At 46.8% G+C, this 72089-nt stretch overlaps 1 pseudogene; it reads right to left on the reverse strand.

The window, feature by feature from the left end:
• Positions 1–19390: 19390 nt before the first annotated feature.
• On the reverse strand, positions 19391–21188 carry LOC147978817 (uncharacterized; annotated as a pseudogene).
• Positions 21189–72089: the final 50901 nt, after the last annotated feature.

Below are 72089 nucleotides of genomic sequence, written 5' to 3' on the forward strand. Positions count from 1 at the left end.
TTGGTTATGCTACAAACTCTCATGCTTACCGTGTCCTCAATAAATCCACGGGACTTATTGAGGAGACGTGTAACATGGAGTTTGATGAGAATAACGGCTCCCAAGTGGAGCAAAGTGGCACTTGTGATGTAGGTGATGAAATTCCTCCTCAAGCCATAAGAAGAATGGGTGTTGGTTTTATCCTACCCATTGAGGAACCCCTTGTGGCCGAAGGAGAAGGACAATGCTCCACTCAAGTGGAGCCATCACCAACCCAAGGCCCACATGCTTCCGAGGAACAAAGTGAAGGCCCTCATCCTCGTGAACAAGACCAAGGGCAAGATCATGTTCAAGACGATGTTGATACACCAAGTGATGCCCAAGGTCAAGTTCTCTCCTCCGAGCAAGTTCAAGATCAAGAACAAGCTCAAGATGTCGCTCAAGATGATCAAGTGATCGCTCCTCAACTCACCGCCGAGGAGGAATTGGAGCGTCGTGCCGCCAAGATTGCTTCCAAGCTCTCCACCAAGGGTCATCTCATGAAGAATGTACTTGGAAGCATTCAAAAGGGGGTAAGCACTCGTAGACAATTGGCAAACTATTGTGAACATCACACGTTTGTCTCTTGTGTTGAACCCCAAAAGGTATATGAAGCACTCGAAGATCCGGATTGGCTTAATGCCATGCATGAAGAACTCAACAACTTCGAGTACAACAAGGTGTGGAGATTGGTGCCAAGGCCAACGGGGAACCACAATGTCATTGGAACCAAGTGGATATTCAAGAACAAGCAAGATGCTCATGGGACCATCATTCGCAACAAGGCAAGATTGGTGGCACAAGGCTACTCCCAAGTCGAGGGTATCGACTACGGTGAAACCTTTGCTCATGTTGCTCGCCTTGAATCCATTCGTTTGTTGATTGCTTATGCTTCTCATCATAACTTTAAGTTGCAACAAATGGATGTGAAGAGTGCTTTTCTTAATGGTCCTATTAATGAGTTGGTCTATGTCAAGCAACCCCCCGGATTTGAGGATCCCTACTTTCCTGATCATGTGTATCAACTCGATAAGGCACTCTATGGGCTTAAACAAGCCCCACGTGCGTGGTATGACCACCTTACCGAATTGTTACAAGATCGTGGGTTTGAAGTTGGGCTAATCGGCCCCACTCTTTTTACTAAGGTCAAAGGGGAGTTGTTTGTATGCCAACTATATGTTGATGACATTATCTTTGGTTCCCCCAACAGAGCATTCAATGAGGAATTCGCAGCTCTCATGACCTCTAAGTTCAAGATGTCTTCCATGGGAGAGTTGAAGTTCTTTCTAGGGTTCGAAGTGAAGCAAAGAAGAGAAGGAACCTTCATCAACCAAGCCAAATACACTCAAGACATGCTCAAGAGATTCAAGCTAAGTGATGTCAAGCCAGCTTCCACTCCAATGCCCACCAAGTGCCAACTTGACATAGATCCCAATGGTAAAGCGGTGGATCAAAAGGTATATCGCTCCATGATTGGATCCTTGCTTTACCTTTATGCATCTAGACCGGATATCATGTTGAGTGTGGGAATTTGTGCACGGTTTCAAGCTACACCTAAGGAAAGTCACTATGTGGCGGTCAAGCGAATCTTTCGATATTTGGCTCATACCCCAAACTTTGGCTTATGGTACCCAAGAGGAGAAAACTTCAAGCTTGTAGGGTTTTCGAATTCTGATTGGGTGGGAGACAAAGTGGATAGTAAGTCCACTTCCGGAGGGTGCCAATTCCTTGGTTGCTCTTTGGTGAGTTGGTCTTCCAAAAAGCAAAGTTGTGTATCTCTCTCATCCACCGAAGCGGAGTATGTAGCGGCCGGTAGTTGTTGTGCACAACTCTTATGGATGAGGCAAACTTTAAAGGATTACGGTGTCATTTGTGACAAAGTGCCTCTTTGGTGTGACAATGAAAGTGCCATCAAGATTTCTCTCAACCTGGTGCAACACTTCAAGACGAAGCATATTGAGATTTGGTATCACTTCATCCGAGATCACATTAGGCGAGGGGAGATCGAGCTCAACTACGTCAACACTCATGATAACCTTGCAGATATTTTCATGAAGCCATTGGATGAAGCAAGATTTCGCGAGTTAAGGCATGAGCTAAATATCATTGATTTAAGCAATGTTGCTTGAACCCTTGCACACCCCACCACACTCAACTTGTTGTCTTGTTTAGGTGTAGGCATGGACATAGGGGGAGTGTTCTCTCAATGAACTCTCCCTCCCCCATTATGCATAAATTGATCAAATCTTTCACATTAGCCATTTTTAATGGTACTTGTGCTTCAAAGAAGAGTTTTGGTCATGGGCCCAAGGATAATTCTTTGCGGTGCCATACCAATTGACTCAAACATAGGTGGCTCCGGCCACCGCCCTCTCTTTTTGGAGAGGTGGTGTCTCGTGGTCGTCTCTTGTTGTCGTTTTTCCCCTTCTTCTCTTCGTGTTTGAGCTTTTTGTGGTGTCCTGCTTGTTTGAAGTTTCCTTGCAAAGACCTCTCTTTTCTTGTGTTTGGAAACTGCTTCTTTTTGAGCCCACGGTACTACTGCGGTGAGCCATGGTACTACCGCGCATGGAGTGCATGGTACTACCGCACCTAGCGCGGCAGTAATTTTTTACTGCCGCCTGGGAGAGCGGTACTACCGCTCAGGTGCAGTACTTCCGCCGAGCGGTACTACCGCGATGAAGCGCGGTACTACCGCGCTGACGAGTGCGTGGGGGGTTATGACTCGGGCAGGGGAGTTCCAACTCCCCATACCCATTCACTTGTCTCTCTCCCCACCGCCTCTCTCTCTCTCGCTCAAGAACGGCGCCGGAGGTCCTCGCCGGATCTCCATCTCCGGCCACTCTCCTCGGATTCCGACCGGTGGGATCGTTCCCCACCACTTCCTCTTGCCATGGACCAAGGTTTCTCCCCCAAATCCCTCTCTTTCTTGGTTGTTCTTTCGCTTCTAGGTTTTTGGGGAGATGCTTGTGTTCTTGAGATTTTAGGCCAAGTCTTTGCAAGAGAAGGTTGTAGAAATTATACTTGTTATATTGTCCCGTGGTAGATTTGATCAACCGTAGTTCCACCGTGGTTGCGCGCGTCTTCTCAGATTCAAAAGTAGGTTCGGATCTGATGCGGTGCGGTACTACCGTGCTACTGGTGCGGTACTACCGCTTGTCCGGTACTACCGCCCGTTCGGTGCTGTACTACCGCACGTTCTGTGGCACTAAGGTCTTACTACCGCTCCAAGCCACGGTACTACCATATCCTCACACGGTACTACCGCGACTAGGAGCGGTACTAAAATTTTAGTACCGCACGACCAGGCGGCACTACCGTTGTTGTCCCATCTTCCTCATGGCAGTTATCCCGTATGCTTTCTACTTGTTTCCCTTGCTTTGCCGTGGTCTTTGCATTGATTCTTCTCGCTCTTTGTGTGTGCTTTCTCTTGTGTCTTAGGTGGTGGCTCTCGCCGTTCCAATCCCAGTCGTGACACTGCCTCCAAGCGACTGCGCAACCCTCAAGATGAAGCACCAGAGGGCTCCAATGCCCCCAAGCGCAATGTCAAGACCACTGCCAGCAAGCAAAAGGAACCTGCTAAGGGCATGGATGAGATTCCCCTCAATGAGTACATCGAACGCCGGAAGATCAACCCTTATGTGAATGCTCGTGCTATCCTCAGAGGCACTGAGTTGTTTTGGACCAAGCAGCAGGCTCTCATTTATCTGGATAATCAAGAACAAGCAAAACACCTATGTGGATGTCAAGTGGATAGACATGAATCACATGAGGAAGGACAAGTTTCGTGACTACTTTGGAGAAGCTCTGGATTTGGTGGAGCAGTTCGGTATTGAACATGTGATCTCTTTCCACCTTGACTATGATCCTGAGCTTATCTGTCAGTTCTTTGCCTCAGTTCACTTTCACCCCGGGGATGAGCGGAGGATGACATGGATGACCAATGGCCATCAGTTGTCTGCTACCTGGAAGGAGTTCATGGGTCTGCTCAACATTCCTGATGACGGGCTTCACACACCCATTGGTGTTCGCCCCCACACCAATTCTGAGTCTGCTAACAAGAACTTGCTTCAGTCGTACTATGTTGAGAAGGTGCTTCCTAGTGGCAAGTTGACTTGGGTGCTGAACTCATTTCTGGATATCATGCATCGCATCTTCCGCAACACTCTGTTCCCTCACAATGGCGACAAGGACAAGGTTCATTCCTATCTGGTGGACATGATGCTCCTGTGCGCGGAGGCACGTTCGTCTCAGACTCAGCCACTTGATGTCTCACACATCATGTGGTGTGAGCTTCGGTTTGCGGTGTACACCCGCAAGGTACCTATCTATGGACCATACATGTTTTTGTTGATCTCCACGACTTGGGAGAAGATGTACCCTGGTGATGAGTTCCTTGCTCCAGACTGGATTCGGCATGAGTCCATCAGTCTCCGCGTCAAGCCCAACTGGGCCAACACTACTACTCGTGCTGAGGCGTCTGCTGCTAGGAGGGCTGTTGGTGAGGAGGAGGCTGGTGCAGAGGATGTTGCTGAGGACCGTGCTGCTAGGTCTTCCCCACCTTCCTTTGAGCCGTCGTGGGCCAAGAAGTTGAAGGACAAGATGAAGATTCTCTTCTGCATGCAGGCGAAGGGGCAGTACAGGACTCACGTGGCATCCAAGGAGAGTCACCGCCGCGACAAGAAAGTCATGAGGCTCTTTGGCGAGGATGTCTCTGGCGGTTCTGAGGATGCCATCACGCCAGAGGCTACATGGATGGCGAAGCAAGGTTTCAAGTGGACTAGTTCTAAGGAGGACATCGAGGAGACTGTCCCCGCCGCCGAGTCTGACGAGGAGCACGAGGAGCATTGGGATGATTTCTTTGCCTGAGCCACCCCTTGTGTGTAGGTGTCCTCTCTGCCTTTTTGGTGTCTCGATGCCAAAGGGGGAGAGAGTGTAGGGATTTGCGTGCTTGCGTGTCGTGTCGTCTGGACCTCGTTTGCTTTGGTTTAGTTTGCACCCTTGAGACTTATCCTTCATATGGTGTAAGACATATGCACTCTATTCTATCCTAGTGAGCTTATGTTTGTGCTACTTGTTATCCTCGTATTTACTATCTTGTCTAGTGTTAGCCTTACTTTTGCAAGATATGCCTTGTCTCTATAATATAGGGGGAGCTGTGTTCTTAGTACGTGTGCCGTGCAGTCCAAAGCACCCATCTAGTTGGCACACATCTAGGGGGAGCCCGTCTATATTCTAGAGAGGAGGGGTTTGTGTTTGCTTAACCTTATTTCCTCTTGCAAATCCCGTATTGTCATCAATCCACCAAAAAGGGGGAGCTTGTAAGGGCATATTTATCCCTAAGGTGTTTTGGTGATTGATGACAATGCTTTTGCAGACTAATCATGTGCCTTGAGTTTCCCAGACGTTTCGTCGCTAGGCACAAGACGATTTGGTGCCCCTCGAAGACTGTTGAAGACGACGTCTTTTCTACATTTCTTTTTGGTGGATTTGAGTCGTAGGAAAGCCGTACTATCAAGAGGGGGTCTCCGTCGGAAAGGTTTGGGTGGAATCATCACATACACGTTTTCTTCCTTGTCCCCTCCTTTCCCCTGCACTTTGGAGCATCCTCCGTTGATCCTCTTTTCCTTTGTCCTGACTGTTGTTGGTGTGCTTGCGGTAGTACTGCTCCTTGTTGAGCGGTAGTACCGCAGGCACCCGCGGTAGTACCGCACTTTGGCGCGGTAGTACCGCAGGTGCCCATGGTAGTACCGCTCCTCTGGAGCCGCAGTACCGTGGCCCCTAGGCCAAGTACCGCTCCTTCGCGGTAGTAGGGGCGGATGTAATTTTTTACATCCGCACCACTGCGGTAGTACCGCATCCCTTGCGTAGTAGTACCATGCGTGGCCTGGACCAGCTGCCAGGCGGTAGTACTGCTCCTCTGCGGTAGTACTCTGTCGGATTTTTGCTTCTTTCATTTACCAACGGAAGTAGGCACGGATGTATCCTTATCTGCGCTCTTCCCAGGCTAGGGGTTTCCTGCCTTGAGGTAGTACCGCAAGGGGGAGCGGTAGTACCGCGCCCGTGGCAGTACCGCCCTCAGCTCTTGTGCTACAGGTCCGCCCTAGCTGCTGCTGCTGCGGTAGTACCGCGGGTCCGCACGGTAGTACCGCCTGGCCTTGCGGTAGTACCACTTGTCAGCAAGCGGAAGTACCGCGTGGCCCTGCGGTAGTACCGCTGGTCTGGGGCGGTAGTACCACTGGTCGTGGGCTGGTAGGTGGATAATGGTTGGATTTTTGTCCTAAGCTATAAAAGGGGTGTCTTCTTCATCTAGTTGACTACCTCTTCCAACCCTAAGCTCCATTGTTGCTCCAAGCTCCATTTTCGCCCGATCTCACTCCCTAGCCAATCAAACTTGTTGATTTGCTCGGGTGTGGTTGAGAAGGCCCCGATCTACACTTCCACCAAGAGAAATTTGATTCCCCCCACTAATCCCTTGCGGATCTTGTTACTCTTGGGTGTTTGAGCACCCTAGACGGTTGAGGTCACCGCGGAGCCATAGTCCATTGTGGTGAAGCTTCGTGGTGTCGTTGGGAGCCTCCAATTGAGTTGTGGAGATTGCCCCAACCTTGTTTGTAAAGGTCCGGTCACCGCCTCCAAGGGCACCGATACTGGAATCACGGCATCTCGCATTGTTTGAGGGCGTGAGGAGAATACGGTGGCCCTAGTGGCTTCTTGGGAAGCATTGTGCCTCCACACCGCTCCAACGGAGACATGCTTCCCCTCAAAGGGAAGGAACTTCAGTAACACATCCTCGTCTCCACCGGCTCCACTCTTGGTTACCTCGTGCCTTTACTTGTGCAAGCTTATTTGTGATATATCTCTTGCTTGCTTGTGTTCCTATCCTTGTTGCATCATATAGGTTGCTCATCTAGTTGCATATCTAGACAACCTACTTTGATGCAAAGTTTAAATTGTTAAAGAAAAGCTAAAAATTGTTAGTTGCCTATTCACCCCCCTCTAGTCAACCATATCAATCCTTTCACATGTGCTAACCCGTTTTCGGGCTGTAACGTTCATGTTGCAGACTTTTTAGACGACGAATAAGGAGCCTTAGGTCGTGGTTCTATACTCAGTGATGCCGCTGGAGTTGATGGACTCACTTATCTTCCAAGCCTTCCGCAGTTATCGTTATTAGATGGCCTTAAGCCATATTATTTGTAGTAAGTTATCTTCTGAGACATTCGATGTAATAAGTGCGTGATTGCTACTCTGTTATAAATCCTTCAAGTATTGTGCGTGTGAGCATTACTGATCCAGGGATGACACTGAAGCACAGAGATCAGACTATTTGAGGTCTGGTTGCTACAACATTATTCTAAACGGCAGGAAAATCCTAACAAAATAAAATGACGCTCCAAGTAAAACTCATATCATGTGACAAATGAAGACATAGCTCCAAGTGAGGTTACCGATAATGTTGAAGACGAAAGAGGGGATGCCTTCGTGGGCATCCCCAAGCTTAGTTGCTTAGTTCTTCCTTGAATATTACCTTGGGGTGCCTTGGGCATCCCCAAGCATAGGGTCTTGTCACTCTTTATTCTCCTCATACCAACATCTCACCCAAAACTTGAAAACTTCAATCACACAAAACTTAACGGAGCTTTGTGAGATAGGTTAGTATGATAAAGAGCAAACCATTTTACTTTTGGTATGGTCAAAGACAAGATTCATAATTGTTCTCACACAATGCCTACTATAGCATATCATTTCCACAATTTATATTGAGCATTATAAGCCATGGAAATTGGGAAACAAGCAAACTATGCATTGAAAACATAATCTGTCAAAAACAGAACAATCTGTAGTAATCTATACTCCAACCATACTTCCGCTACTCCAAAAATTCTGAAAAATAGGAAAACCTGGGTAATTTGTCTATTAATCTTCTTCAAAAAGAAACAGAATTTTATCACGCTTCTGTTAAAAATGAGAATTGTTTTCCTGAGCGCAAAAGTTTCTGTTTTTCAGCAAGATCAAATCAACTATCACTGTAAGCCATCCCAAAGGTCTTACTTGGCACTTTATTGAAACAAAAGCAATAAAACATGATTACTACAGTAGCCTAATCATGTGAACACACAAAAACAGTAGGTAAAAGTGTTGGGTTGTCTCCCAACAAGCGCTTTTCTTTAATGCCTTTTAGCTAGGCATGATGATTTCAATGATGCCCGCATAAAAGATAATAATTGAAACATAAAGAGAGCATCATAAATCACATGACAAGCACATTTAAGCCTAACCCACTTCTTATGCATAGGGATTTTGTGAGCAGACAATTTATGGGAGCAAGAATCAACTAGCATTGGAAGGCAAAACAAGCAAAACTTTAAGATTTTCAACACATAGAGAGGAAACTTGATATTTTTGCAATATGTAAAAGCATATGTTCCTCTGTCATAGTAATTTTCAGTAGCATCATGAATTAATTCAACAATATAACTATCACATAAAGCATTCTTTTCATGATCCACAAGCATAGAAATTTTATTACTCTCCACATAAGCAAAATTATTCTCATGAATAGTAGTGGGAGCAAACTCAACAAAATAACTATCATGGGATTGAAAATTAAAATCATGATGATAAGTTTCATGGTTACCATTATTTAATATAGCATACATGTCATCACCATAATCATCATAGATAGCAACTTTTTATTATTATAGTCAATTGAAACCTCTTTCAAAATGGTGGATTCATCACTAAATAAAGTCATGACCTCTCCAAATCCACTTTCATCATTGTAATCATCATACATAGGAGGCATGCAATCATTATAACAAATTTGCACATCAAATCTTGGGGGACTAAAAATATCATCTTCATCAAACATAGCATCCCCAAGCTTATGGCTTTGCATATCATTAGCATCATGGATATCCAAAGAATTCATACTAACAACATTGCAATCATGCTCATCATTTATACCAAACATTCTATTGAATTCTTCTTCTATCAATTGAGCACAATTTTCCTTTCCATCATTTTTACGAAATACATTATAAAGATGAATAATATGATGCAATCTCAATTCCATTTTTTGTAGTTTTCTTTTATAAACCAAACTAGTGATAAAACAAGAAACTAAAAGATTCGATTGCAAGATCTAAAGATATACCTTCAAGCACTCACTTCCCCGGCAACGGTGCCAGAAAAGAGCTTGATGTCTACTACACAACTTTATTCTTGTAGACACGTGTTGGGCCTCCACGCGCAGAGTTTTGTAGGACAGTAGCAATTTGCCCTCAAGTGGATGGCCTAAGGTTTATCAATCTGTGGGAGGCGTAGGATGAAGATGGTCTCTCTCAAACAACCCTGCAACCAAATAACAAAGAGTCTCTTGTGTCCCCAACACACCAAATACAATGGCAAATTGTATAGGTGCACTAGTTCAGCGAAGAGATGGTGATAAAAGTGTAGTAACGATAGTAGATATTGATTTTTGTAATGGTAACAATAAAAACAGCAAGGTAGCAATTGATAAAACGGAGCACAAACGGTATTGTAATGCTTGAAAATGAGACCTAGGGTCCATACTTTCGCTAGTGCAATCTCTCAACAATGTTAATATAATTGGATCATATAACCATCCCTCAAAGTGCAACGAAGAATCACTCCAAAGTTCCTATCTAGCGGAGAACATAAGAAGAAATCGTTTGTAGGGTACGAAACCACCTCGAAGCTATTCCTTCCGATCGATCTATCCAAGAGTTCGTACTAAAATAACACCAAATAATTTCTGATTCATAATGCTCAATCCAACACAAAGAACCTCAAAGAGTGCCCCAAGATTTCTACCGGAGAAATAAAAGATGAGAACATGCATCAACCCCTATGCATAGATTACCCCAATGTCACGGCGGGAATCCGCGAGTTGAATGCCAAAACACATATCAAGTGAATCAATATGATACCCCATTGCCACCACGAGTATTCATATGCAAGACATATATCAAGTGCTCTCAAATCCATAAAAGTATTCAATCCGATAACAACGAAATCTCAAAGGGAAAACTCAATTCATCACAACAAGATAGAGAGGGGAAAACACCACATGATCCGACTATATTAACAAAGCCCGCGATACATCAAGATCGTGACATCTCAAGAACACGAGAGAGAGAGAGATTAAACACATAGCTACTGGTACAAACCCTCAGCCCTGAGGGTGGACTACTCCCTCCTCATCGTGGTGGCCGCCGGGATGATGAAGATGCCCACCGGTGATGATTTCCCCTTCCGGCAGAGTGCCGAAACGGGGTCTAGATTGGTTTTCAGTGGCTACAGAGCCTTGCGGCGGTGAAACTTCTAATCTATGTTAACCCCGAGGGTTTTTGGAATATTTGGGAATTTATAGGGTAAAGAGGGGTGCGGGAGGCCACCGAGGTGGGCACAACCCACCTGGCCCAGACACGCCCGGTGGGTTGTGCCCCCTCGGGGCACCCCCAGGTGCTGCTCTGGCCCATTGGAAGTGTTCTGCTCCATAAAAAATCCATAAAAAGTTCACGGTGTTTGGACTCCATTTGATATTGATTTCCTATGATCTAAAAAACAAGCAAAAAACAACAACTGGCACTGGGCACTGGGTTAATAGGTTAGTCCCAAAAAATGATATAAAGTTTCTATAAAATTATTATAAAACATCCAAGAATGATAATATAATAGCATGGAACAATAAAAAATTATAGATACGTTGGAGACGTATCAATGCGGTGCCAACAACATCAACTGGTTCCTTCCCTTTTCCAATATCCTTCACCATATGAAGAGTATCATGTACTGGTGGCATGAAAACTTTCGGAATATAAGCCCGGAAGAATTTTTCATTGATGAGCTGATCAATTGCAAACATGATCCATGGATCATATGGCTTCAGTGACTAGGGCTATCAGCAGCACACGCCAAATTGCGAATGAAAAGATCTGGGACATGGAAGCGTATTCCTTGAGAGATGGCCAGAAGTCCATTTCCCACAATGCTATTGATGGAATTTTGTCTCTTCGTTGGTGTGAGAGTATTGCATAGGATGTGAATCATGACTTTGTTGTCATAGGCCAACTTCTTGGGATCTACATCAGCACATTCATCTCCAACCAAATTTGGATGCATCAACATGTGGAGTTGTGCTTCGGATACTTCCCAATAATGCAGCCTGTGTTCTCTATCTTTTTCAAACTCACATCGAGGAAGATTCATCATGGCCAAAAACTGATATGTCGAGCATTTGATCTTTTCTCTGCCTGTCATCCATTCGAGAATCTAGGTTGAGGTATTTCCAAGTTCTCCTGAGATATATAATGTGGTATAGAACTGAAGGATGATTTCTCTGTTCCAGCCATGATTGAAGCGCATGAGTCCTTTCAGGAGGGCATGTTCAATATGCCCGATTGCATGGTGGAAACAGGGCATTTCTTCGAGCTTCGTGAAGTTTAATATATTGTGATTGAAAATTCTATTCTTGCCAAACAAGATCCGAGCATAATATACAGCTTGCTCTTCAGTCCAGAACCTGGGTGACAGAGACGTCCTTTCTCCTTCATACAGACTGATCCCAAATAATGCAAGCTTCGAAAAATGAAGCTGCTCACTGAATGCAGGACCATTTGGGCCATATCCAGCAGGGAACAAAGGAAGTGTTTCCTGGGGATTTTTCCAATTTTCTTCATCGCTAATTTCCATCGGTTGAACATTAGAAGCTAGCGTATTTCATCAATTGGCTTTAGTGGAGCAAGGGGCCTTTTCACTTTATCTGGCGCTAATGGCACTAGGGCACCAGTCTGACCTTCATTTTCTTTCGCTAGAACTCCTTCAACGGCTTTCTGGCTATCAAGCACTAGGGCCTTTTCTTTCGGTGAACTCTGAACAGTGGGAGGCACGACAACCTCTTTGGACACTTGGGTCACAACAACATCTTTCTCGGTTACTTGGGGCACAGCAGGTGGTACAACTTGTTCGTGAGCCATGGGCTCTTCAACTTTCTTTTCATCCTATTCTAGCTGCAAAGCCGTAGAAGCAGTAGCAAGATCAACATCCATCTAGGTAGGGGTATGCTACCTCTTGAGCACTGCGTTGGTTTTCCCTTGAAGAGGAAAGGGTGATGCAGCAAAGTAGCGTAAGTATTTCCCTTAGTTTTTGAGAACCAAGGTATCAATCCAGTAGGAGGCCACACGTAAGTCCCTCGTACCAACAGAAACAAATAAGAACCTTGCAACCAACGTGACAAAGGGGTTGTCAATCCCTTCACGGTCACGTACGAGAGTGAGATCTGATAGAGATGATAAGATAATATTTTTGGTATTTTTATGATAAATATTAAAAGTAAAGATTGCAAAATAAAAGGTAATAGAAATAGCTTGTTGACGGAGGATTAATATAATGGAGAATAGACCCCGGGGCCATATGTTTCACTAGTGGCTTCTTTCAAGATAGCATAAGTATTATGGTAGGTGAACAAATTACTGTCGAGCAATTTATACAAAAGCGAATAATTATGAAAATATCTAGGCATGATCATGTATATAGGCATCACGTCCATGACAAGTAGACCGACTCCTGCCTGCATCTACTACTATTACTCCACACATCGCCCGCTATCCAGCATACATCTAGAGTATCAAGTTCATAAGAACAGAGTAACGCATTAGGTAAGATGACATGGTGTAGAGGGATAAACTCAAGCAATATGATATAAAACCCATCTTTTTATCCTCGATGGCAACAATACAGTACGTGTCATTTCCCTTTCTGTCACTGGGATCAAGCACCGCAAGATTGAACCCAAAGCTAAGCACTTCTCCATTGGAAGAAATATCAATCTAGTAGGCCAAACCAAACTGATAATTCGAAGAGACTTGCAAAGATAACCAATCATACATAAAAGATTTTAGAGAAGAATCAAATATTGTTCATAGATAGACTTGATCATAAACCCACAATTCATCGGATCTCGACAAACACACCGCAAAAAGAGTTACATCGAATAGATCTCCAAGAAGACCGAGGAGAACTTTGTATTGAGATCCAAAGAGAGAGAAGAAGCCATCTAGCTAATAAATATGGACCCGAAGGTCTGAAGTAAACTACTCACACATCATCGGAGGGGCCATGGAATTGATGTAGAGGCCCTCCGTGATCGATGCCCCCTCCGGCGGAGCTCCGGAAAAGGCCCCAAGATGGGATCTCTTGGGTATAGAAGGTTGCGGCGGTGGAAATAGGGTTTCGTGGTGCTCTGGATGTTTTCAGGGTATATGAATATATATAGGAGGAAGAAGTAGGTCAGTTGAGCCACGAGGGGCCCATGAGGGTGGAGGGCACGCCCAGGGGGGTAGGCGCCCCCTGCCTCGTGGCCACCTTGTTGGTTGCTTGACGTCCACTCCAAGTCCTTTGGATCACGTTTGTTCCAAAAATAACTCTCACGAAGGTTTCATTCCGTTTGGTATTCCTTTTCTATGAAACACTGAAATAGGCAAAAAAAACAGCAATTTGCACTGGGCCTTGGGTTAGTAGGTTAGTCCGAAAAATAATATAAACGTGTATAAATAAGCCCATTAACATCCAAAATAGATAATATAATAGCATGGAACAATAAAAAATTATAGATACGTTGGAGACGTATCAAGCATCCCCAAGCTTAATTCCTGCTCGTCCTCGAGTAGGTAAATGATAAAAACAGAATTTTTGATTTGGAATGCTACCTAGCATATTTTTCAATGTAACTTTGTTTATTGTGGCATGAATGTTCAGATCCGAAAGATTCAAGACAAAAGTTTAATATTAACATAAAAAATAATAATACTTCAAGCATACTAACTAAGCAATCATGTCTTCTCAAAATAACATGGCCAAAGAAAGTTATCCCTACAAAATCATATAGTCTGGCTATGCTCTATCTTCATCACACAAAGTATTTAATCATGCACAACCTCGATGACAAGCCAAGCAATTGTTTCATACTTTTTGTGTTCTCAAACTTTTTCAATCTTCACGCAATATATGAGCGTGAGCCATGGACATAGCACTATAGGTGGAATAGAATGGTGGTTGTGGAGAACACAAAAAGGAGAAGATAGTCTCACATCAACTAGGCGTATCAACGGGCTATGGACATGCCCATAAATAGATATCAATGTGAGTGAGTAGGGATTGCCATGCAACGGATGCACTAGAGCTATAAGTGTATGAAAGCTCAAAAAGAAACTAAGTGGGTGTGCATCCAACTCGCTTGCTCACGAAGACCTAGGGCATTTTGAGGAAGCCCATCATTGGAATATACAAGCCAAGTTCTATAATGTAAAATTCCCACTAGTATATGAAAGTGACAACATAGGAGACTCTCTATCAAGAAAATCATGGTGCTACTTTGAAGCACAAGTGTGGTAAAAGGATAGTAACATTGTCCCTTCTCTCTTCTTCTCTCATTTTTTCATTTGGGCCTTCTTTTCTCTTTTTTATGGCCTCTTTTTTTTCGTCCGGAGTCTCATCCAGACTTGTGGGGGAATCATAGTCTCCATCATCCTTTCCTCACATGGGACAATGATCTAATGATGATCATCACCACACTTTTATTTACTTACAACTCAAGAATTACAACTCGATACTTAGAACAAAATATGACTCTATGTGAATGCCTCCAGCGGTGTACCGGGATTGCGATGAATCAAGAGTGACATGTATGAAAAATTAAGCATGGTGGCTTTGCCACAAATACGATGTCAACTACATGATCATGCAAGGAAATATGACAATGATGAAGCGTGTCATAATAATGGAACGGTGGAAAGTTGCATGGCAATATATCTCGGAATGGCTATGGAAATGCCATAATAGGTAGGTATGGTGGCTGTTTTGAGGAAGGTGTATGGTGAGTTTATGGTACCGGCGAAAGTTGCGCGGTACTAGAGAGGCTAGCAATGGTGAGACCGTGAGAGTGCGTATAATCCATGGACTCAACATTAGTCATAAAGAACTCACATACTTATTGCAAAAATTTATTAGTTATAGAAACAAAGTACTATACGCATGCTCCTAGGGGATAGATTGGTAGGAAAAGACCATCGCTCGTCCCCGACCGCCACTCATAAGGAAGACAATCAATAAATAAATCATGCTCCGACTTCATCACATAACAGTTCACCATACGTGCATGCTACGGGAATCACAGACTTTAGAACAAGTATTTCTCAAATTCACAACTACTCAACTAGCATGACTCTAATATCACCATCTTCATATCTCAAAACAATCATCAAGTATCAAACTTCTCATAGTATTCAATGCACTTTTTATGATAGTTTTTATTATACCCATCTTGGATGCCTATCGTATTAGGACTAATTTCATAACCAAAGCAAATTACCATGCTGTTATAAAGGACTCTCAAAATAATATAAGTGAAGCATTAGAGATCAATTATTTCTATAAAATAAAACCACCACCGTGCTCTAAAAGATATAAGTGAAGCACTAGAGCAAAATTATCTAGCTCAAAAGATATAAGTGAAGCACATAGAGTATTCTAATAAATTCCAATTCATGTGTGTCTCTCCCAAAAGGTGTGCACAGCAAGGATGATTGTGGTAAACTAAAAATCAAAGACTCAAATCATACAAGATGCTCCAAGCAAAACACATATCATGTGGTGAATAAAAATATAGCTCCAAGTAAAGTTACCGATGGACGAAGACGAAAGAGGGGATGCCTACTGGGGCATCCCCAAGCTTAGGCTTTTGGTTGTCCTTGGATTTTACCTTGGGGTGCCTTGGGCATCCCCAAGCTTATGCTCTTGCCTCTCCTTGTTCCATAATCCATCAAATCTTTACCCAAAACTTGAAAACTTCACAACACAAAACTTAAAAGAAAATCTCGTGAGCTCCGTTAGTAAAAGAAAACAAACCTCCACTTAAAGGTACTGTAATGAACTCATTATTTATTTATATTGGTGTTAAAACTACTGTATTCCAATTTTTCTATGGTTCATAAACTCTATTACTAGCCATAGATTCATCAAAATAATCAAACAACACACAAAAACAGAATCTGTCAAAAAATAGAACAGTCTGTAGTAATCTATAGGTTTCGAATACTTCTGGAACCCCAAAAATTCTAAAATAAATTGCTGGACGTGAGTAATTTATCTATTAATAATCTTCAAAAATAATTAACTAAATAGCACTCTCCAGTAAAAAATGGAAGCAAATCTCGTGAGCGCTAAAGTTTCTGTTTTTTAGAGCAAGATCTCAAAGACTTCCCCCAAGTCTTCCCAAAAGTTCTACTTGGCACAAACACTAATTAAAAGCATAAAACCACATCTAAACAGAGGCTAGATGAATTATTTATTACTAAACATAATCAAAAAGCAAGAAACAAAAATAAAATTGGGCTGCCTCCCAACAAGCGTTATCGTTTAACGCCCCTAGCTAGGCATAAAAGCAAGGATAGATCTAGGTATTATCATCTTTGGTATGCTATTATTCAATAGAACACTTATAACCCTTAGGAGTTTCCTTCTTTCTATTAATGATTAAACTCTTAGGCAAGAAATCAATAAAATCATTTGTAGCAAAAGGTTCCTTAATGATAGCGAGAAATTTGGTGTGAACACTTATGGATTTGAGATCCGCATTTTCCTTACTAGAAGTTTCACCCTTACTTTTAGGAACATACATTAATTTGGCAACTTTGGTGGGAGGATTTGAAGAATTGCTTATGGCAGAAAAAGCGGACCCTATGTTGGTAATATCTTGGTCTATTCTTTCATTCACTACAGGTTCTTTTTCTTTAAAACTTTTCGGAATGACTCCTACCTTAGATCCATATTGGGTAATTTGGTTGTGGATCTTTTTATCCAAATTATCAATCAATTCCATAGTGGCAACTTTATTTTCAATAATATCGAGCCTTTGCATAACATGTTCTAAAGTTAACATAGTTCCATTAACCAAGAGAGGTGGTGTGCCAAACAAATCTATCATAGCATTATAAGAATCAAAAGTGTGGCTACCCAAGAAATTTCCTCCGGTAATGGTATCAAGAATATATCTATTCCAAGTAATGATGCCTACATAAAAATTGCGGAGAAGAACGGAAGTAGATTGCTTGCTAGTAGATCTATTTTGTGCATTGCAAATTCTGTACCAAGTGTCTTTTAGATTTTCTCCCTCCCTTTGTTTAAAATTAAGGACCTCATTCTCGGGACACAAAAGAGTAGATAAAGGACTAGCCATAACGACGAAGCAAGCGAAAGAAAAAGCGAACGAAAGAAGAGAAGGGGGGCGGAAAAAGAGGGCGAATAAAATGGCAAGGGTGAAGTGGGGGAGAGGAAAACTAGAGGCAAATGGCAAGTAATGTAATGCGAGGCATAAGAGTTTGTGATGGGTACTTGGTATGTCTTGACTTGTGCGTAGACTCCCTGGCAACAGCACCAGAAATCCTTCTTGCTACCTCTTGAGCACTGCATTGGTTTTCCCTTGAAGAGGAAAGGGTGATGCAGGAAAGTAGCGTAAGTATTTCCCTTAGTTTTTGAGAACCAAGGTATCATTCCAGTAGGAGGCCACACGCAAGTCCCTCGTACCTACACAAACAAATAAGAACCTCGCAACCAACGTGATAAAGGGGTTGTCAATCCCTTCACGGTCACTTACGAGAGTGAGATCTGATAGACATGATAAGATTATATTTTTGGCATTTTTATGATGAAGATTAAAAGTAAAGATTACAGAATAAAAGGTAATAGAAATAGCTTGTTGATGGAGGATTAATATAATGGAGAATAGACCCGAGGGCCATAGGTTTCACTAGTGGCTTCTCTCAAGATAGCATAAGTATTACGGTAGGTGAACAAATTACTGTCGAGCAATTGATAGAAAAGCGAATAATTATGAGAATATCTAGGCATGATCATGTATATAGGCATCACGTCCGTGACAAGTAGCGACTCCTGCCTGCATCTACTACTATTACTCCACACATCGACCGCTATCCAACATGCATCTAGAGTATTAAGTTCATAAGAACAGAGTAACACATTAGGTAAGATGACATGATGTAGAGGGATAAACTCAAGCAATATGATATAAACCCCATCTTTTTATCCTCGATGGCAACAATACAATATGTGTCGTTTCCCTTTATGTCACTGGGATCGAGCACTGCAAGATTGAACCCAAAGCTAAGCACTTCTCCCATTGCAAGAAAGATCAATCTAGTAGGCCAAACCAAACTGATAATTCAAAGAGACTTGCAAAGATAACCAATCATATATTAAAGATTTCAGAGAAGAATCAAATATTGTTCATAGATAGACTTGATCATAAACCCAAAATTCATCAGATCTCGACAAACACACCGCAAAAAGAGTTACATCGAATAGATCTCCAAGAAGATCGAGGAGAACTTTGTATTGAGATCCAAAGAGAGAGAAGAAGCCATCTAGCTAATAACTATGGACCCGAAGGTCTGAAGTAAACTACTCACACATCATCGGAGGGGCCATGGAGTTGATGTAGAGGCCCTCCGTGATCGATGCCCCCTCCGGCGGAGCTCCGGAAAAGGCCCCAAGATGGGATCTCTTGGGTACAGAAGGTTGCGGTGGTGGAAATAGGGTTTCGTGGTGCTCGTGGATGTTTTCAGGGTATATGAATATATATAGGAGGAAGACGTAGGTCAGTTGAGCCACGAGGGGCCCACGAGGGTGGATGGCGCGCCTAGGGGGTAGGCGCGCCCCCTGCCTTGTGGCCTCCTTGTTGGTTGCTTGACATCCACTCCAAGTCCTCTGGATCACGTTTGTTCCAAAAATAACTCTCCCGAAGGTTTCATTCCATTTGGATTCCGTTTGGTATTCCTTATCTGCGAAACACTGAAATAGGCAAAAAACAGCAATTTGCACTGGGCCTTGGGTTAGTAGGTTAGTCCGAAAAATAATATAAAAGTGTATAAATAAGCCCATTAACATCCAAAACAAATAATATAATAGCATGGAACAATCAAAAATTATAGATACGTTGGAGACGTATCAGGGTACCAGATGATGTGACTGGGGTGGTATTTCCTCGAGAAGCATTTTGCTCCCCCTCAACTTTATCATCCTCCTTGTTGGATCCGGAGGGCTTAACTTGCATTTGTTTTCAAGGTAATGAAACTACCTCCTCAATCACAATCTCTTCATCAACTTTCACTGCTGGTGCTTGTTGCTCGGGCATGTCATTTCCTTCATCAGGATTGTTCAGAAAGATATCCATCACATATGTTTCTTGAGCAACTGAGGTAGGAATGATAACTACCATAGGCCCAGCTTGCTGCATGGTTTCTTCCTCGTGACGAGGGGATGGTGGTATCTACTACAGTGGAGCACTTATGTCAACATGAGCATTGGTTGCTACAGTTTGAATACGGCGATCTTTGACAGCCTTTGGCTTGCTGGCTTTGGCCTTATCTTTCTGACGCTTTTCTTCCTGTGTCCTTCGTCGAGCAAGATCCGCCTGACGTTTAATCTCATCATTTCTTTGATCACATAGCTGAGAAGCATCCATCTTCAGCCTTGAGAGCCACTCAATCTTATTATTCCTCATAATAGTGAGGGCTTTGGTGAGCTCAAGAATCTCCTTGTTCAGGCTCTTTCTTTCAGAATCTGTGCTAACATCTCTCCTCATTTGCTCGAGGGTTTTCTTGTCCTCGACATCTTGGTTTAGCTCCTTAGTAATCTCTCCCAGCTCAGCGAAGTGTTTTGCTACCAGCTTGGTAACATCATCAAGAAGACCCAAACTACTTAGATCAGCTGATTTTGCATCATAGGCAACACTTTCAATAATGACAATCATAAGATCGAAGTCATATTTTTGTTCCTCTGTGGGAGCAGGAACATTAGATTTTGCTTTCTTGGCAGACACAACAGCTTTCTCTTCGGATATCAGCTTTCTCTTCGCAGAAGGGGCAGTAGAACCCGAAGGTTTATCTGAGACTGGGGCAGGTGCAAGCCTTGGTGACATTCTCAAAGGAGGTTACACTTTTGCCGGTGAGGGAGTTTGATATGGCTTGTCAAGAAGAGCTCGTTGATCATACATTGGAATTTCTTCAGGAGCATCTTCATTGGAGGACTCATTTGATGAGGCAGAAGCTGCCTTCTTTGACTTTCTGGCAACTGATTTCTTTCTCGAAGCATGAGGGGAAACATACTTCCTTTTCTTCTTTTCCTTTTGGGCTGAGGCCCGATCATTCTTCTCTTACACATCTTGCTGAGTCAACTCACATTTCTCTATTCAACTTGATTTTTCTTTGATGCCTTGGCTTCATGCTTGGCCTTGGCCTTTGCTCACTTTTCCACTTCTTCGAGAAAATCAGTGATTGTTTTCAGTGAGCCAACATTAGCATTTTTAGGAGGAGGAGGCCTAACTTTTTCATCATCTGGACCGAGGCAGCCTTCAGCTATGCAATCATTCCAGGGTGGAGTGAATGCAAACAAGATTTGATATTTCCATCAGACATTCTCATAATTGAACCACTTCTTCGCCCAGTGATGGCGAATCCTTTGCAACCTATTATTTCTTTTGGTCGTTGTTTCAATTCCACGTGGAGTTTTGTAAGTCTCGGGATTAGACATCTCAGCGATGGTGTTTCTTTCTCTACCGCAGCCACCCTTCTTGGGATTTCCATCAGAGAACAAGGTCTTTAAATCGGTGATCTGTTCATCCTCTGGCTGATTGTGGGCCGAGGGAATTTTATCTTCTTATTCGTCTGATTCAGATTCAGACTTCTTCTTCGGAATCTTTGGCGGCTTAGCTGCTTTTCTTTCACTAGCCAACTTTGCTCTTTTAGCCATATGTGGCAGCTGAGGTATTTTCTTCAAACCCAAACTGCTCTTCCGAACTATGAGCCATGACCACTCCTAAGAGAAAAACAACAATGCGAGGGAAAACATGAAGGGGCCATAAACATGCGCAGAAGCATTTTGACTAAAAACAACAAGTTTTTCGAAAGCAGCAAAGGAATTCATGGTATATATTTGAAAGATATCATCGATGGAATTGCAGCACACCATAAGGCAGAGTAACAACTTATCTAATCTTTCGAAAAAATATACATGAACCCTATATCTCAGTTGACTTGTATGAGGGAAAAACTACAAACCATACAAGCCATGACCTAGAGAGCCCTAAAGATCTACCACAAGAAAATAAAGCAAGAGAAATTCGCGTCATAAGAACAACCCTAGAACAGAGGAGAAGATAGGGCTGGCTCCAGATCTGTGCGCTCTAACTTGGCAGCAGAGATCGACTACAGCTATGCAGAGAAGAAGAAGTACCGCACTAGCGCGACCAATGACAGCGAGGCTTCACCGGAGTTGCACGGCGAGGCACAACGACGACGCTGCTTCGAGCTCGGGCTCGGGCGGAGAGCGAGAGGGGGTTTGAGGATGAACTGAGAGAGAACAAATGAAGAAGACCCTCGAAGGGTTTTTTATATATCCCGAAGGCGGAACCGCTTCCTCTAAAATCTATGACCGAAAAACAAGGGACATTCCACATTCAACGGACGAGATCACGATCATGAGATCTGATACGTCCATTTTGCATGATGTTTTTATATCGATATTTATTGCATTATGGGCTGTTATTACACATTATGTCACAATACTTATGCCTTTTCTCTCTTATTTTACAAGGTTTACATGAAGAGGGAGAATGCCGGCAGCTGGAATTCTGGGCTGGAAAAGGAGCAAATATTAGAGACCTATTCTGCACAACTCCAAAAGTCCTGAAACTCCACGAAAGTCAGTTTTGGAATATATTAAAAATATTGGGGGAAGAAGGCACCAGAGGGGAGCCAACCACCATCCACGAGGGTGGGCGGTGCGCCCTACCCCCCTGGGCACGCCCCCTGCCTCGTGGGCACCTCGTGTGCCCTCCGGGCTCCGATTTCTTGCACGATACTTCTTTTGGTCAGTAAAAAATCATTATATAATCTCCCGAAGGTTTTGACCACCGTACCACGCAAATATCTCCTGTTTTTGTTTCGAGCTGTTTTCTGCCAGATTTTTAAGGACATGCATCATGTCGTCCCCCTCATCCAACGACGCGGGAGATGATGCTTAGCTAATGAAGATAGATATGAAGAGAGAGGAACTTGGGGATATAAACAAGGGTGATAGGATCAAGAAGGCCGCGGAGGATCAAGCTTCGACAGCAGAAGAAGAAGACATACTTCAAACTCACAACAATCTTTTTATCCCTACTGAAATTGAAGCTTTCAAGATGATTGAAATAGTTCAGGTGTAGAACAAGTATCTAACTCGTGAAAATATTCTGGTGCAAGAGCATATCACCACACTCAAGGGCATTATTCGTAAGTTGGAGCACCTCCTACGCTCGATGTTGGACGACAAGCCTACGTCATCAACAACTCCATCATCACCACCTCCGAAGAAAGAGACATGAATACATGGGTATGGGCACTCCCCTTGGCAACTGCCAAGCTTGGGGGAGTGCCCCGGTATCGCATCACCATCACACTTTTATCTTTACCGTTTTTCTTAGTTCGATCCTTTTGGTTATATCTTGATCTAGTAGAATAAAGTTTAGTATGATCTAGCTTTGAGTTTTGTGTTGATCCTTATCTATGTAATTGAGTCCGTGAGCTTGGGTATCTTGCTATGATCTTGAGGGAATAGAAGAAAGAATAAAAAGAAATAAAGAGATCATATTGATCTTATGGAGAGTAATGACTTCACATATAAAGAGTATGATGAATAAAAGTTGTTGAGAGTTGACAAACATAGTTTTGGTCATCGTTGCAATTAATAGGAAGTAATAAAGAAAGAGAGTTTTTCACATATAAATATACTATCTTGGACATCTTTTATGATTGTGAGCACTCATTAAAATATGACATGCTAAAAAGTTGATGTTGAACAAGCAAGACAACGTAATGGGTTATTTTTTATTATATCTGAAATAAATTATTTTGTCATGGATCATCCAACATGTTGAGCTTGCCTTTCCCTCTCATGCTAGCCAAATCCTTTGCACCAATTAGAGATAGTACTTGTGCTTCCAAATATCCTTAAACCCAGTTTTGCCATGAGAGTCCACCATATCTACCTATGGATTGAATAAGATCCTTCAAGTAAGTTGTCATTGTTGCAAGCAATAAAAATTGCTCTCTAAATATGTATGATCTATCAGTGTGGAGAAAATAAGCTTTATACGATCTTTTGATATGGAAGAAATAAAAGTGACGAACTACATAATAAAGGTCCCTATCACAAGTGGCAATATAAAGTGATGTTCTTTTGCATTAAGATTTTGTGCATCCAACCTAAAAACACATGACAACCTCTGCTTCCCTCTGTGAAGGGCCTATCTTTTATTTTTGTCTTATACTTTATACAAGAGTCATGGTGATTTTCACCTTTCCTTTTTACATTTTATCCTTTGGCAAGCACTGTGTGTTGGAAACATCCTGATATATATAGCTAATTGGATGTGGGTTTTCATAAACTATTATTGTTGACATTACCCTTGAGGTAAAAGGTTGGGAGGCAAAACTATAAGCCCCTATCTTTCTCTGTGTCCGATTAAAACTTCATACCCATAAGTATTGCGTGAGTTTTAGCAATTGTGAAAGACTAAATGATAGTTGAGTATGTGGACTTGCTTAAAAGCTCTTATATTGACTCTTGCCGATGTTATGATAAATTGAAATTGCTTCAGTGACTGAGATTATAGTTTGCTAGCTTTCAATGAAGTTTCTGATTCATACTTTACATTGTGGATGGATTGTTACTTTAGCATAAGAAATCATATTACTATATATATATATATGTTTCTGTTCTAAGAATGATCATGATGCCCTCATGTCCGTATTTTATTTTATCGTCACCTCTATCTCTAAACATGTGGGCATATTTTTTGATATCGGCTTCCACTTGAGGACAAGCGAGGTCTAAGCTTGGGGGAGTTGATACGTCCATTTTGCATCATGCTTTTATATCGATATTTATTGCACTATGAGCTGTTATTACACATTATGTCACAATACTTATGCCTTTTCTCTCTTATTTTACAAGGTTTACATGAAGAGGGAGAATGCCGGCAGTTGGAATTCTGGGCTGGAAAAGGAGCAAATATTAGAGACCTATTCTGTGCAACTCCAAAAGTCCTGAAACTCCACGAAAGTCAGTTTTGGAATATATTAAAAATATTGGGCGAAGAAAGCACCAGAGGGGAGCCATCCACCGTCCACGAGGGTGGGGGCGCGCCCTACCCCCCTGGGTGCGCCCCCTGCCTCATGGGCCACCTGGCAGGCCCCCGATTCCCATCTTTTGGTATAAGGTGTCTTTCTCCCTAAAAAAATAAGAAAAAAACTTTGGGGATGAAGCACCGCCGTCTCTAGGCGGAACCTTGGCGGAACCAATCTAGGGCTCCAACGGAGCTGTTCTGCCGGGGAAACATCCCCCCGGGAGGGGGAAATCGTCACCATCGTCATCACGATCTATCCTCTCATCGGGAGGGGGTCAATATCCATCAACATCTTCACTAGCACCATCTCCTCTCAAACCCTAGTTCATCTCTTATATCCAATCTTTGTCTCAAAACCTCAGATTGGTACTTGTGGGTTGCTAGTAGTGTTGATTACTCCTTGTAGTTGATGCTAGTTGGTTTATTCGGTGGAAGATTATATGTTCAGATCCTTTATGCAAGTTAATACCCCTGTGATTATGAACATGAATATGATTTGTGAGTAGTTACATTTGTTCCCGAGGACATGGGAGAAGTCTTGCTATAAGTAGTCATGTGAATTTGGTATTCGTTCGATATTTTGATGAGATGTATATTGTCTTTCCTCTAGTGGTGTTATGTGAACGTCGACTACATGACACTTCACCATTATTTGGGCCTAGGGGAAGGCATTGGGAATTAATAAGTAGATGATGGGTTGCTAGAGTGACAGAAGCTTAAACCCTAGTTTATGTGTTGCTTCGTAAGTGGCTGATTTGGATCCATATGTTTCATGCTATGGTTAGGTTTACCTTAATTCTTCTTTCGTAGTTGCGGATGCTTGCGAAGGGGGTTAATCATAATTGGGATGGTTGTCCAAGGAAGGGCATTACCCAAGCACCGGTCCACCCACATATCAAATTATCAAAGTAACGAACGCGAATCATATGAGCATGATGAAAACTAGCTTGACGATAATTCCCATGTGTCCTCGGGAGCGCTTTCCTTTATATAAGAGTTTTTCCAGGCTTGTCCTTTGCTACAAAAAGGATTGGGCCACCTTGCTGCACCTTGTTTACTTTTGTTACTTGTTACCCGTTACGAATTACCTTATCACAAAACTATCTGTTACCGATAATTTCAGTGCTTGCAGAGAATACCTTAATGAAAACCGCTTGTCATTTCCTTCTGCTCCTCGTTGGGTTCGACACCCTTACTTATCGAAAGGACTACGATAGATACCCTACACTTGTGGGTCGTCAAGATCGTGGTCATGTGTCAACTGTTTCCTGCGAAATTCTCGGAAACTGAATAGAGAGCCGAAGGGTTTGAAGAAGGGCAAGCGCCAAAACAAATTAAATTTTGAAGATTTCATTTGCGACCAAGGACGCCGGATTGAAATCTTCTTCAGATCAAGTTGCATGTTTATGATGAAAACCAAAAGATTTGACAAGAGAGAACAGAGGGAAAAATAGGGTCCGAATCAAAACACTCAGCTGAATGAAGGAAAACACAAAAACAAAGAGCTCTAAGTGAGTTGACATTCAGACTGAATGCAAACACAATTGAACAAACATACATGAGAATGAAAAACACGATGAACTAGCACCAACAATAGATCTCAGGGTAAAAGATGGACGATGAGGATCCCTGAGATAACATCTGCAAGAAGGGGTTAGTTCTTATTCACAACCCACACTTGTGTGGGCAACGAGGATCTCATTTTCTTCGTCGTAGCAGGAGCATTCTTTTGGTGAGATTTGTAAAACACCTATGCATTTCGAGAGTAATCATATGAATATGCATTGAAGTTATTTCCAAAGACATGCGTGTAATGATTTGAGGAGGTACACATGTACTCCTTCTGACAAAGGTTTGATTGATACCCGTTCGAGAATTTTCTAGCACCATTCTACGAATGATAGTCATTGTCTCGAAGAAAATTACTCTGCAAGTTCAAGTTAGTAGTGACAGGTAGATTTTCAATGATTTACTTCTTCACGCAGATTTGCTTCTTGGGTAAACCAGACTTGTAGTTAGTCCCAATATATTGAGCGAAAACCTTACCATTCTGTTGTTTGAACATTTTGTAATTCGAGTCATCAGACTCGTCAGAAATGGCAGTAATGGAAGAATCATATCCTGACAGAGTCGCATGTTCGGGTGTTTTGCTTTTAGCAAGAACCCAACTCGTTCGAGGACTCGGGAGTCCAGTAGGTTCCATCAACATTGAGTTTCCTTTTGAAACCCAATCCTTCCTTTCGAGGATTTGTGTGCAGTATTGACTTCTTGAGCACATCACATAGGGTTTGATGCCCTTTTAGACTTCTTAGCATTCCTGTCTCAAGCAAGTCCTTCAGCTTGCAATTTTCATCAGGAATAGCACCATATTCCTCATAGGAGGTGTTAGAGTTATCATTCGTAACTGCTGCAATATTCTGGATGACAACATTAGAGGTTTCAGCATGTGAATCATTATTGCTACATTCTAGGCATTTTAAACAAGGAGGCACAAAATCATCAGGAAGTAGAACAGATTGCTTGGTGATATGTCTCCGTCATATCTATATTTTTGATTGTTTCATGCCAATATTATACAACTTTCACATACTTTTGGCAAGATTTTATATGATTTATTGGACTAACCTATTGATCCAGTTCCCAGTGTCAGTTCCTGTTTGTTGCATGTTTTTTGTTTCACAAAATATCCATATCAAACGAAGTCCAAACGCGATAAAAATTTATGGAGAATTATTTTGGAATATTTGTGATTTTTGGGAGGTGGAATCAACGCAAACGGGGGCCCATAGCCACCACAAGACACCTGGGCGTCAGGTAGCCCAGGCGCGTGGTGGTGGGTTGTGCCCTCCTCGAACGTCGGTTGGAGCTCTACTTCGGGCGCAAAGAAGCTTATATCCAGAAAAAAATCTTGTTAAAATCTCAGCGCAATGGGAGTTACGGATCTCCAGGAATATAAGAAACAATTTTCGACCAGAAAACAGGAATGTGAAACAAAAGAGAACAGAGAGGGAGTCCAATCTCTGAGGGGCTCCCGCCCCTCTGCCGCCATGGAGGCCATGGACCAGAAGGGAACTCTCCTCCCATCTAGGGGGAAGGCCAAGGAAGAAGAAGGAGGGGGGCTCCCTCCCCCTCTCTCCCGGTGGTGACGAAGTGCCACCGGGGCAAGGATCGTGACGACGATCTACATCAACAATCTTGCTACTGTCAACACCAACTCTCTCCCCCTCTATGCAGCGGTGTAACACCCCTTCTCCCTGCCGTAATCTCTACTTAAACATGGTGCTCAATGCTATATATTATTTCCAATGATCTATGGCTATCTTATGATGTTTGAGTAGATCCGTTTTGTCCTATGGGCTAATCGTGATCTTGGTTGGTATGAGTGTATATTTTATTATGTTGCTGTCCTACGGTGCCCTTTGTGTCACGTACACGTGAGGGATCCCCACTGTAGGGTGTTGCAATACGTTCATAATTCGCTTATAGTGGGTGGCGTGAGTGACAAAATACACAGACCCGAGCAAGTGGGCTATTGCGTACGGGAGTAAAGAGGACTTGATACTTAATGCTATGGTTGGGTTTTACCTTAATGATCTTTGGTAGTTGCGGATGCTTGCTAGAGTTCCAATCATAAGTGCATATGATCCAAGTAGAGAAAGCATGTTAGCTCATGCCTCTCCCTCATATAAATTTGCATGAATGATTACCGGTCTAGTTATCGATTGCCTAGGGACAAATGACTTTCTTGTTGACAAAAGCTATCTACTTTTATTTGCTTGCAATTTATTCATAGTTTTATTTTCACAAAGTACTCGTAGTTTTATTCCCGCAAAATAGTTTCATACTTGTTTTAGGGAAAGCAAATGTCAAGTGTGCGTAGAGTTGTATCGGTGGTCGATACAACTTGAGGGAATATTTGTTCTACCTTTAGCTCCTCGTTCGGTTCAACACTCTTAATTATCGAAAAAGGCTAAAAACGATCCCCTATACATGTGGGCTATCACTCTGCGAAGAAAGAAGCTTTTTCGAATGCCAGCTCGTTATGAGACTCTTTCAATGACATGAGTTCTTGATTCCTGTTAAGGAGTTCATCTGATAAACTCCCGTAGTCGACTGAAAGTGAATCATATCGATTGGTAAGATCATCAATAGTTGAAGAAAAAGCATCATGCTCTTCGATGAACTTTTGATTCTTCTCCATCTCTTCGACCAGTAATCCTTCGGTTTTCCTAAGATTTCTCTCAAGCATTTATAGTTCATATTGTTGAGTTTTTGCCATTTTAACAAGTTTAGCATAGGCAATGTATTGAGGAGAATATCCACTCATGAATTTCTGGTGTTTTGCCGATACCTGATGAAGGAAATATGCCCTAGAGCAATAATAAAGTTGTTATTTATATTTTATTATATCATTATAAATGTTTATTATTCATGCTAGAATTGTATTAACCGGAAACTTAGTACATGTGTGAATACATAGACAAACAAAGTGTCACTAGTTTGCCTCTACTTGACTAGCTCGTTGAATCAATGATGGTTGTGTTTCCTAACCATAGACATGAGTTGTCATTTGATTAACGAGATCACATCATTAGAGAATGATGTGATTGACTTGACCCATCCGTTAGCTTAGCACGATGATCGTTTAGTTTGTTGCTATTGCTTTGTCCATAACTATACATGTTCCTATGACTATGAGATCATGCAACTCCCGAATACCGAAGGAACACTTTGTGTGCTACCAAACGTCACAATGTAACTGGGTGATTATAAAGGTGCTCTACAGGTGTCTCCGATGGTGTTTGTTGAGTTGGCATGGAACAAGATTAGGATTTGTCACTCCGATTGTCAGAGAGGTATCTCTGGGCCCTCTCGGTAATGTACATCACTATAAGCCTTGCAAGCAATGTAGCTAATGAGTTATTTACGGGATGTAGCATTACAGAACGAGTAAAGAGACTTGCCGGTAACGAGATTGAACTAGGTATTGAGATACCGACGATCGAATCTCGGGCAAGTAACATACCGATGACAAAGGGAACAACGTATATCGTTATGCGGTTTGAACGATAAAGATCTTCGTAGAATATGTAGGAACCAATATGAGCATCTAGGTTACGCTATTGGTTATTGACCAGAGACATGTCTCGGTCATGCCCACATAGTTCTCGAACCCGTAGGGTCCGCACGCTTAACGTTCGGCGACGATTGGTATTACGAGTTTATGTTTTTTGTTGTATAGAAGGTAGTTTGGAGTCTCGGATTCGATCACGGACATGACGAGGAGTCTCAAAATGGTCGAGACGTAAAGATTGATATATTGGAAGCCTATGTTTGGACATCGGAATGGTTCCGGGTGAAATCGGGAGTATACCGGAGTACCGGGAGGTTACCGGAACCCTCAGGAGGTATATGGGCCTTACTGGGCCTTAGTGGAAGAGAGGGGAAAGAATCAAAGGAGGGGGCGCCCCCCAAGCCCAATTCTAATTGGGAAGCGGGCCAGCCCCCCTTTCCTTCCTTCTTCCCTCTCCTTCCTTCTCTCCTAGAACCAACAAAGGGAGGGGGGGGGGAATCCTACTCCCGGTGGGAGTAGGACTCCTTGGGGCGTGCCTAGAGAGGCTGGCCCCCGCCCCCTCCTCCACTCCTTTATATACGGGGGAGGGGGGCACCCCATGGACACACAAGTTGATCATTGATCTTTAGCCGTGTGCGGTGCCCCCCTCCACCATAATCCACCTCGTTAAGATCGTAGCAGTGCTTAGGCGAAGCCCTATTCCGGTAGCAACATCATCACCATCATGATGCCTTCGTGCTGACAAAGCTCTCCCTCTAAGCTCTACTGGATCATGAGTTCGCGGGACGTCACCATGCCGAACATGTGGAGATCACAGAGGTGCCGTATCTTCGGTACTAGATCGGTCGATCGTGAAGACGTACGACTACATCAACCACATTGTCATAACGCTTCCGCTTACGGTCTATGAGGGTACGTAGACGATACTCTTCCCTCTCGTTGCTATGCATCACCATGATCTTGCATGTGCATAGGATTTTTTTTGAAATTACTGCATTCCCCAACAGTGGCATCCGAGCCAGGTTTACGCGTAGATGTTATATGCATGAGTAGAACACAAAGGAGTTGTGGGCGTGGGTATATACATATTGCTTGCCGTCACTAGTTGATTCTTGATTCGGCCATATTGTTGGATGAAGCGGGCCAGACCAACATTACGCGTACGCTTACGCGAGACTGGTTCTACCGACGTGCTTCGCACACAGGTGGCCAGTGGGTGTCTGTTTCTCCAGCTTTAGTTGAATCAGATTCAATGAACATGGTTCTTTCTGAAGATCAAAAAGCAATCACTATACCATGTTGTGATTTTTGATGCGTAGGTAATAACGGTTCTTGCTCAGCCCGTAGCAGCCACGTAAAACTTGTAACAACAAAGTAGAGGGCGTCTAACTTGTTTTTGCAAGGCATGTTGTGATGTGATATGGTCAAGACATGATGCTAAATTTTATTGTATGAGATGATCATGTTTTGTAACACAGTTATCGGCAACTGGCAGGAGCCATATGGTTGTCGCTTTATTGTATGAAATGCAATCACCATGTAATTGCTTTATTTTATCACTAAGCGGTAGCGATAGTCGTAGAAGCAATAGTTGGCGAGACGACAACGATGCTTCGATGGAGATCAAGGTGTCAAGCCGGTGACGATGGTGATCATGACGGTGCTTTGGAGATGGAGATCGAAGGCACAAGATGATGATGGCCATATCATATCACTTATATTGATTGCATGTGATGTTTATCCTTTATGCATCTTACTAACACATATGCCCGTGCGTTGCAACGGAGAAAATTGATGTTTTGCACAAGCATAATGTCCCACAACATTGGATTCATTATTAAGTGTTGGGGAACGTAGTAATTTCAAAAAATTTCCTACGCACACGCAAGATCATGGTGATGCATAGCAACGAGAGGGGAGAGTGTTGTCTACGTACCCTCGTAGACCGAAGCGGAAGCGTTGACGCAACGTAGAGGAAGTAGTCGTACGTCTTCCTGGTCCAACCGATCCAAGCACCGTTACTCCGGCACCTCCGAGTTCTTGGCACACGTTCAGATCGATGACGCTCCCCGGGCTCCGATCCAGCAAAGCTTCGGGGAGGAGTTCCGTCAGCATGACGGCATGGTGACGATCTTGATGTTCTACCATCGCAGGGCTTCGCCTAAGCACCGCTACAATATTATCGAGGATTATGGTGGAAGGGGGCACCGCACACGGCTAAGAATATGATCACGTGGATCAACTTGTGTGTCATGGGGTGCCCCTGCCCCCGTATATAAAGGAGTGGAGGAGGGGAGGGCCGGCCCTCTCTATGGCGCGCCCTAGGGGAGTCCTACTCCCACCGGGAGTAGGATTCCCCTTTTCCTAGTCCAACTAGGAGTCCTTCCAAGTAGTAGGAGTAGGAGACAAGGAAGGGGAAGGGAGAAGGGAAGGAAGGAGGGGGCGCAGCCCCTCCCCCTAGTCCAATTCGGACTAGGCCTTGGGGGGGGGGGGGGCGCGGCCTGCCCTAGGCAGCCCCTCTCTCTTTCCCGTATGGCCCAATAAGGCCCAATACTTCTCCCGGCGAATTCCCGTAACTCTCCGGTACTCCGAAAAATACCCAAATCACTTGGAACCTTTCCGAAGTCCGAATATAGTCGTCCAATATATCGATCTTTACGTCTCGACCATTTCGAGACTCCTCGTCATATCCCCGATCTCATCCGGGACTCCGAACTCCTTCGGTACATCAAAACTCATAAACTCATAATAAAACTGTCATCGAAACCTTAAGCGTGCGGACCCTACGGTTCGAGAACAATGTAGACATGACCGAGACACGTCTCCGGTCAATAACCAATAGTGGGACCTGGATGCCCATATTGGCTCCTACATATTCTACGAAGATCTTTATCGGTCAGACCGCATAACAACATACGTTGTTCCCTTTGTCATCGGTATGTTACTTGCCTGAGATTCGATCGTCGGTATCCAATACCTAGTTCAATCTCATTACCGGCAAGTCTCTTTACTCGTTCCGTAATACATCATCCCGCAACTAACTCATTAGTTGCAATGCTTGCAAGGCTTAAGTGATGTGCATTACCGAGAGGGCCCAGAGATACCTCTCCGACATTCGGAGTGACAAATCCTAATCTCGAAATACGCCAACCCAACATGTACCTTTGGAGATACCTGTAGAGCTCCTTTATAATCACCCAGTTACGTTGTGACGTTTGGTAGCACACAAAGTGTTCCTCCGTCAAACGGGAGTTGCATAATCTCATAGTCATAGGAACATGTATAAGTCATGAAGAAAGCAATAGCAACATACTAAACGATCGGGTGCTAAGCTAATGGAATGGGTCATGTCAATCAGATCATTCAACTAATGATGTGATCCCGTTAATCAAATAACAACTCTTTGTCCATGGTTAGGAAACATAACCTCTTTGATTAACGAGCTAGTCAAGTAGAGGCATACTAGTGACACTCTGTTTGTCTATGTATTTACACATGTATTATGTTTCCGGTTAATACAATTCTAGCATGAATAATAAACATTTATCATGATATAAGGAAATAAATAATAACTTTATTATTGCCTCTAGGGCATATTTCCTTCATTAAGAACATGTTGCAACGCAACATCGCCCTTCTACAAAATGAACATAAAAAATACGTTGCAATTTAGTCGTGTTCATATTTTCTTTGCGGGGCATAATCTCCCACTGATTCCATTTAAGTACAATCATTTTAATGGCATTTAAGCATAACCCTTTCATTAGTTACCATGAAGTCCTCACCTGCTTTAGTCCTCTCCCTAAACATGATCCTTGGACCTCACCCTTCCCCATCTACAGGAACGAAGGGCGATTTGTGCGAACCCCGGGCTCTGCACCTCATCGTTGCCGAATCGGCGGCTCCCTCGCCCTCCGCCAGCTGCTCCGGTGGTGGTAGGACAGGGGAGGCCCGATTTGCAACGTGTACATAGTGTAGGCGTGCCTAGGGAGCCAGCCGGTGGCATCGTGGAGGCGGCGGCACGACTGGATCGGCTTTTTGCGGGTGTTGGTCTCCCCTTCGACGGCGAAGTTCCGGTGGAGCTCCGCTGTGGACCAGCTCCTTTCTTTGTGCTCGCTGCTCGGTGAAGCGGCCGTGCACGGTTCCCCCGTGCTGGAGATCGAGGGATGGCAATTCCGACGGTTGAAGATCTGGAGAAGGAAGGCGATGTTGAGCGATGCGACGACAATGACAGCCATGGGTGTAGGTCCTCAGGGACCGTTGATCGGAGACTTCCCGTTTCACCTGGGGGCTGCTTCGATCCAAGGCGTCAGCGAGCAGCCGCAAACGGCGCGTCATCGGCTCGTCCACGGTGCCGACGTAGTCGGGTTGCAGAGGGGCTTGGTTGTAATTTCCCTTTTTGTGTGGACCTTTCTGTAATTTGGTCATTTTAATATCAACTCCTTTCCTCACAAAAAAATTAAACATGATGACTGCCACTCGTATATTTAGAATGAGGTTGGATTAGTAAATATGAAATGTGCATAAGTCTTTGGTTGTTATATCTAAGAGATAGACAAGAGGTCTTGTGTTTAATTCCCACAATGTTGATTTATTTTGACCCAATTATTTTTCGCGGTCTCTCTATGAAAGCCCATAAAAGGCCCATCAACATACAAGTACCTGGCCCAGATCGCTTAACGTGTGTAAACCAAACGAAAAGGACTAAACCAAACCAAGAATACCTATTCCCTTTAATAGTAGGTATAGATTTTGCTTAGTTCAGAGGTAGCATTATAAGATGATCTCTCACTAAATTTCAAGGTATAAGTGTTCTCCCTGAGTATGCACCGTTGCTACAGTTCGTTGTGCCGAGACACCACGTGATGATCGGGTGTGATAAGCTCTACGTTCACATACAACGGGTGCAAGCCAGTTTTGCACACGCGGTATACTCGGGTTAAACTTGATGAGACTAGCATATGCAGATATGGCCTCGGAACACTGGAGACCGAAAGGTCGAGCGTGAATCATATAGTAGATATGATCAACATAGTGATGTTCACCATTGAAAACTACTCCATCTCACGTGATGATCGGACATGGTTTAGTTGATATGGATCACGTGATCACTTAGATGATTAGAGAGATGTCTATCTAAGTGGGAGTTCTTAAGTAATTTGATTAATTGAACTATAATTTATCATGAACTTAGTACCTGATTGTATTTTGCATGTCTATGTTGTTGTGGATAGATGGCCCGTGCTGTTGTTCCGTTGAATTTTAATGAGTTCCTAGAGAAAGCTAACTTGAAAGATGATGGTAGCAACTACACGAACTGGGTCCGTAACTTGAGGATTATCCTCATTGCTGCACAAAAGAATTACATCCTGGAAGCACCACTAAGTGATAAACCCGCTGCAGGAGCAACGCCAGATGTTATGAACACCTGGTAGAGCAAAGATGATGACTACTTGATAGTTCAGTGTGCCATGATTTACGGCTTAGAACCGGGACTTCAACAACTTTTTGAACATCATGGAGCATATGAGATGTTCCAGGAGTTGAAGTACATTTCAAGCAAATGCCCGGATTGAGTGATGTGAAGTCTCCAATAAGTTCTACAACTACAAGATGGAGGAGAATAGTTCTGTCAGTGAACATATACTCAGAATGTCTGGGTACCACAACCACTTGACTCAGCTGGGAGTTAATCTTCGTGATGATAGTGTCATTGACAGAGTTCTTCAATCACTGCCACCAAGCTACAAGAGCTTCGTGATGAACTATAATATGCAAGGGATGGATAAGGCGATTCCTGAGCTCTTCGCAATGCTAAAGGCCGCGGATGTAGAAATCAAGAAGGAGCATCAAGTGTTGATGGTCAACAAGACCACCAGTTTCAAGAAAAAGGGTAAAGGGAAGAAGGGGAACTTCAAGAAGAACAGCAAGCCAGTTGCTGCTCAAGTGAAGAAACCCAAGTCTGGACCTAAGCCTGAGACTAAGTGCTTCTACTGTAAAGGAACTGGTCACTGGAAGCGTAACTTCCCCAAGTATTTGGCGGAGAAGAAGGATGGCAAAGTGAAAGGTATATTTGATATACATGTTATTGATGTGTACCTTACTAATGCTCGCAGTAGTGCCTGGGCATTTGATACTGGTTCATTTGCTAACATTTGCAACTCGAAACAGGGGCTACGGATTAAGCGAAGATTGGCTAAGGACAAGGTGACGATGTGTGTGGGAAATGGTTCCAAAATCGATGCGATCGCCGTCGGCACGCTGCCTCTACATCTACCTTCGAGATTAGTTTTAGACCTGAATAATTGTTATTTGGTGCTAGCGTTGAGCATGAACATTATATCTGGATCTTGTTTGATGCAAGACGGTTATTCATTTAAATCAGAGAATAATGGTTGTTCTATTTATATGAGTAGTATCTTTTATGGTCATGCACCCCTGATGAGTGGTCTATTTTTACTAAATCTTGATAGTAGCGATACACATGTTCATAGTATTGAAGCCAAAAGATGCAGAGTTGGTAATGATAGTGCAACTTATTTGTGGCACTGCCGTTTAGGTCATATTGGTGTAAAGCGCATGAAGAAACTCCATTCTGATGGACTTCTGTAATCACTTGATTATGAATCACTTGGTACTTGCGAACCATGCCTCATGGGCAAGATGACTAAAACTCCGTTCTCCAGAACAATGGAGCGAGCAACAGAGTTACTGGAAATCATACATACTGATGTATGTGGTCCAATGAACATTGAAGCTCGTGGATGATATCATTATTTTCTCACCTTCACAGATGATTTGAGTAGATATGGGTATATCTACTTGATGAGGCAAAAGTCTGAAACATTTGAAAAGTTCAAAGAATTTTAGAGTGAAGTGGAAAATCACCGTAACAAGAAAATCAAGTTTCTACGATCTGATCATGGAGGCGAATATTTGAGTTATGAGTTTGGACTTCATTTGAAACAATGCGGAATATTTTCTCAACTCACGCCACCTAGAACACCACAGTGTAATGGTGTGTCCGAACGTTGTAATCGTACTTTACTAGATATGGTGCGATCTATGATGTCTCTCACTGATTTACCGCTATCATTTTGGGGTTACGCTTTAGAGACAACTGCATTCACATTAAATAGGGCACCATCTAAATCCGTCGAGATGACACCTTATGAACTGTGGTTTGGCAAGAAACCCAAGTTGTCGTTTCTTAAAGTTTGGGGCTGCGATGCTTATGTGAAAAAGCTTCAACCTGATAAGCTCGAACCCAAATCGAAGAAATGTGTCTTCATAGGATACCCAAAGAAGACTGTTGGGTACACCTTCTATCATAGATCCGAAGGCGAGATATTTGTGGCTAAGAATGTATCCTTTCTAGAGAAGGAGTTTCTCTCGAAAGAAGTGAGTGGGAGGAAAGTAGAACTTGACGAGGTAATTGCACCTTCTCCCTTATCAGAAAGTAGTTCATCACTGAAATCAGTTCCAGTGATTCCTACACTAGTAAGTGAGGAAGCTAATGATGATGATCATGAAACTTCTGATCAAGTTACTACCGAACCTCGTAGGTCAACCAGAGTCCGTACCAGAGTGGTACGGTAATCCTGTTCTGGAAGTCATGTTACTTGACCATGACGAACCTACGAACTATGAGGAAGCGATGATGAGCCCAGATTCCGCAAAATGGTTTGAAGCCATGAAATCTAAGATGGGATCCATGTATGAGAACAAAGTGTGGACTTTGGTTGACTTGCCCGATGATCGGCAGACCATAGAGAATAAATGGATCTTCAAGAAGAAGAGTGATGTTGACGGTAATGTTACTGTCTACAAAGCACGACTTGTTGCGAAAGGTTTTCGACAAGTTCAAGGAGTTGACTACGATGATACCTTCTCACCCGTAGCGATGCTTAAGTCCGTCCGAATCATGTTATCAATTGCCGCATTTTATGATTATGAAATTTGGCAAATGGATGTCAAAACTGCATTCCTTAATGGATACCTTAAAGAAGAGTTGTATATGATGCAACTAGAAGGTTTTGTCGATCCAAAAGGTGCTAACAAAGTGTGCAAGCTCCAACGATCCATTTATGGACTGTTGCAAGCCTCTCAGAGTTGGAATATACGCTTTGATAGTGTGATCAAAGCATATGGTTTTATACAGACTTTTGGAGAAGCCTGTATTTACAAGAAAGTGAGTGGGAGCTCCATAGCATTTCTGATATTATATGTAGATGACATATTGTTGATCGAAAATGATATTGAATTTCTGAATAGCAAAAAAGGATATTTGAATAAGAATTTTTCAATGAAAGACCTCAGTGAAGCTGCTTATATATTGGGCATCAAGATCTATAGAGATAGATCAAGACGATTGCTTGGACTTTCACAAAGCACATACCTTGATAAAGTTTTGAAGAAGTTCAGAATGGATCAGGCAAAGAAAGGGTTCTTTCCTGTATTACAAGGTGTGAAGTTGAGTCAGACTCAATGCCCGACCACTGCAGAAGATAGAGAGAAAATGAAAGGTGTTCCCTATGCTTCGGCCTTAGGCTCTATCATGTATGCAATGCTATGTACCAGACCTGACGTGTGCCTTGCTATAAGTTTAGCAGGGAGGTACCAAAGTAATCCAGGAGTGGATCACTGGACAGCGGTCAAGAACATCTTGAAATACCCGAAAAGGACTAAGGATATGTTTCTCGTATATGGAGGTGACAAAGAGCTCATCGTAAACGGTTACATCGATGCAAGCTTTGACGCTGATCCAAATGACTCTAAGTCACAAACCGGATACGTGTTTTTATTAAATGGTGGAGCTGTAAGTTGGTGCAGTTCCAAGCAGAGCATCATGGCGGGATCTACGTGTGAAGCGGAATACATAGTTGCTTCAGAAGCAGCAAATGAAGGAGTCTGGATGAAGGAGTTCATATCTGATCTAGGTGTCGTACCTAGTGCATCGGGTCCAATGAAAATCTTTTGTGACAATACTGGTGCAATTGCCTTGGCAAAGGAATCTAGATTTCACAAGAGAACCAAGCACATCAAGAGACGCTTCAATTCCATCCGCGATCAAGTCAAGGAGGGAGACATAGAGATTTGCAAGATACATATGGATCTTAATGTTGCAGACCCATTGACTAAGCCTCTCTCACGAGCAAAATATGCCCTGGAGGCAATAATAAAGTAGTTATTTATATTTCCTTATATCATGATAAATGTTTATTATTCATGCTAGAATTGTATTAACCGGAAACTTAGTACATGTGTGAATACATAGACAAATATAGTGTCACTAGTTTGCCTCTACTTGACTAGCTCATTGAATCAATGATGGTTATGTTTCCTAACCATAGACATGAGTTGTCATTTAATTAACAGGATCACATCATTAGAGAATGATGTGATTGACTTGACCCATCCGTTAGCTTAGCACGATGATCGTTTAGTTTGTTGCTATTGCTTTCTCCATAACTATACATGTTCCTATGACTATGAGATCATGCAACTCCCGAATACCGGAGGAACACTTTGTGTGCTACCAAATGTCACAATGTAACCGGGTGATTATAAAGGTGCTCTACAGGTGTCTCTGATGGTGTTTGTTGATTTGGCATGGAACAAGATTAGGATTTGTCACTCCGATTGTCGGAGAGGTATCTCTGGGCCCTCTCGGTAATGTACATCACTATAAGCCTTGCAAGCAATGTAGCTAATGAGTTAGTTACGGGATGTAGCATTATGGAACGAGTAAAGAGACTTGCTGGTAACGAGATTGAACTAGGTATTGAGATACCGACGATCGAATCTCTCGCAAGTAACATACCGATGACAAAGGGAACAACACATATCCTTATGCAGTTTGACCGATAAAGATCTTCGTAGAATATGTAGGAACCAATATGAGCATCTAGGTTCCGCTATTGGTTATTGACTAGAGACATGTCTCGGTCATGCCTACATAGTTCTCGAACCCGTAGGGTCCGCACGCTTAACGTTCGGCGACGATCGGTATTACGAGTTTATGTGTTTTGATGTACCGAAGGTAGTCTAGAGTCCCAGATTTGATCATGGACATGACGAAGAGTCTCAAAATGGTCGAGACGTAAAGATCAATATATTGGAAGCCTATGTTTGGACATCGGAATGGTTCCGGGTGAAATCGGGAGTATACCGGAGTACCGGGAGGTTACCGAAACCCCCCGGGAGGTATATGGGCCTTATTGGGCCTTAGTCGAAGAGAGGGGAAAGAAGCAAAGGAGGGGGCGCCCCCAAGCCCAATCCGAATTGGGAAGGGGGCTGGCCCCCCTTTCCTTCCTTCTTCCCTCTCCTTCTTTCTCTCCTAGAACCAACAAAGGGAAGGGGGGGAATCCTACTCCCGGTGGGAGTAGGACTCCTTGGGGCGCGCCTAGAGAGGCCGCCCCCTCCCCATCGCCCACTCCTTTATATACGGGGGAGGGGGGCACCCCATGGACACACAAGTTGATCATTGATCTTTAACCGTGTGTAGTGCCCCCCTCCACCATAATCCACCTCGGTAATATCATAGCGGTGCTTAGGCGAAGCCCTATTTCGGTAGCAACATCATCACCGTCATCACGCCGTCGTGCTGACGAAGCTTGCTACCTCTTTTAGCACTGCGTTGATTTTCCCCGAAGAGGAAGGGATGATGCAGCAAAGTAGCATAAGTATTTCCCTCAGTTTTTGAGAACCAAGGTATCAATCAAGTAGGAGGCTACGCGTAAGTCCCTCGTACCTGCACAGAACAAATAAATCCTCGCAACAAATGCAAATAAGGGTTGTCAATCCCTATAGGGCCACTTACGAGAGTGAGATCTGATAGATATGATAAGATAATATTTTTGGTATTTTTATGATAAAGATGCAAAGTAAAATAATGGCAAAGTAAAATAGCAAAGTAAATAATAAAGTAGTAGGAGATTGATATGATAAAGATAGACCCGGGGGCCATAGGTTTCACTTGTGGCTTATCTCGAGAGCATAAGTATTCTACGGTGGGTGAACAAATTACTATTGAGCAATTGATAGAATTGAGCATAGTTATGAGAATATCTAGGTATGATCATGTATATAGGCATCACGTCCGAGACAAGTAGACCGACTCCTGCCTGCATCTACTACTATTACTCCACTCATCGACCGCTATCCAGCATGCATATAGAGTATTAAGTTAAAAACAGAGTAACACCTTAAGCAAGATGACATGATGTAGAGGGATAGACTTATGCAATATGAAGAAAACCCCATCTTGTTATCCTCGATGGCAACAATACAATATGTGCCTTACTGCCCTTATTGTCACCGGGAAAGGACACCGCAAGATTGAACCCAAAGCTAAGCACTTTTCCCATTGCAAGAAAGATCAATCTAGTAGGCCAAACCAAACCGATAATTCAAAGAGACTTGCAAAGATAACCAATCATACATAAAAGAATTCAGAGAAGATTCAAATATTATTCATAGATAGACTTGATCATAAACCCACAATTCACCGGTCTCAACAAACACACCGCAAAAAGAAGATTACATCTAATAAATCTCCACAAGAGAGGGGGAGTGTCGGTGTCAAAACCGGCGGATCTTGGGTAGGGGGTCCCGAACTGTGCATCTAGTCCGGATGGTAACAGGAGGCAGGGGACACGAAGTTTTACCCAGGTTCGGGCCCTCTCGATGGAGGTAAAACCCTACGTCTTGCTTGATTAATATTGATGATATGGGTAATACAAGAGTTGATCTACCACGAGATCAGAGAGGCTAAACCCTAGAAGCTAGCCTATGGTATGATTGTTGATGTGTATATTGCCCTACGGACTAAAACCCTCCGGTTTATATAGACACCGGATAGGGTTAGGGTTACATAGAGTCGGTTACAATGGTAGGAGATCTGAACATCCGTATCGCCAAGCTTGCCTTCCACGCAAGGAAAATCCCTTCCGGACACGGGACGGAGTCTTCAATCTTGTATCTTCATAGTCCAGGAGTCCGGATGAAGGTATAATTCGGCTATCTGAACACTCCCTAATCTAGGACTCCCTCAGTAGCCCCTGAACCAGGCTTCAATGATGACGAGTCCGGCGCGCAAATTGTCTTCGGCATTGCAAGGCGGGTTCCTCCTCCAAGCACTTCATAGAATATTTTGAACAAAAAGATAGTGTCCAGCTCTGCAAAATAAGTTTCCACATATTGCCATAGAGAGAATAATAATATTAACACAAATCTAATCTGCTGACGTATTCCGTGGTGTGACACGCCACGGCCAAGCCTTTATCCAAATCATTTCATTATCCCACCTTAGCACGTTATGCGAGGCGGTTTCCTTGGCACGTCTTGTCAAAGCAGAGATCGTGTCCCTTTATTCCGAGATTCTCATCAATACGGGCGTGGGTAACCCAACCGCGCCTTTGATTACGGCGCTTGGAGATAAGCAAGTTTTACCAGGCTGGTGGGGACATGTAGTCGTGCCCACCCATATAAGGGGATAAGGATCCACCTTTTCACCCACGCCTTCTTCCTCCTTTGCCTATCCATTCTTGCGCACTCGAGCTCCAGCGCCAAATTCCGCACTAACACCTCGACCTTCTCCAGTCATGTCCGGAGTGGGAGGCAAGTGGATGGTCTCCTCCATCACGGAGGGACACATAAAAAAGCCGAGGAAGGCTGGATATCTGGCCAGCGACATCACGCACCGACTCCCCGAGAAGGGGCAGCTCATCCCTACTCCTAGGCCCCATGAGAGGGTAGTATTTCTCCCCCATTTCCTCCGTGGACTGGGCTTCCCTCTGCATCCATTTGTCCGGGTCTCATGTTCTACTACGGCCTGGACTTCCACGATCTGGCCCCGAACTTCGTCCTCAACATCTCGGCGTTTATCGTCGTGTGTGAGGCTTTCCTCCGCATCCGCCCTCATTTCGGCTTATGGCTAAAGACCTTCAACACCAAGCCGAAGGTGGTGCGCGGAAGCCAGGCGGAGTGAGGCGGTGCCATGGTTGGCAAGATGGCCAACGTCCTATGGCTCGAGGGCTCCTTTGTGGAGACCCTGAAGGGGTGGCAATCGGGGTGGTTTTACATCACCGAGCCGTGCGACCCCGAATGGGTCGCAGCCCCCGAGTTTCGGTCCGGACCCCCTACACGGCTCACCTCCTGGAAGGAGATCGGCCTGTCGTGGGGTAAAAAAGGAGAGCTGACCGGGCTCCAAACATGCATCCAAACCCTGGTGGACAAGAAGCTCAAGCTTGTCAACGTAGTCCAGGTTATGCTCATCCGCCTGATCCTCCCGTGTCAACGACAGGCCTTCAACCTATGGGAGTTCGACCCGGCGCAGCATCAAACTCTAAACAGGCTCTTTGACATGACGTACGAAGATGCCTGGAGGGTGATTTTCAAGGGCGCCGAGGCTCCTGCATCCGCTGCCGAGGATCGCGGGTTCAGTACTCAGCATCACGCTCATGCGGTAAGCTGTTTTTGTCCTTTTACAGGGTATCAGTTTTTCATAGTTTGACTCTATGTGGGATCTGAGTTCCCTCATCTTTGATAGGATTGGGTGGCAACGTTCGGACAAATCAACTGTCTGGCTCCTCTGCCCGAAGGCCCAGCGGACGCTCGCTTGGCGAAGCTGCTGGTTCCGACGCCCTATGTGGTGCCGAAGAAGAAGGCCACGAAAAGGGCCATGGGGACTCGAAAGAGTGCCCGGCGCCAGGAGGTGTCGGATTCGTCATCCGACGGTCCCGAAGCGCCTTCCTCTCGTGAAGACGAGGAGGAATAAGAAGAGACCTCTCCCCCTCCAGCGGGAGGAGAGAAGAAAAGGAAGGCCGCCCTCTCCGAGGAGGCCGGAGGGTCCAAGAAGGGGAAAACCCTTCCTCCGGACTGCTCCACCAACGCCGACGATGACGAAGAGGAGTGGCAGCCCAGGGCCAAGCCCCTAGCGAAATCGTAAGTGTCCGGATACCAGAGTAATTCATAGTATTCGTTTTTTGCACAACTTTCCCTTATGTCGAATATGTTTATGCAGCCCACCCAAAGACTGGCTCGACGCATCGTCGAGCGGCTCACTAGACCCGTCGGAGGTGAACTCGCTTCCGTGGCTTCATCCCCCCGCCCTGCGTACGACATCGAAGTGTTGTCCCAATAGGTTCCAAGCCGGGAGGAGGTGGTCCTGGAGGCGCCGCAAGGCGACCTCCCGGACTCCAGGAGTAAAGGGGATGAAAACCCCCCAGGTCTCTAAGTCCGGCTTAAGGCCGAACACAGCTCCGGAATCTTCAAGGGTTCCAGAGTCCGGCGGGCGACCTCCTTCCAAGAGGAGAAAGCCTACCGTGCCGGTGACCTCTGTCCAACCGGAGGCGCCGGACAATATGTTGGAGGCGCTCCAAGGTGCCTCCATTGACGAGGGGCACTGCACTATTATGAGTGCGGTGATCCAGAAGGTTCAGTCCGCCAAAACTGGACTAACTGAAGCTTGTACAAGCCTTTTAACAGGCTTTGAGGTAAGTAAAGAATGTTCAAATAATGTTACCGCATAGACAGTAGCCCCTGATGCTCTGTTGGGCGTTCGGGAAGTAAAGCCGAATAGAGGATCAAAGAATTCGCAGGAGTCTAACAAAAGGAGTCAATATGCGTATGCAGGCTTCTCTGCTAGCGTCCGCCGCACTGACTGCGGAAGTGGACGTGCTGAAGCAGAGTCTTGAGAAGTCCGAGCAAGATCTCGGTCGTGCCAAGAAGCAGCTCGAGGAGAAGGAAGGTAAGAAATACCCTGTTTGAATATGTATATAAAAAAGGTGCAATTGCAAAAAATGACAGGATTGACATGGCTATTGTAGGGGCCACGTCTGAGGTGGCGACCCTTAAGCAAGCGCTGCTCGAGGCCGAGAAGAGTGCGGCCGTGGAGCGCACAGAGCGGGAGAGGTATGAGGCTGAGGTTGGCAAGGTGCGGCAAGAGCTCCAGGTTCTCATGAAGAAACATGTGAGTTTGGAGCTTGACTCGAAGACGCGAGCGTCCGAGCTCTCGGCAGCTATAGAAAATGCCAAGTCTGCCAAGGCCGAGTCCGAGAAGACCCTCCAGGAGTTGGATGAGGTGAAGAAGATTGCGGCGGGTAAGGCATTCTTTATGCAAAGAAAACACATAAACGTGAGTTACCTGTTACTTACCCGAATCCGGAGCTCTCCAGGAGTGTTCGCACATCTTCCCCGGAGTGTATCTGATGCCGCCGCATTCTATCGAGCCGAGGAGGGCAGCTCGATGGAGAAGGTGCTCTGGTCTCAGTACGCTGAGGCCGGACACCCCGTGCCCCTGAGCGACCAGCTGAAGCAACTGGTCGAGCTCCACAAGGCGGCCGAACAGGCCATGAAGGGCCTCCTAGTTCGGCTCTGGCCTGGAGAGGCTCTACCTGGGAGCTATTTCGGGCTGGTGCGGCGGCTGGTGGAGGCCTGTCCGAGGCTTGAAGACATCAAGCGCTCCGTCTGCATTGAAGGTGCCCGTAGGGCCCTTGCCCGTGCTAAGGTGCACTGGGGCAAGCTGGATGCGGAGAAGCTTGTGAAGGACGGGCCACCGCCGGGGAAAGAGCATCGCAAGACCAAGAATTATTATAAGGATGTTCTGAAGGGTGCCCGCCTTGTTGCGGATGAATGTACCAAGGATGTATTTTTTGAGTAAAACCCGCTCGTGTTATCCTGTGCGCTGAAAACTTGTTCATATGCGCTAAGCAATGCTGCTTGAATTTAAAATATTACCTTCTGTGCGGCTGTTTATCAATACTGAGAGATGGCGAGTCGTCGGCTTCTGCCCCCGTACCGCTAGTGCTGGGGTGTTCGGGGATAAACCTGGGCGCTCTTTTTCCCATATTTGGGTCCTTCGAGGGAGGCGCTCAGCCCAACGAACGAGGCAATCAGACTATAATGCGTGAACACTCTCACTTAGCCATAGAATTCTATAATTTTAAATTTCGGCGAAGCCCCTAGTATTCGGAAGACCGATTTCGGGGCGCTATCCACGCCTTGGCCGGACAGAGCCGACTCCTCGCCCGAAGCGGCATAAGTCTTCAGGGACTCGAAAAAACCTCTCGAACAGCGACCAGCTCTTGCTTCATCATGACAGTCAGTTTTAGCTTTCTCCACTGACGTGCTCGGCCCAGCTCAACTGGGGCACAATCGCAGTGGTTCTCCTAGTGCTACCTTAGCCAATATAGCGGAACGTAAGGCACCAAAACATAGGAGCCGGGCAAACCCAACTATTGACCCAAGACATGATTCAGAGCCGATGCATATAATGCTATAAGTTCGGGGTGCCGCACTTGTTAAAGTGTTCGGACTGCTCACACCATGTTGAGGGGTACTGAAGCGCTTGGCGTATTTTGGCCGTACCAAAGTGTACGGGTGCAACATGTCATTAAGGAACATATATATATATATATATTAAAAAAAGGTAATGCAAAAAATAGACAAAAGCTATGCATTGTTCATTAAAATACCTGCGATCAAAGCAGAACGATACAAGTGATGCGATAAATGAACTATTTAACATGTCTGCTTCAGGGGAAAGCTACGGGATAGTATGCGAAACAGGTATACTGCTCGTGATAGAGAGCACCTGGGATTTCCGTAATGCGGCATGGCTTGTCTGCTTCCCTGGTCCTTGCATCGTTTATGCGGAAATTGAACTGCCGAACAAGCCTTCCGAAGAGTAGAGTCCCGGAAGTAAGAGAAAAGTATAAAAAAAGTCAGCAGCCCCTGGTGCGGTTTAAGCCGTGTTTTGGGCGTGCCGTGATGGTGCCCCTCCCCCTATGCCCATGGTATCTCTAGAGCGTAGTTATGTATGCGAAGTACTGGCATCGCCTTTTTGCAGGGGTTGGGGTTGGGGCTGCATTGCTACGCCTGCTTGGAACGTGCCAGGCAGTCTTGTTGTAGGTTACTCCGGGCGCGCTTGACTGTGTCCGGACGTTTAATGGCTGGATTGGAGAACTGCCTGGAGAGGCTGCTTTGTACTTCCGCTGCAAGGGCCGCCGTGTGCTCCTCCGTTCGGAGGGAGCGTTCGGTGTTTCCATTGACCGTAATTACTCCTCGAGGGCCTGGCATCTTGAGCTTAAGGTATGCGTAGTGCGGGACCGCATTGAACTTAGTGAATGCGGTTCGCCCGAGCAGTGCATGGTAGCCACTGCAGAACGGGACTATGTCGAAGATTAACTCCTCGCTTCGGAAATTATCCGGAGATCCGAAGACCACTTCAAGTGTGACTGAGCCTGTACAGCTGGCCTCTACACCTGGTATTACGCCTTTAAAGGTCGTTTTGGTGGGCTTAATCCTCGAGGGATCTATGCCCATTTTCTGCACTGTATCCTAGTAAAGCAGGTTCAGGCTACTGCCGCCGTCCATAAGGACTCTAGTGAGATGAAATCCGTCAATAATTGGGTCGAGAACCAATGCGGCGAATCCACCATGACGGATGCTAGTGGGATGGTCTCTTCGATCAAAGGTGATCGGGCAGGAGGACCATGGGTTGAACTTTGGGGCAACTGGCTCTACCGCATATGCGTCCCTTAACGCGCGCTTCCGCTCCCTTTTGGGGATGTGGGTGGCGTATATCATGTTCACCGTCCGCACTTGTGGGGGAAAACCCTTCTGTCCATTGTTGTTCGGCGGCCGGGGCTCCTCGTCGTCATCGCCATGCAACCCCTTGTCTTCATTGTTGGCGCTTAATCTGCCTGCCTGCTTGAACACCCAACAGTCCCTGTTGGTGTGATTGACCGGCTTTTCGGGGGTGCCATGTATTTGGCACAAGCGGTCGAGTATTCGGTCCAAGCTGGACGGGCCCCTGGGATTCCTTTTGAATGATTTTTTCCGCTGACCGGATTTAGAGCCTCTGAATCCGGCATTAACTGCCATATCCTTAGCATTGTCACCGTTGATGCGGCGCTTCTGTTGGTTGCGACGCGACCTGCCACTAATGTCCCTGGTGTCCGAACGACCAGGGTTCTTGGTCATATTGTTGCTACGAGCAAGCCAGCTGTCTTCTCCCACGCAAAAGCGGGTCATGAGTGTCGTGAGTGCTGCCATAGATTTCGGCTTCTCTTGTCCTAGGTGCCGGGCAAGCCACTCGTCACGGATATTATGCTTGAAGGCTGCTAAGGCCTCTGCGTCCGGACAGTCGAGTATTTGCTTTTTCTTTGTTAGGAACCGTGTCCAGAATTGCCTGGCCGATTCGTCTGGCTGCTGACTTACGTGGCTTAGGTCGTCAGCGTCTGGGGGTCGCACATAAGTGCCCTAGAAATTGTCGAGGAATGCGGCTTCTAGGTCCTCCCAACAGCTGATTGACCCTGTTGGCAGGCTGTTAAGCCACTGCCGGGCTGGTCCTTTAAGCTTGAGTGGGAGGTATTTGATGGCGTGGAAATCATCGCCGCGGGCCATGTGGATATGAAGGAGATAATCCTCGATCCATACCGCGGGATCTGTTGAGCCATCATATGATCCGATGTTTACGGGTTTGAAACCCTCGGGGATTTGATGATCCATTATTTCGTCTGTGAAGCACAATGGGTGTGCGGTGCCTCCGTACTGGGCGATATCATGACATAGCTCCAATGAGCTTTGTCTACTGTGTTCGGCCCTGCCGAATTTGTGGCCGGCGTGACGGTTGTCGTCTCGAGCCATGGGGTGCCTACGCGATCCGTAGATCGATCTTGTTTGCCTTGCCTTGTCCTCCAACATGTCTCGTAAGTCCGGCGCATATTCCCGTGCCTTGGTACGGGGTGCGGCTTGGGTGGAGGGCCATGAGGCCTCTCTGTCGCAGCCACGAGGTGGCCTGTCGGCCGCGTCGAGTGCTTCCTCCTCTAATCGGGGTAGCAACCTGCACTTCGGGTAGTACTTGGAGGGGCGTTCGGGTTTATGCTCTTCGGCCGCAAGGACTTCAGTCCATCTATCGACTAGCCGATCTTGATCAGCTTTAAGCTATTGCTGTTTTTTCTTGAGGCTTCTTGCCGTGGCCATAAGCCTGCGTTGAAAATGCTCTTGTTTGACGGGATCCTCTGGCACGGCGAATTCGTCGTCGTCGAGGCTTGCCTCGTCTTCGGAGGGAGGCATACAATTATTGTCCTCGACCTCTCTGTCGGCCGCTCTCTCATGAGGGCTAGTTTATCCATCCTCCTGTGCTAAATCTTGCTCGGGGGGATGTTCTTCGGCGCTTTCCGGGGTATTATTATCTCCCGTGCTGGAATCACCGTTTTTGTGTTGGCGGGATTTTGAGCGGCGCCGCTGACGCCGGCACTTTTGCTGTTTCTTGGAGGGGTCATCCTCCGCTGTTCCATCGCCCTCTCCCTCTTTTGGGGTGTCCACCATGTATATGTCACATGACGAGGTGGCTTTCCAGGGCCTAATAGGCACTGTTTCTTCATCGTCTCCTTCATCAGCGTCCATACCGTCGATGTCTTTGGAGTCGAAGTCGAGCATGTCGGTTAAATCGTCGACAGTGGCTATAAAGTGGGTGGTGGGTGGGTTTTGAATTTCTTCATCGTCCGTACCCCAACCTTGCTGACCGTAGTCCGGCCAGGGCTCTCCTCACAAAGAGAGAGACTTCAGTGATTTCAGGATATCGCCGAAAGGCGAGTGCTGAAAGACGTCCGCGGCCGTGAACTCCATGATCGGCGCCCAATCGGATTCGCTCGGTAGGGGCGCGGAGGGTTCGGAGTCCGGAGAAGAATCCGGCTCCATGGAGTCACGAGTCTTGCAGAGTAAGGGGCTGGTGTTTGGCTCAACCGCCATTGGGATCGCAGCCCCCGAGGTGGCATCCAACCGCCCATCCTCGATCGGCGCGATCGGCTCCGAACTAGGGGTCGGAGCCGATGCGGGTGCGGCCTCCAGGGCTCTGTTCGGCGGCAGAGCTAGATCATGCTCGTCGTGACAGTGCGGCGCGCTCGGCAGTGGTTCGAATCCATCAAAGATCAAGTCCCCGCGGATGTCGGCCGTGTAGTTTAAACTTCGGAATCTGACCTGACGGCCAGGGGTGTAGCTTTTGATCTGCTCTAGATGGCCAAGTGAATTGGCCCGCAGTGCGAAGCCGCCAAAGACGAAGATCTGTTCGGGGAGGAAGGTCTCACCCTGGACTGCATCGCCATTGATGATCGTAGGAGCCATCGGGCCTTACGGCAACGACACAGAGGAACTCTCAATGAAAGCACCAATGTCGGTGTCAAAACCGGCGGATCTCGGGTAGGGGGTCCCGAACTGTGCGTCTAGGCCGGATGGTAACAGGAGGCAGGGGACACGAAGTTTTACCCAGGTTCGGGCCCTCTCGATGGAGGTAAAACCCTACGTCCTGCTTGATTAATATTGATGATATGGGTAATACAAGAGTTGATCTACCACGAGATCAGAGAGGCTATACCCTAGAAGCTAGCCTATGGTATGATTGTTGATGTGTATATTGCCCTACGGACTAAAACCCTCCGGTTTATATAGACACCGGATAGGGTTAGGGTTACATAGAGTCGGTTACAATGGTAGGAGATCTGAACATCCGTATCGCCAAGCTTGCCTTCCACGCCAAGGAAAATCCCTTCCGGACACGGGACGAAGTCTTCAATCTTGTATCTTCATAGTCCAGGAGTCCGGCTGAAGGTATAATTCGGCTATCCGAACACCCCCTAATCCAGGACTCCCTCAGGGAGAACATTGTATTGAGATCCAAAAAGAGAGAAGAAGCCATCTAGCTACTAACTATGGACCCGTAGGTCTGAAGTAAACTACTCACACTTCATCGGAGAGGCTATGGTGTTGATGTAGAAGCCCTTCGTGATCGATGCCCCCTCCGGCGGAGCTCCGGAACAGGACCCAAGATGGGATCTCGTGGATACAGAAAGTTACGGTGGTGGAATTAGGGTTTTGGCTCCCCTTCTGATTGTTTGGGGGTACGTGGGTATATATAGGAGGAAGAAGTACGTCGGTGGAGCAACAGGGGGCTCACGAGGGTGGAGGGCGCGCCTGGGGGGGGGGCAGGCGCCCCCCCTACCTCGTGGCCTCCTATTAGTTGGCTTGACGTAGGGTCCAAGTCTCCTGAGTTGTATTCGGTGAGAAAATCACGTTCCCGAAGGTTTCATTCCGTTTGGACTCCGTTTGATATTCCTTTTCTTCAAAACCCTAAAACAGGCAAAAAACAACAATTCTGGGTTGGGCCTGTGGTTAATAGGTTAGTCTCATTTTCGTCACACAGGAATGCTATCATCATGCACAACCCTGATGACAAGCCAAGCAATTGTTTCATACTTTAGTAATCTCAAACCTATACTTCCACGCAATATATGAGCGCGAGCCATGGGCATAGCACTATAGGTGGAATAGAATATAACGAGGGGGGTTATGTGGAGAAGACAAAAAAGGAGGAAGTCTCACATCAACGAGGCTAATCAATGGGCTATGGAGATGCCCACCGATTGATGTTAATGCAAGGAGTAGGGATTGCCATGCAACGGATGCACTAGAGCTATAAATGTATGAAAGCTCAACAAAAGAAACTAGTGGGGTGTGCATCCAACTTGCTTGCTCACGAGGACCTAGGGCACTTGAGGAGGCCCATTGTTGGAATATACAAGCCAAGTTCTATAATGAAAAATTCCCACTAGTATATGAAAGTGATAACATGAGAGACTCTCTACCATGAAGATCATGGTGCTACTTTGAAGCACAAGTGTGGCAAAGGATAGTAACATTGTCCCTTCTCTCTTTTTCTCTCATTTTTTTATTCATACTTGGGACAATGCTCTAGAAAATGATGATCATCACACTTCTATTTATTGACAACTCAATGATTACAACTCGATACTAGAACAAAGATGACTCTATATGAATGCCTCCGACGTTGTACCAGGATATGCAATGAACCAAGAGTGACATGTATGAAAGAATTATTTATGGTGGATTTGCCGCAAATACTATGTCAACTACATGATCATGCTAAGCAATATGATAATGATGAATGTGTCATGATGAACGGAATGATGGAAAGTTGCATGGCAATATATCTCGGAATGGCTATGGAAATGCCATAATAGGTAGGTATGGTGGCTGTTTTGAGGAAGATATAAGGAGGTTCATGTGTGAAAGAGTGTATCATATCATGGGGTTTGGATGCATCGGCGAAGTTTGCGCCGACTCTCAATGTGTGAAAGGGCAATGCACGGTACCGAAGAGGCTAGCAAGGATGGAAGGGTGAGAGTGCGTATAATCCATGGACTCAACATTAGTCATAAAGAACTCACATACTTATTGCAAAAATCTACAAGTCATCAAAAACCTCGGTACTACGCGCATGCTCCTAGGGTGATAGATTGGTAGGAAAAGACCATCGCTCGTCCCCAACCGCCACTCATAAGGAAGACAATCAAATAACACCTCATGTTTCAAATTTGTTGCATAACGTTTACCATACATGCATGCTACGAGACTTGCAAACCTCAACACAAGTATTTCTCAATTTCACAACTACTCAACTAGCACGACTTTGATATTATTACCTCCATGTCTCAAAACAATCATCAAGCTCAAACTTCTCTTAGTATTCAACACACTCATAAGAAAGTTTTATTATTAATCTTGCATACCAAGCATATTAGGATTTTAAACAAATTACCATGCTATTAAGACTCTCAAAATAATCTAAGTGAAGCATGAGAGATCAATAGTTTCTATAAAACAAATCCACCACCGTGCTCTAAAAGATATAAGTGAAGCACTAGAGCAAAATTATATAACTCAAAAGATATAAGCGAAGCACATAGAGTATTCTAACAAATTCCAAATCATGTATGGCTCTCTCGAAAGGTGTGTACAGCAAGGATGATTGTGGTAAACTAACAAGCAAAGACTCAGATCATACAAGACGCTCCAAGCAAAACACATATCATGTGGTAAATAAAAATATAGCTCCAAGTAAAGTTACCGATAGAAGTAGACGAAAGAGGGGATGCCTTCCGGGGCATCCCCAAGATTTGGCTTTTAGGTGTCCTTAGATTATCTTGGGGGTGCCATGGGCATCCCCAAGCTTAGGCTCTTGCCACTCCTTGTTCCATAATCCATTAAATCTTTACCCAAAACTTGAAAACTTCACAACACAAAACTTAAAGTAGAAAATCTCGTGAGCTCCGTTAGCAAAAGAAATCAAAAGACCACTTCAAGGTACTGTAATGAAATCATTCTTTATTTATATGGGTGTTATACCTACTGTATTCCAACTTCTTTATGGTTCATAAACTAATTTACTAGCCATAGATTCATCAAAATAAGCAAACAACACACGCAAAACAGAATCTGTCAAAAACAGAACAGTCTGTAGTAATCTGTAGCTAGCGCAAGACCTGGAACCCAAAAGATTATAAAACAAATTTCTGGACGTGAGGAATTTATCTATTAATCATCTGCAAAAAGAATTAACTAAATATCACTTTCCAAATAAAAATGACAGCAGTTCTCGTGAGCGCTAAAGTTTCTGTTTTTTACAGCAAGTTCAACAAGACTTTCCCCAAGTCTTCCCAACGGTTCTACTTGCCACAAACACTAATTAAACACAAAAAACACAACCAAAAAAGAGTCTAAATAATTTATTTATTACTAATAAGGAGCAAAAATCAAGGAATAAAAATAAAATTGGGTTGCCTCCCAACAAGCGCTATCGTTTAACGCCCCTAGCTAGGCATAACAAGCAAGAATAGATCTAGGTATTGGCATCTTTGGTAGGCAATCCATAAGTGGCTCTCATAATAGATTCATAATGTAATTTAATTTTATTTCTAGGAAAGTGTTCCATGCCTTTCCTTAACGGAAATTGGAATCTAATATTCCTTCCTTCATATCAATAATTGCACCAATCGTTCTAAGGAAAGGTCTACCAAGAATAATAGGACATGAAGGATTGCAATCTATGTCAAGAACAATAAAATCTACGGGCACATAATTCCTATTTGCAACAATAAGAACATCATTAATTCTTCCCATAGGTTTCTTAATAGTGGAATCCGCAAGGTGCAAGTTTAGAGAGCAATCATCAAAATCACGGAAACCTAACAAATCACACAAAGTCTTTGGAATCATGGAAACACTAGCACCCAAATCACATAAAGCATAGCATTCATGATCTTTAATTTTAATTTTAATAGTTGGTTCCCACTCATCATAAAGTTTTCTAGGGATAGAAACTTCCAATTCAAGTTTTTCTTCATAAGATTGCATCAAGGCATCAACGATATGTTTAGTAAACGCTTTATTTTGACTATAAGCATGAGGAGAATTTAGCACGGATTGCAACAAGGAAATACAATCAATCAAAGATGGATCAAGATCAAAAGATTCAGAATTCTTCACTCCCACTTTCTTCACTCCCACTTTTATCAACTTTAGCATCAAGATCAAAAGATTCAGAATTCTTGGAACGCCTTCTAGGTAAAGGTGGATCATTTTCAGTCCCATCATTATCAAGATTCATATTGCAAAACAAAGATTTAATAGGGGACATATCAATAACTTTTAGATCTTCATCATTATTTTCATAGGAACTAGAAGAACATGTTTTTATAAAGGCATCTTTCTTAGCACGAATCCTAGCGGTTCTTTCTTTGCACTCGTCAATGGAAATTCTCATGGCTTTGAGAGACTCGTTGATATCATGCTTAGGTGGAATAGATCTAAGTTTTAAAGAATCAACATCAAGAGCAATTCTATCAACGTTCCTAGCCAAATCATCAATCTTAAGCAATTTTTCTTCAATCATAGCATTAAAATTCTTTTGCGAAGTAATAAATTCTTTAATATTAGAATCAAAATCAGAGGGCATCTTATTATAATTTCCATATGAATTATTATAGGAATCACCATAATTATTAGAGGGATTACTAGGATAAGGCCTAGGATTGAAATTTCCTCTATACGCGTTGTTACCAAAATTGTTCCTACCAACAAAATTCACATCCATAGGTTCATTATTATTTTCAATCAAAGTAGACAAGGGCATATCATTAGGATCAGAAGAAATACTCTTATTAGCAAATAATTTCATAAGTTCATCCATCTTTCCACTCAAAACATTAATTTCTTCTATCGCATGCACCTTTTTATTAGTAGATCTTTCAGTATGCCATTGAGAATAATTAACCATAATATTATCTAGGAGTTTAGTAGTAGCTTCTCCTAAAGTGATTTCCATAAAAATGCCTCCCGCGGCCGAATCCAAAAGATTTCTAGAAGCAAAATTCAATCCGGCATAAATTTTTTGTATAATCATCCACAAATTTAAACCATGAGTAGGGAATCACGTATCATTAATTTCATTCTCTCCGAAGCTTGTGTAACATGTTCATGATCAAGTTGCTTAAAGTTCATAATATCGTTTCTAAGAGAGATGATTTTAGCAGGAGGAAAATACTTAGAGATAAAAGCATCTTTGCACTTGTTCCATGAATCAATACTATTTTTAGGCAAAGACAAAAACCAAGCTTTAGCACAATCTCTAAGCGGAAAAGGAAATAGCTTCAATTTAACAATATCATTATCCACATATTTCTTCTTTTGCATGTCACACAAATCAACGAATCTATTTAGATGGGTAGCGGCATCTTCACTAGGAAGGCTGGAGAACGGATCTTTCATGACAAGATTCAGCAAAGCAGTATTAATTTCACAAGATTCAGCATCGGTAAGAGGAGCAATCGGAGTGCTAATAAAATCATTGTTGTTGGTATTGGTGAAGTCACACAATTTAGTATTATCTTGAGCCATCACGACAAACAAGCAAACTAACACACAAGCAAACAAAAAGCAAGCGGACAAAAAGGGCAAATAGAGAAAGAGAGGGAGGATAGAGAGAGAGAGAGGGCGAATAAAATGGCAAGGGTGAATTGGGGGGAGAGGAAAATGAGAGGCAAATGGCAAATAATGTAATGTGGGAGATAAGGGTATGTGATGGGTACTTGGTATGTTGACTTTTGCATAGACCTCCCCGGAAACGGCGCCAGAAATCCTTCTTGCGACCTCTTTTAGCACTGCATTGGTTTTCCCCAAAGAGGAAGGGATGATGCAGCAAAGTAGCATAAGTATTTCCCTCAGTTTTTGAGAACCAAGGTATCAATCCAGTAGGAGGCTACGCGCAAGTCCCTCATACCTGCACAAAACAAATAAATCCTCGCAACCAACGAAAATAGGGGTTGTCAATCCCTATAGGGCCACTTACGAGAGTGAGATCTGATAGATATGATAAGATAATATTTTTGGTATTTTTTTGATAAAGATGAAAAGTAAAATAAGGGCAAAGTAAAATATCAAAGTAAATAACTAAGTAGTAGGAGATTGATATGATAAAGATAGACCCGGGGGCCATAGGTTTCACTAGTGGCTTCTCTCGAGAGCATAAGTATTCTACGGTGGGTGTACAAATTACTGTTGAGCAATTGACAGAATTGAGCATAGTTATGAGAATATCTAGGTATGATCATGTATATAGGCATCACGTCCGAGACAAGTAGACCGACTCCTGCCTGCATCTACTACTATTACTCCACTCATCGACCGCTATCCAGCATGCATCTAGAGCATTAAGTTAAAAACAGAGTAACGCCTTAAGCAAGATGATATGATCTAGAGGGATAGACTCATGCAATATGAAGAAAACCCCATCTTGTTATCCTCGATGGCAACAATACAATACATGCCTTGCTGCCCTTACTGTCACCGGGAAAGGACACCACAAGATTGAACCCAAAGCTAAGCACTTCTCCCATTGCAAGAAAGATCAATCTAGTAGGCCAAACCAAACTGATAATTCGAAGAGACTTGCAAAGATAACCAATCATACATAAAAGAATTCATAGAAGATTCAAATATTATTCATAGATAGACTTGATCATAAACCCACAATTCATCGGTCTCAACAAACACACCGCAAAAAGAAGATTACATCGAATAGATCTACAGAAGAGAGGGGGAGAACATTGTATTGAGATCGAAAAAGAGAGAAGAAGCCATCTAGCTACTAACTATGGACCCGTAGGTCTGAAGTAAACTACTCACACTTCATCGTTGAGGCTATGGTGTTGATGTAGAAGCCCTCCGTGATCGATGCCCCCTCCGGCGGAGCTCCGGAACAGGCCCCAAGATGGGATCTCGTGGATACAGAAAGTTACGGCGGTGGAATTAGGGTTTTGGCTCCCCTTCTGATCATTTGGGGGTACGTGGGTATATATAGGAGGAAGAAGTACGTCAGTGGAGCAACAAGGGGCCCACGAGGGTGGAGGGCGCGCCTGGGGGGGGGGGGCAGGCGCGCCCCCTACCTCGTGGCCTCTTGTTAGTTGGCTTGATGTAGGGTCCAAGTCTCCTGAGTTGTATTCGGTGAGAAAATCACATTCCCGAAGGTTTCATTCCATTTGACTCCGTTTGATATTCCTTTTCTTCGAAACCCTAAAACAGGCAAAAAACAGCAATTCTGGGCTGGGCCTCCGGTTAATAGGTTAGTCCCAAAAATAATATAAAAGTGGATAATAAAGCCCAATAATGTCCAAAACAGTAGATAATATAGCATGGAGCAATCAAAAATTATAGATACGTTGGAGACGTATCAAAGCTCTCCCTCGAAGCTCTACTAGATCATGAGTTCGTGGGACGTCACTGAGCCAAACGTGTGCAGATCGCGGAGGTGCCGTATCTTTGGTACTAGATCGGTCGATCATGAAGACGTACGACTACATCAACCGCGTTGTCATAACACTTTCGCTTATGGTGTACGAGGGTACGTAGACGATACTCTCCCCTCTCGTTGCTATGCATCACCATGATCTTGCGTGTGCGTAGGAATTTTTTTTGAAATTACTGCGTTCCCCAACACCTGATCCTTTGATGATTTTGCCATGAGACAGAGGCGATCGGCTCATCGTCACTTGAAGCATCATCATTAGTGTCTGACTCGAGTGAATTATCAGATGATTCATAGGCAATGAAGCATTGCTCCTTCCAATCCTTTTGTAGAATTCTTCATCATCTGATTCAGTGTCTGTTGCTTTCCTCTTCAGAGTCCAGGGTCGTATCAGCACATGCTATATTCAGCTATGATATTCTCTTCATATTTGATTCGATGGTTGCTCTTGCTTTTAAGTTAGTGACTGGTCTCGTCGAAGAGGATGAATAGGATGCAATTTCCTTCAAGAGCTTAGTATGACGATCCACTTGAGTAAAACCACTGCAGTGAAGGTATTTCCATCGTTTACTAGGTTTTCCTTCCCAGCTGGGGAAATCTGCTATGAGATGACCAAACAGTTTGCATTTGAAGCACTTCATTTCCTTCAAAGGCAATGATAACCCACAAGTATAGGGGATCGCAACAGTTTTCGAGGGTAGAGTATTCAACCCAAATTTATTGATTCGACACAAGGGGAGCCAAAGAATATTCGTGAGTATTAGCAATTGAGTTGTCAATTCAATCACACCTGAAAGACTTAATATCCGTAGCAAAGTTTTTAGTAGCAAAGTAGTATGGAAGTAACGGTAACGGTGGCAAAAGTAACAGTAGCAGTTTGTAGTGATTGTAACATCAGTAGCAATGAAAGTAACTTAGCAAAGATCAATATGTGAAAAGCTCGTAGGCAATGGATCGATAATGATAATTGTGTTGGATGATATTCATCATGTAGCGGCCATAACCTAGGGTGACACAGAACTAGCTCCAATTCATCAATATAATGTAGGCATGTATTCTGTATATAGTCATGTGTGCTTATGGAAAAGAACTTGCATGACATCTTTTGTCCTACCCTCCCGTGGCAGAGGGGGCCTAATGGAAACTAAGGGATATTAAGGCCTCCTTTTAATAGAGAACCGAAACAAAACATTAGCACTTAGTGAATACATGAACTCTTCAAACTACGAAAATCACCGGAAAGAATCCCAATTATTTTCACCTTGGGGTATGCGGATCATAACTCGTAATAGGTGTCTACAACTTGCAAGATAGGATCAAGAACAAAAATATATTCGTGAAAACATAATAGGTTCATATCTGAAATCATGGTACTCGGGCCCTAGTGACAAGCATTGAGCATAGCAAAGTCATAGCAACATCAATCTCAGAACATAGTGGATACTAGGGATCAAACCCTAACAAAACTCACTCGATTACATGATAAATCTCATCCAACCCATCACCGTTCAACAAGCCTACGATGGAATTATTGACACACGACGGTGAGCATCATGAAATTGGTGATGGAGGAAGGTTGGTGATGATGATGGGGACAAATCCTCCTTGTCGGTGTCAAAACCGGCGGATCTCGGGCAGGGGGTCCCGAACTGTGCGTCTAGGCCGGATGGTAACAGGAGGCAAGGGACATGAAGTTTTACCCAGGTTCGGGCCCCCTCGATGGAGGTAAAACCCTACGTCCTGCTTGATTAATATTGATGATATGGGCAGTACAAGAGTAGATCTACCACGAGATCAGAGAGGCTAAACCCTAGAAGCTAGCCTATGGTATGATTGTTGTTCTGTATGTTGTCCTACGGACTAAAACCCTCCGGTTTATGTAGACACCGGAGAGGGCTAGGGTTACACAAAGTCGGTTACAATGGTAGGAGATCTACATATCTGTATCGCCAAGCTTGCCTTCCACGCCAAGGAAAGTCCCTTCCGGACACGGGACGAAGTCTTCAATCTTGTATCTTCATAGTCCAGGAGTCCGGCCGAAGGTATAGTCCGGCTATCCAGACACCCCCTAATCCAGGACTCCCTCAGTAGCCCCTGAACCAGGCTTCAATGACGACGAGTCCGGCGCGCAGATTGTCTTCGGCATTGCAAGGCGGGTTCCTCCTCCAAGTACTTCATAGAAGATTTTGAACACAAAGATAGTGTCCGGCTCTGTAAAATAAGTTTCCACATATTGCCATAGAGAGAATAATATTTACACAAATCTAATCTACTGACGTATTCCGTAGTGTGACACACCACGGCCAAGCCTTTATCCGAATCGTTTTATTATCCCACCTCAGCGCGTCATGCGAGGCGGCTTCCTTGGCACGTCTTGTTAAAGCAGAGATCGTGTCCCCTTATTCCAGGATTCTCATCAATACGGGCGTGGGTAACCCAACCGCGCCATTGATTATGGCGCTTGGAGATAAGCGAGTTTTACCAGGCTGGTGGGGACATGTAGTTGCGTCCAGCCATATAAGGGGATAAGGATCCACCTTTTCACCTACGCCTTCTTCCTCCTTTGCCTATCCATTCTCGCGCACTCGAGCTCCAGTGCCCAAGTACGCACTCCCCAGCTCAACCTTCTCCCGCCATGTCCGGAGCGGGAGGCAAGTGGATGGTCTCCTCCGTCACGGAGGGACACATCAAAAAACTGAGGAAGGCCGGATACTTGTCTAACGACATCGCGCACCGGCCTCCCGAAGAGGGGAAGCTCCTCCCCACCCCAAGGCCCAATGAGAGGGTAGTGTTCCTTCCCCACTTCCTCCGCAGACTGGGCTTTCCTATCCACCCATTCGTCCGGGGACTCATGTTCTACTATGGCCTGGATTTCCATGATCTGGCCCCGAACTTCATCCCCAACATCTCGGCGTTTATCGTCGTGTGCGAGGCTTTCCTCTGCATCCGCCCCCATTTCGGCCTATGGCTCAAGACTTTCAACGTCAAGCCGAAGGTGGTGCGCGGCAACCAGGCGGAGTGCGAAGGTGCCATGGTGCGCAAGATGCCCAATGTCTTATGGCTCGAGGGCTCCTATGTGGAGACCCTGAAGGGGTGGCAATCGGGGTGGTTTTACATCACCAAGCCGCGCGACCCTGAGTGGGTCGCAGCCCCCAAGTTCCGGTCTGGACCCCCAACGCGTCTCACGTCCTGGAAAGAGACGGGCCTGTCATGGGGCAGCAAAGGAGAGGTGACTGGACTGCAAACATGCATGCAAATCCTGGTGGACAAGCAGCTCAAGCTTGTCAACGTAGTCCAGGTTATGCTCATCCGCCTGATCCTCCCGTCTCAACGACGGGCCTTCAATCTGTGGGAGTTCAACCCGGCGCAGCACCGAACTCTGAGCAGGCTCTTCGACACGACGTACGAAGATGCCTAGAAGGTGCATTTCAAGGGCGCCAAGGCTCCCGCAACCGCTACCGAGGATCGCGGATTCAGCGCGCAGCGTCACGCTAGCGCGGTAAGTTGTCTGTACCTTTTACAGGGTATTAGTTTTTCATAGTTTAACTCTATGCGGGATCTAAGCTCCCTTACCTTTGACAGGTTTGGCAGGCGAAGTCCGGACAGATCGACTGTCCGGCTCCTTTGCCCGAAGACCCAGCTGATGCCCGCTTGGCGAAGCTGCTGGTTCCGGCACCCCATGTGGTGCCGGAGAAGAAGGCCATGAAGAAGGCCACGGGGACTCGAAAGAGTGCCCGGCGCCAGGGGGTGTCAGGTTCATCATCCGACGACTCCAAGGCGCATTCCTCCCGTGAAGACGAGGAGGAGGAAGAAGAGACCTCTCCCCCCAGCGGGAGGAGAGAAGAAAAGGAAGGCCACCCCCACTGGGGAGGCCGAAGGTTCCAAGAAGGGGAAAACCCTTCCTCTGGACTACCCCACCGATGCCGACGATGGCGGAGAGGAGTGGCCGCTCAGGGCCAAGCCCCTGGCGAAATCGTAAGTATCCAGATACCAGAGTAATTCATAGTATTCGTTTATCGCACAGCTTTCCCTTATGTCAAATATGTTTATGCAGCCCACCCAAAGACTGGCTCAACGCATCGTCGAGCGGCTCACTGGACTCGTCGGATGTGAACTCGCTTCCGACGGCTACCTTCCCCCGCCCTACGGACGACGCCGAAGTGTTGTCCCAACAGGTTCCAGGCCAGGAGGAGGTGGTCCTGGTGGCACTGCAAGGCGACCTCCCGGACTCTAGGAGTAAAGGGGATAAAACCCCCCAGGGCTCCAAGTCCGGCTCTAGGCCAGACACCGCTCCGGAACCTTCAAAGGTTCCAGAGTCCGGCGGGGGACCTCCTTCCAAGAGGAGCAAGCCCACCGTGCCGGTGACCCCCGTCCAACCGGAGGCGCCGGACAATCTGTTGGAGGTGCTCAAAGGTGCCTCCATCGATGAGGAGCACCACACTATTATGAGTGTGGTGATCCAGAAGGTTCAGTCCGCCAAGAGCGGACTGACTGAAGCTGGTACTAGCCTGTTAACAGGCTTTGAGGTAAGTAAAGAATGTGTAAATAATATTACCGCATAGACAGTAGCCCCTGATGCTCTGTTTGGCGCTCGGGAAGAAAAGCCGAATAGAGGATCAAATAAAATTCGCAGGAGTCTAACAAAAAGGAGTCAATATGCGTATGCAGGCTTCTCTGCTTGCGTCCGCCGCACTGACTGCGGAAGTGGACACGCTAAAGCGGAACCTCGAGCGGTCCGAGAAAGAGCTCGGGCGTGCCAAGAAGTAGCTCGAGGACAATGAAGGTAAGAAATACCTTGTTTAAATATATATAAAAAAGGTGCAATTGCAAAAAATGACAGGATTGTCGTGGCTATTATAGGGGCCACGTCTGAGGTGGCGACCATTAAGCAAGCGCTGGTCGAGGCCGAGAAGAGGGCGGCCACAGAGCGCACCGAGCGGGAGAAGTATGAGGCCCATGTTGGCAAGGTGCAGCAAGAGCTCCAGTCTCTCATGAAAAAACATGAGAGTTTGGAGCTTGACTCAAAGACGCGAGCGTCCGAGCTCGCGGTGGCTATTAAAGATGCCAAGTCTGCCAAGGCCAAATCCCAGAAGACCCTCCAGGAGTTGGATGTGGTGAAAAAGATAGCGGCGGGTAAGGCATTCTTTATGCAAAGTAAACATGTAAACGTGAGTTACTTGTTACTTACCCGAATCCGGAGTTCTCTAGGAGCCTTCATGGATCTTCCCCGTAGCGTGTCCGATGCTTCCGCATTCTATCGAGCCGAGGAGGGCAGATCGATAGAGAAGGTGTTCTGGTCTCAGTATGCTGAGGCCGGAAACCCTGTGCCCCTGAGCGACCAGCTGAAGCAACTGGTCGAGCTCCACAAGGCGGCCGAACAGGCCATGAAGGGCCTCATAGTTCGGCTGTGGCCTGGAGAGGCTCTGCCTGGGAGCTATTTCGGGCTGGTACGGCGGCTGGTGGGGGGCTGTCCAAGGCTCGAAGTCATCAAGCGCTCCGTCTGCATTGAAGGTGCCCATAGGGCCCTTGCCCGTGCTAAGGTGCACTGGGGCAAGCTGGATGCTGAGAAGCTTGTGAAGGACGGGCCACCGCCGGGGAAAGAGCATCGCAAGCCCAAGAATTATTATAAGGATGTTCTGAAGGGTGCCTGCCTTATGGCGGATGAATGTTCCAGGGATGTAATCTTTGAGTAAAACTCGCTCGTTTTGTCCTGTGCGCTGAAAACTTGTTCATATGCGCTAAGCAATGTTTGGGTCATTCGAGGGAGGCGCTCATCACAACGAACAATGCAATCGGACTATAATGCTTGAACACTCTCACTTAGCCATAGAATTCTATAATTTTAAATTTCGGCGAAGCCCCTGGTATTCGGAAGACTGAGTTCGGGGCGCTATCCACGCCTTGGCCGGACAGAGCCGACTGCTCGCTCTAAGCGGCATAAGTCTTTAGGGACTCGAAAAACCTCTCGAACAGCGACCAGCTCTCGCTTCATCATGACAGTCAGTTTTAGCTTTCTCTACTGAGGTGCTCGACCCAGCTCAACTGGGACACAATCACAATAGTTCTCCTAGTGCTACCTTAGTCGATATAGCGGAACGTAAGGCACCAAAACATAGGAGCTGGGCAAACCCAACTATTGACCCAAGACATGATTCGGAGCCGATGCATATAATGCTTTAAGTTTGGGGTGCCACACTTGTTAAAGTGTTCGGACTTCTCACACCATATTGAGGGGTACTAAAGCCCCTGGAGTATTTTGGCCGTACCAAAGTGTACGGGTGCAACATGTCGTTAAGGAACATATATTTGTAAAAAAAAAGGTAATGCAAAAATAGACAAAAGCTATGCATTGTTTATTAAAAAGGGGCTGCGATCAAAGCAGAACGATACAAATAATGCGATAAGAAAAGGTTGGACTATTTAACATGTCCGTTGCAGGGGCAGGCTGCGGAATGGTATGCGAAACAGGTATACTGCTCGTGATAGAGACCACATGGGAGTTCCGTAATGCGGCATGGCTTGTCTGCTTCCCTGGTTCTTGCATCATTTGTGCGGCAATTGAACTGCCGAACAGGCCTTCCGAAGAATGGAGTCCTGAAAGTAAGAGAAAATTAAAAAATCGGCAGCCCCTGGTGCGGTTTAAGACGTGTTTCGGGCGTGCCGTGATGGTGTCCCTCCCCCTGTACCCATGGTATTTCTAAAGCGTAGTGATGTACGCGAAGCACTGGCGTCGCATTTTTGCGAGGGCTGGGGTTGGGGCCGCATTGCTACGCCTGCTTGGGATGTGCCAGGCGGTCTTGTTGTAGGTTACTCCGGGCGCTCTTGACGGTGTCCGGACGTTTAATGGCCGGACTAGAGAACTGCCTGGAAAGGCTGCTTTGTACTTCCGCTGCAAGGGCCGCCGTGTGCTCCTCCGTTCGGAGGGAGCGTTCTATGTTTCCATTGACCGTAATTACTCCTCGAGGGCCTGGCATCTTGAGCTTAAGGTATGCGTAGTGAGGTACCGCGTTAAACTTGGCGAATGCGGTTCGCCCGAGCAGTGCGTGATAGCCACTGCAGAATGGAACTATGTCGAAGATTAACTCCTCGCTTCAGAAATTATCCGGAGATCCGAAGACCACTTCAAGTGTGACTGAGCCTGTACAGTTGGCCTCTACACCTGGTATTACGCCTGTCGGATTTCAGGTTCCGGCAGACCCTTAAGGTTCGAACACTGGGGTGTGCGCGGAGATTACGCCTTCTACCTCCCCGTCTCGCAAAGATCTAAACTACTAAAAGAACTGCACAAGGGACGCAAGATTTATACTGGTTCGGGCCACCGTTGTGGTGTAATACCCTACTCCAGTGTGTGGTTGGTGGATTGCCTCCTGGGGCTGATGATGATGAACAATACAAGGAAGAACAGCCTCGCGAGGGTCTGTTCTTGGCTGGGGTGATGAACTGCTAGGAGGAGTTCAGTCACCTCTCTCTCTCTCTCACTCACTCTCTCTGCTTTGCTCTCACTTGTCGACCGTCCAAACGAACCGCACCGAACCGAACCGAACCCAACCCCCTTGCTATGCGGGTGGCTGGTCCTATTTATAGAGGCCCTGGTCCTCTTCCCAAATATCGAGCGGGAAGGGAGCCAACAATGGCGGGCTAATTTGAAGGGGGACAGCAAGTATCAACTATCCTGACAAAAGCAGTCCTCGCCTGCGCAAAGCTCTGGTGATGACGCTGTCCTGGGCTCCACGGTGACCTCCGTCTCGTAGTCCTCCTGGTCTTGGTATCGTTGCACCGAAATGGCAACCTTTGCCTGATGCCTCGGTACTCCGCGGCTGCGCTTGCCCCCTTTGCACCAAAGAGGAAAGAAGGACGCTGCGCGCGCTGGCACCCGCCTGGCGCCCTGAGTCGTCATGGCTTGCGTCACGGGCACCTCGCGAGGTACCCCGCCTTGATCTCTCCGCCTCCTCACGAGCCAGCCTGACGAGGCCGTGCCTGAGGAAGCTTCGTGTCGTCCGCCTCGCGAGGCTTGGCCCCTCGCGAGGGTCTTGAGTCTTGTGTTGATGAAGATGGGCCATGCTGGGCCTCCTTTGAGCCACGCCGCAGGCCGCAGGCAGGCAAGTCTGGGGACCCCCGTTCCCAGAACGCCGACAGTAGCCCCCGGGCCCAAGGCGCGCCTAGACTTGGCCGTGCCGAGAGGCGAAAGGGCAAGGGCGAAGCGCCGCGGGCCCTAATAGCCTGCGGCCTTGGGCGCCGTGTGGCGGTCGATGGGACGTGGGTGTCTCCACTTCCCCACGACGCCTCGGTGATCGCGCGAGTTGGACAAGTCCCTGCATGCAGATCGTGTCATGATTACCTGTGATCTTGGAGGCCGGCGGTTGGCCTTCGCCGGCTATAAGTACGGGGCTGCGCATGCCCTTCCAGTCCATTCCTCCTGGCTTCTCCTTCTTCCCGATCCTTGCTCCATCTTGCTGCGATGGCTCCGATCCGCCGGTTCTCTGCAGCGGAGAAGGGAAAGGCTCCTCGAGAGGGGCCAGACCCGCTCCCGCCAAAGAAACGGCTCGCCCTTTGCGGCCGAGACGAGGAGGACCGCCAGGTGGTGGCGAGGCCTCGGTGCGAGCGGGCTCCGCCGGGGTTCCCACTTCCCTTGTATGCCCACGTCAAGGGCCTCAAAGGTGTCGATGCCGATCCCTGCGGTCGGCACCGTCGTAGGCGCCGTTGGGTCACGAAGGCATGGGTTGTTCCTCCTGGAGTCCATGCCGAGGGCTCCTCCCAAGAGTTCGTGCTCCACGTCACCATTCCTCTCCAGTCTTGGATCCGTCTGCCTCCCTTCTTCGCCTCCATCATCCCTCCGGGGGAGCCCCTGGAGCTCTGGCTGCAGCACGCTGGCTGTAGCACCCTCGCGACCGAGGCAGAGGTCGTGGTCGCTGCCCCGGGTGAGGTCTACATGTCCCGTGGCTGGAGAGAGATCGCTCGGGTTTGCAGGGAAAGGGGCGTCTTCGCGGTCCACTTGGAGTACGATGGCGCTGCGGCGATGTTCTTCAAAGTCTTCGACGCGGACGAGCGCCGGCTGGAGTGTTGCCCCGGGAGAGGTGGCCAGGACCTTGCCCTGGTGAGGGCTAGGCCCGTCGACTGCTCCCTTGGCGGAGGCGCCGGAGGGTCTTGTGACTCCGGCAAGATCTTCGCGACTCCGGAGACGAGCGACGACAACCACGAGCCCCCGAGTCGGCGCCGCTCCCGGAGCAGGGCGGGCTCGTCTGGCCGTCGCCGACTCTGATCTGGATGGGTTGGCGCCGGCGCTTGACGGCCCACTGTTGATGATGGCATCTTTTGCAGGAGCACATGTAGTTAGCATCCCTTAGGATCAGTTCCCTGTGAGGAATCGAAATGCGCCCCATGGGGGCTTGTAAGGTGCCTGTGGTCCCGTTTGTTAATACATAACCTTTGCTGCAGAGCTGTGTGAGTTGCTGATTCCGTCTTAGCTCAGTTCTCCCTTTCGAACCTCGCGAGGGCTTGGTGCTCTGCGCCGACAGGTCCCAGTCCCAAGGCGGTGTCAGCCGTCGCTGGTATGCCAGGTCGCGATGCCGTGGTCAAGGCCAGGAGGTGAGCGACCCGGGGTCCGGTAAGAGCCCCTAAGTCGTGATGCTCAGGAGGTCCCCTTTGGCGCCCAAGCAGCCATCATTCGGCGAGAAAGGAGAGCGGCGTCGCTGACACGGAATTGCATTAGGTGCGGGGGTAGTGCTGCGATAGCTGGTGCTTTCGGGTGGTGACTTATCTCGAGAGTCGGGGATTATTCCTGGTGTGCCGTCGGGTCCGCGCGTCGGCAGGAGCGGAATCGCTCGGCAAGGTCCTCGCGAGCCCCTTCTCCCCCGCCTTTGCTCCCCTTTCTTCTCTACGTCCTTGGGTCCCGGCCCTCGAGCTAGTCTTAGCCGTCGCTGGTATGCCAGGTCGTGATGCCGTGGTCAAGGCCAGAGGGTGAGGGCTAGAGAGCCAGTAGGAGCCCTGAGTCGCGATGCTCAGGCACCCCCCTTTAACGTGCAAGCGGTTCGCGCGGGCGAGAGTGAAAAGAACGCCGCGAGGGTCGTGCCTGGTGCAACTCCCTTAGGGGATCCTGTAAACTCATCATAGAAGGAAGAAAAGGTTGTCATGACAACTGTCAGTCTGCCGTTAGTTGCTTCTGAGGGGGGATGAGGCACTGGAGGCTTGACGAGGTGGCCCTATGCGGGGCTGCCGCGGCCAGAGCTCAGCCATTCAGGTTTGTCGGCGTTGCAGGGACGGACCCATGCGCAAGCGTCGTGCCGTTGTGGGAGCAATTCCGTCAGTTGGCGCCAGTTGAGCAGGCAACTAGATCAAACACGTTAGCTGTGGAGGAGGGGATTCATTCAAACAGATGCTGGGAAGGTAAACATCGCTGGGTCGGGCCCAAGCGACTTGGGGATGATGCAGCCCAAGGGGCGCCCCCAACAAAGCAAGCTAACGATATGAAATAAAGGGATACATACCGCAGGGACGGACCCACGCGGCCTGGGAACGATGCAGCCCTAGGAGGGCGCTCCCAGCTGAAAATGAAACTTGTAAGATGTCACCTGAGGGTGTCGAGGGCGAAGGGGTGTCGGTGCAGCAGACTCGGGAGGCTGCGGAAGCCGATCCTCACGAGCCCCCAGGCCTAGGGGCCTCGGGAGGCTCCGGAGGCACTGGTAGCTCTTCACGAGTCATCTGCATCTCCGCTAGGGCTACGGAACGCCTGTCTTCTTGAGCCTCCATGATGCTCCTCATGAGGCGCTGGCATGTAGCAACCACGCTCGGCAGGCCGTAAGGCATGCGAACGTAGCTGTGGGGCGGACCCCGGCAGCGCCCCACTCGCGAGGGCCAGAGGCGCTCCATGGTAGCGACTTGGTTGAGCCCTGGTACATCGACACAGACGCGCAGCCCACCATCCTCGCCTGGATGGGGAGCCGCAGCCGGTAGACGGCGGCAACCTCTCATGATCCTTGATTCCTGTAGTTCTTGAATGGCTCTATCGACGAACTCTTGCGGGTCTGACCTTCCTTGCCTTGCTCCTTCTTGAGGGAAACGTGCTTCGAAACACGCCTCCACGTGGTGCCCAAGCGCCTCCCTCGTGACCCTGGCCAGGTCGGTGGCCCTCCAGGGGAGAGCCCCCGAGCCCTGCCTGAGGAGGGCGCCGGGCGCGCTTTCCTATGCGATGGAAGGAGGTTCCCCCAGGGCGGACGCGGGCCCTGAGGGGCCTGCCTCCCGAGGGGCCGGTCCGGATGATGTCTTCTTCTTCTTGTGGGTGGTCTCGGGAAGCCTCCTGCTTCCGCGATCCGGGTCTTCCAATGACGCGGCTTGAAAGGCTCGCTCTAGGGAACACACCGCATCCCTCTCTTCACAGGGCACCATGATGACTCGGCCACTCCCTGGCATCTTGAGGACGTTGTAGCCATGGTGAGTCACGGCCATGAACTTGGCCAGCGCTGGGTACCTGAGGATGGCGTTGTACGGCAGGCGGATGTGGGCGACGTCGAAGTCGATGAGCTCGGTGCGGTAGTTGTCGCGTGCCCCGAAGGTGACAGGGAGGCGGACCTGCCCAATCGGGACCGTGGAGCCGTCGGTGATTCCGGAGAAGGGCTTGGTTGGCTGAAGCTGGTCGTAGGGCACTTGGAGATTGTTGAACATTTCCACGGACATGACGTTGAGTCCTGCCCCACCATTGATGAGGGTCTTGGTGACCAGTACATTGCTGATGACTGGGGAGCAGAGCATCGGGAGGACGCCAGCTGTGGCTGCACACTTGAGTTGATCCGCTAAGCTGAATGTGATGGCGCACGCCGACCACCTGAGAGGGCGTGTTGCTTCGAGCCTGGGGAGGGCTTCGTTCACCTCGCGGGCAAACTGCTTGAAGATGCATTGGGAGGCTGGGGCTTGAGCTCCGCCCAGGATGCAGGTGATTGCGCGTGGCTCCTGGAAGCCCCCAGCCCCCTCGTCTTGATGGCGGTCCTCGTTCCTCCTTGGCTGAGGCGGCAGTGGAGGGAGGCCTGCGTTGCCTTGCGGGCGATCCTCACGAGGCTGATCCCTCCAGTCCCCCTCGCAAGGCAGGTCTCGCCAGCGATCCTCGCGAGGCTGATCGCGCCACCCTTGGCGCGGGCCACGGTCTTCCCAGCATCCTGCATTTCTTCCTCCTCCTCGGCCGTAGCCCTGATCGGCGCGATCGGGACCACGGCCGATCCTTCCTCCCCGCACGGCGCGGAGTTCTTGGCATTCGTTGGTGTTGAGGGTGTGGAGGTCGTGGTACACACAGTACCGGCTGCCCCTGGAGGACTCAGGCAGATCTTTGCCCCGCTTGGTGTCTGGTTCTGCTGCGAGCACGGCAGCTCCCTTGCGCTTCACGTCCTTGGCCTTGGGCATCTTCTCTTCTGGGTCTGCGGCAGGCAGCTCGAGGAGGGAGAGGCGTGCCTCCTCAGCCCTGGCGCACTTGGTCGCCAAGTTGAACAGCTCCAGGGAGGTGCACAGGTCTTCATGCATCGCCAGCTCCTCCTTCATCTTGACGTCGCGCACACCATCGGAGAAGGCCGAGATGATGGCCTCCTCGGATACCTTGGGGATCTTGAGGCGCGCGCTGTTGAAGCGCTGGATGTACTTTTGCAGGGTCTCTCCAGGTTGTTGCTTGATGCGGCGCATGTCGCTCACGGCGAGCGGCCGGTCGCGAGTACCTTGGAAGTTGGCGATGAAGCGGGTGTGCATCTGGTCCCAGGAAGAGATCGTGCCTGGAGCCAGATTCAGGAGCCAGGTGCGAGCTCCTTCCTTGAGCGCCATGGGGAACCAGTTCGCCATGACCTTTTCGTCCCCGCTGGCAGCTTCGATGCCCAGCTCATAGAGCTGGAGGAACTCTGCAGGGTCAGTCGTGCCATCGTAACGTGGAGGCAGGTCTGGCTTGAACTTACCGGGCCACGCGACGCTACGCAACTCGGTGGTGTAGGCACGGCAGCCTGCGGTGGCCACGAAAGGCCTCGGCTGGTGGAGAGCTTGGTCTTGAGGGTCCCCACGCGCTGCATCTAGGAGCAGCGCGGGGTCTTGGCGTGCCGGAGCTGGAGCAGGGTCGCGGCGCGCCGGAGCAGGGAGCGCCCTGGCAGCTCCTTGCGGGCGTGGGGTCTCTTGGCAGCTCCGTTCTTGCTGCGCTGGCGCCTGACTGAGCGGGTTCCGCCCAGGGGCCACGCACCTTGGAGCCATGGCGTCTTCTTGGAGAGGAAGCGGCTGGTACGCCTCCGGGGCTTCGTTGCCCGCGCGGGGCGGGGTGCGGCGCAGCGGAACGGACGGCGTGGGAGATCCCCCTGCGGCGCGGACAAGCTCGGCGACGCGGTCGAGCCACTCGTCGTAGACGTCGTCGATGGGACGGTAGCGCAGGAGTTCGTTTGCCACGAGGAGCGCAGCTCGAGCCTCCAAGGGTGCGCGGAGCGCGCGGGACGAAGAACCAGCGGGCGCGAGCGATGGAGTAGCGGTGTGGCCGTCTTGCCGCACGGAGGGATGCTGGGACGACGCTTGCTGCTCGCCCCCCACCGGGCCGGTGGCGGCGTTGACAGCGGGCGACGGGGAACGACGAGGACGTCCGCCGACGGGCGCCGTCTGGGCGACGCGAGATGCGATGGCGGCCCGGCGCTCGGCGTGGGCCTGACGAGCGTCGGACATGGATGCGACGGTCGGAGGAGAACGGGGCGGTGGACGACGAATTCCGGCGCACCCCTACCTGGCGCGCCAAATGTCGGATTTCGGGTTCCGGCAGGCCCTTAAGGTTCGAACACTGGGGTGCGCGCGGAGATTACGCCTTCTACCTCCCCGTCTCACAAAGATCTAAACTACTAAAAGAACTGCACAAGGGACGCAAGATTTATACTGGTTCGTGCCACCGTTGTGGTGTAATACCCTACTCCAGTGTGTGGTTGGTGGATTGCCTCCTGGGGCTGATGATGATGAACAATACAAGGAAGAACAGCCTCGCGAGGGTCTGTTCTTGGCTGGGGTGATGAACTGCTAGGAGGAGTTCAGTCACCTCTCTCTCTCTCACTCACTCTCTCTGCTTTGCTCTCACTTGTCGACCGTCGGAACGAACCCCATCGAACCGAACCGAACCCAACCCCCTTGCTATGCGGGTGGCTGGTCCTATTTATAGAGGCCCTGGTCCTCTTCCCAAATATCGAGCGGGAAGGGAGCCAACAATGGCGGGCTAATTTTAATGGGGACAGCAAGTATCAACTATCCTGACAAAAGCAGTCTTCACCTGCGCAAAGCTCTGGTGATGACGCCGTCCTGGGCTCCATGGTGACCGCCGTCTCGTAGTCCTCCTGGTCTTGGTGTCGTTGCACCAAAATGGCAACCTTTGCCTGATGCCTCGGTACCCCGCGGCTGCGCTTGCCCCCTTTGCACCAAAGAGGAAAGAAGGACGCTGCACGCGCTGGCACCCGCCTGGCGCCTTGAGTCGTCATGGCTTGCATCATGGGCTCCTCGCGAGGTACCCCGCCTTGATCTCTCCGCCTCCTCGCGAGCCATCCTGACGAGGCCGTGCCTGAGGAAGCTCCATGTCGTCCGCCTCGCGAGGCTTGGCCCCTCGCGAGGGTCTTGAGTCTTGTGTTGATGAAGATGGGCCATGCTGGGCCTCCTTTGAGCCACGCCGCAGGCCGCAGGCAGGCAAGTCTGGGGACCCCCGTTCCCAGAACGCCGACAACGCCTTTGAAGGTCGTTTTGGTGGGCTTAATCCTGGAGGGATCGATGCCCATTTTTTGCACTGTATCTTGGTAAAGCAGGTTCAGGCTGCTGCCGCCGTCCATAAGGACTCTAGTGAGATGAAATCCGTCAATAATTGGGTCTAGAACCAATGCGGCGAATCCGCCATGACAGGTGCTAGTGGGATGGTCCCTTCGATCAAAGGTGATCAGGCAGGAGGACCATGGGTTGAACTTTGGGGCGACTGGCTCTACCGCGTATATGTCCCTTAATGCGCGCTTCCGCTCCCTCTTGGGGATGTGGGTTGCGTATATCATGTTCACCGTCCGCACTTGTGGGGGAAAACCCTTCTGTCCACTGTTGTT

Source organism: Triticum urartu, chromosome 3A (genome assembly GCF_056163025.1).
Source record: "Triticum urartu cultivar PI428250 chromosome 3A, HENAU_Tu73, whole genome shotgun sequence".
NCBI classification, from domain to species: domain Eukaryota; kingdom Viridiplantae; phylum Streptophyta; class Magnoliopsida; order Poales; family Poaceae; genus Triticum; species Triticum urartu.